General features: G+C 47.9%; 5 protein-coding genes and 1 long non-coding RNA gene across 12 annotated transcripts; 3 read left to right on the top strand and 3 right to left on the bottom strand.

The window, feature by feature from the left end:
* Positions 1-11020: 11020 nt before the first annotated feature.
* On the top strand, positions 11021-12073 carry LOC101162107 (olfactory receptor 4B13-like). The gene has a single exon (XM_004086600.4). It carries the CDS (start codon positions 11026-11028, stop codon positions 11953-11955), a length of 930 nt encoding a protein of 309 aa, XP_004086648.1. The 5' UTR covers positions 11021-11025; the 3' UTR covers positions 11956-12073.
* A 683-nt stretch (positions 12074-12756) lies between these two features.
* On the bottom strand, positions 12757-16853 carry pgm2l1 (phosphoglucomutase 2-like 1). 3 transcript variants are annotated; one of them, XR_002874460.2, is made up of 15 exons: positions 16344-16849; positions 15999-16166; positions 15714-15820; positions 15358-15442; positions 15183-15266; positions 14910-15106; positions 14646-14835; positions 14480-14577; positions 14231-14411; positions 14063-14156; positions 13863-13992; positions 13595-13784; positions 13367-13500; positions 13106-13293; positions 12757-13042 (listed from the first exon to the last, which is right to left on the bottom strand). XR_002874460.2 is itself a non-coding variant. In XM_023961703.2 (14 exons), exons 2-14 carry the CDS (start codon positions 15953-15955, stop codon positions 13191-13193), a joined length of 1617 nt encoding a protein of 538 aa, XP_023817471.1. In that variant the 5' UTR covers positions 15956-16166; positions 16344-16853; the 3' UTR covers positions 12757-13190. The 3 variants fall into 3 exon arrangements, 2 of the variants coding, with proteins under 2 accessions (XP_023817471.1, XP_011471543.1); XM_023961703.2 differs by having other exon boundaries at positions 12757-13293; positions 15932-16166; positions 16344-16853; XM_011473241.4 differs by having other exon boundaries at positions 12757-13293.
* A 510-nt stretch (positions 16854-17363) lies between these two features.
* On the bottom strand, positions 17364-20639 carry LOC111948445 (uncharacterized). The gene is made up of 4 exons (XR_002874456.2): positions 20519-20639; positions 18564-18744; positions 18359-18489; positions 17364-18184 (listed from the first exon to the last, which is right to left on the bottom strand). It is a non-coding gene; the product is annotated as an uncharacterized LOC111948445 (long non-coding RNA).
* Positions 20640-26144: 5505 nt separating this feature from the next.
* lipt2 (lipoyl(octanoyl) transferase 2) lies at positions 26145-28217 on the bottom strand. Of its 2 annotated transcripts, none has more exons than XM_023961660.2 (3): positions 27173-28217; positions 26977-27103; positions 26145-26909 (listed from the first exon to the last, which is right to left on the bottom strand). In XM_023961660.2, exons 1-3 carry the CDS (start codon positions 27479-27481, stop codon positions 26689-26691), a joined length of 657 nt encoding a protein of 218 aa, XP_023817428.1. In that variant the 5' UTR covers positions 27482-28217; the 3' UTR covers positions 26145-26688. The 2 variants fall into 2 exon arrangements, with proteins under 2 accessions (XP_023817428.1, XP_078785996.1); XM_078929870.1 differs by having other exon boundaries at positions 26977-27531; positions 28102-28211.
* Positions 28218-28233: 16 nt separating this feature from the next.
* rnf169 (ring finger protein 169) lies at positions 28234-36539 on the top strand. 4 transcript variants are annotated; one of them, XM_078929841.1, is made up of 9 exons: positions 28249-28495; positions 29139-29361; positions 29664-29740; positions 29833-30521; positions 34026-34093; positions 34217-34309; positions 34399-34499; positions 35012-35105; positions 35172-36539. In XM_078929841.1, exons 4-9 carry the CDS (start codon positions 30113-30115, stop codon positions 36231-36233), a joined length of 1827 nt encoding a protein of 608 aa, XP_078785967.1. In that variant the 5' UTR covers positions 28249-28495; positions 29139-29361; positions 29664-29740; positions 29833-30112; the 3' UTR covers positions 36234-36539. The 4 variants fall into 4 exon arrangements, with proteins under 4 accessions (XP_078785969.1, XP_078785967.1, XP_078785968.1 ...); XM_078929843.1 differs by having other exon boundaries at positions 28234-28495; positions 29664-30521; XM_023961658.2 differs by lacking the exon at positions 28249-28495 and having other exon boundaries at positions 29085-29361.
* Positions 36540-39989: 3450 nt separating this feature from the next.
* On the top strand, positions 39990-62923 carry ano7 (anoctamin 7). The gene is made up of 24 exons (XM_023961888.2): positions 39990-40123; positions 40310-40413; positions 45759-45810; positions 46293-46420; positions 46604-46711; positions 49415-49551; positions 49635-49692; positions 51419-51529; positions 51603-51768; positions 51847-51937; positions 52040-52136; positions 52698-52841; positions 52913-53050; positions 54360-54458; positions 54535-54637; positions 54829-54940; positions 55021-55075; positions 56084-56181; positions 56726-56859; positions 57111-57316; positions 57383-57528; positions 61182-61272; positions 61364-61483; positions 61557-62923. The coding sequence occupies exons 2-24, from the start codon at positions 40330-40332 to the stop codon at positions 61725-61727; spliced, it is 2649 nt and encodes an 882-aa protein (XP_023817656.1). The 5' UTR covers positions 39990-40123; positions 40310-40329; the 3' UTR covers positions 61728-62923.
* Positions 62924-69371: the final 6448 nt, after the last annotated feature.

The raw sequence follows: 69371 nt of genomic DNA, 5'->3' as shown, positions 1-69371 counted from the left end.
GGCCAGCAGGACCGCCACGAGGCCCCCAGAGCCAGAGAGCAGGGAGGCATGGGGGGAAAGAGAGTGCCGCCCCAGCCTAACCAGGAGAGCAGCCCCCCCGCAGCGCCAGGAGGGCCCAACCCAAAAGGGGTGCCCACAGCCCCAGACGAGCACCTCATCACCACCCACGGGTTCTGGGCATCCCCCTGCCCCAACCCCAGGTACGAGCCAGGACCCCCCAAGGGAGACCCGCTCCGCGCTCCAGGCAGCCATCCACCAGGCCCACGGTTGGTCCAGACAGGTGCAAGACAGGGGCCAGCCGCCCCCTCCCAGGAGGGGGGCACCCCAGGGAGAAGGGGCCCACAAGGGTTGTTATAGACATGGCCCGACCAGGCTCGGCCACAGTTGGAATTTTGGCGAGGCCCAGCACCCGGGGGCAAGGACAAGAACCCACCCCACAGGGACACAGACACCCCCGGCTCAGGTGTGATATGATCCCCGGCCTCTGGGCTTGCCAGAAAGCTCAGGGATCCCTCTCCCTGCAGGGGGAGAGCATCGACGGGCCCAGGAAACCGGTACCCGGGGGACACGGCCGCCCTTGCCAAGGCCCCAGTACCCCTACCAGGGATGGGGTAGGGGATGGTTCAAGGTCCCACCTTCCTTGCGAAATGAGTGTGTGTGTGTGTGTGTGTGTTAGTGAGGGTGTGTGTGTGCATGTGTGCGTGTTTATGTTGGAATGTATATTTTGAGGGGGAGGGTGTGTGTACAAAGGGGGTGCAGTTAAAATTGGCGGGTAGGGCACTGAGGGTACATCTCCTGATTACTCACAGTGATGTCCCATCACCCTCCCCACCAAGGGGCCCTAAATGTCTAAGGTGCAGTTAAAATTGGCGGATAGGGTGCTAGGAGGACATCTGCTGCTTGCTGGCAGTGATGTCCAAGCACCCCCCCCCCGCCCCGTACCAAGGGCCCTACATGTCTAAGGTGCAAATAAAACCGAGAGCGGGGGGCCCATTCCATACGGCAACCATGGGAGGGGGGCCACTGCCAAGTAGCTCCTCCCCCCAAGGTGCATCGCAGGCTAAACTCCCCACCCCTTAACCCTAATATGAGATTATATGAGGAAGGGGGTAAATTGGGGACAGCTGGTAGACTGTCCCCTGGTGGTCAAACAGCCGTCCCCCAGGGAAAAAGGGGGGATTTATCTTGATTACTGTTTTTTTTGTATGGGGAACAAATTATGATAGGAAGTGTTTATGCTCCAAATAGCTATGAAAGCTCATTTTACTCCAAATTATTAGCGGAAATTTCAAGACTGACACTCAGCATTTCAAAACCAAAAACATTTGTAATATAATGAAAGAATTCTTTCAAAATCTGTACACTTCATAGTGTCAAAACACATCAACAAAAAGCAAGCATTTCCTGGATGGCGTTGTCCTTCCCTCTCTGTCAGAGGAAAAGTACCGTAATCTGGGTAGACCAATTACAGAGCATGAGGTCATGGAGACCATCAATTCCCTGCCCAATGGAAAAGCTCCACGCCCCGATGGATTCGGTCCCGAATATTATAAAAAATGGCTAAGCTGGTTGTAGGAACTCTAACCAAGATGTTTGGCGAATCGGGTATGAGGGGATGTCTTCCACCTACCTTGAATCTGTCCCACATCTGTCTAATTCTGAAAAAAGACAAACCTGCAGATAATTGTGCCTCTTACAGACCAATCAGTTTACTTGGTACTGACATTAAAATACTTGCAAAACTACTCGCCAGAAGGCTGGAGTTGGTACTGCCTACGCTGATAAATCCGGATCAGACTAGCTTTATTAAGAATAGATACTCTCACTCTAATGTTCGCAGGTTACTTAATATTATCCACTTTTCTCAATATTCCAGAACTAGAGCCCTGATACTATTGTTAGACGCTGAAAAAGCATTCGACCGCGTTGAGTGGGAGTGTCTATTTGATACATTAGACAAGTTTGGACTGGGTACAAATTTTATAAATTAGATCAATCTTTTATATAGATCTATAACTGCCAGGATTCGCGTAAACGGGTCTACATCTGATATCATTCCCCTATCTAGAGGTACTCGCCAGGGATGTCCCCTATCTCCGATACTATTCGCCTTTGCATTGGAGCCACTGGCAGAAACCATCAGACATCACAAAAATATATCTGGTGTCACCTTATGAAACACTGAGCATAGAATCTCACTCTATGCGGATGATGTCCTCTTGTTTATTACGAACCTGGAGAATTCCAAATCTAACCTAATCTCAATTATTAATCAATTTGGTGAGATCTCAGGCTATAAAATCAATTTTGAAATATCGGAAGCGCTGCCTCTAGGCAACTTTGGAGACCATACTACCCTAGTTGACTTCCCATTCAAATGGTCACTATCCGGTTTTATTTACCTGGGGATTAGAGTATCGGCTTCAGTTAAGGATCTATATAAACTAAATTTTAAAACTCAGTCAAATCAGTCAAAAATGATTTAAATAGATGGTTGGATCCTCCTTTGTCATGCATGCTTAATTAAAATGAACACTCTCCCTAGACTCCACTGGAGTCTCTACGTCCAATGCAAATGTTACCACTCAGGATTAACAGATTGGCTATATTAGATATCCAAAGATGGTATGGCATGGCAAAAGACCACGACAAAAAATGAGGACTCTACAGCTGCCGGTGAACAAAAAAGGCCAAACACTCCCCAACTTTTTATACTACAACTGGGCCTGTCATGCCAGAATAGTATATGGCTGGCTTAAACACTTCCTCAACCTGGAAGAACCTCATGTGGATGCCTGGAGCTGTGCCCCCCACTCCCTTTTAAATTTGCTTTCAATAAATCTAAATGAGCTCCCAGGAGAGGTTGCAAACAATCTAGTCCTTAGAAACACACTCAAAGGCTACATTCACACTGCAGGGCTTAATGCTCAATTCAGATTTTTTGAAAAAATCCGATTTTTTTTTTGCAAGGCCGTTCGCATTTCTAATTAAATCCGAACTTTTGTGATCTCCTGTGTGACCGTGAAATGACCCTGAATTGACCCGCATGCGCAGAAGAGTCCTCAACGGTGAATGACGTCACTCGTTGTTTGCGGAAGTAGCTAACGTTAACAATGGATGTCAACAACAGTGTTGTCAACAGCGGAGCTCTTTTTTCATTAATAAATTTATTTTCACAAAGGAGCCAAAACAATTACAATCTTCTCATTTTAAGAAGGCAATGGAGCCAGGATCGTCTGGACCCACTGTTGTGGAATGGGGATGTGTGTGTGCTGAGGCCACGCGCGCACGCGTTTGTGTAAGAGACAGGAAAAGAGCGCGTGCAGCGAGAGAGAATGGGGGGGGCAGTGTGGGCGCGCATTCATGTTCAAATCTTGCATTCACCAAACTTGCCGGCCAACGAGGCTCCTCACTGGCATTACAGCCATTAATACATAATAAAGCTTTCCCCCCCCTGGCTGGGGGGTGAGCATCTTCAATGATTGGCATTCAAAAGGGTTCAAATTTGTGGGTGATTTATTTGACGGAGGAAATATCGCCTCATTCTCACAAATTCAAATGAAGTAGGGGATTCAACGCTACCAATTCTTTGGTTTTCTTCAAGCCAGACATTTCGTGGAATCGTTATGCTCACTCCCACTAAATAACCAATTTAAAAATCCGATAGAAAGCTTCATGTTGGACCTTATTTCTTCAGCTGCTGACAAGAAGTTCATCTCCCTCTTTTATAGAAAAGTGCTTTTATGTGATAACTTCCAAGACTCTCGATCAGGAGTGCTGTGGAAAACGATCTTGGGATTGATTTAGATGATGGAAGGTGGTACAAGGCCTTTGAATCTGTAAATAAATTATTGTTGAGCAACAGGCTGAGAGAAAACCAGTACAGAATATTGCACAGACTAAAATGCAGCCCTTACCTTTTACATAAAATCTACCCCCAGATCCCCAAAATATGCATCAAATGTAAAAAATGACAGGAACCTACTATCACTGTTTCTGGCTGTGTGCATTAATATCTAAAGTCTGGAAAAACGTTGCAGAAGAACTCACCTCAATACTACTCAAAACATTAAAACTAGATCCGGCCCTTTTCCTTTTGAAGATACCTCAGAAGAAACTTCCTGCTCCTGGTGAGACGATGTGTTCTGCTGCAGTGGATCAGAGAGAAGCCTCCCACTGTTACCCAATGGTACAAAGAAACGGTTCAGATTCTTCCAATGGAACATCTTAGTGCCTCCTTAAGGGGGAATGATGAGCATTTTTATCGCATTTGGAAACCACTTCTGAACTATCTTCCTGATGACCTTATTGGTCTGCTACAAAAGGGATGCTCCTCCTTTGTCTTCTCAAGAAACTGGTGAGGAGGTGAAGCAGTTTAGATCAGATAAAACAGATGGTGTTAAGTGATGTCCATGTGCACTCCCTATCTTTCTCATTACTACAACTTGTGTAGCTGACTGAGTTTACCCTGTGCCGACTGGTTCATTGTTGTGTTATGTAAAATTTTAATAAAACACTGTTAAAAAAACAAAACAGCAATAGTGGTGGTAAATATATCTGGAAATGTTCTTAAGTGGTTTTACTCTTACCTGACAGATCGACACTTTTATGTAAGTATGGATACGTGCTCTTCAAGAATCCACGAAATAAGTTGTGGGGTTCCCCAAGGGTCGATTTTAGGGCCAATACTTTTTAATTTGTATATGTTGCCTCTTGGGGAGGTCATCAGGAGACATGGCGTTGACTTTCACAGCTATGCTGATGATACACAGCTTTACATCGCCGTGTCTCCTGATGACCTTGAACCTGTCAACACTCTTTTAAACTGCATTTTAGATATTAAGTCATGGATGGCAGAAAATTTCTTACAGCTCAACCAGGACAAAACTGAAGTTTTAATCATCGGTTCTGAAGACAAGAGAGAGATGATTTTACCACATCTTCATAATTTTAAATCTTCTCAATGTGTGAGAAACCTGGGCGTACTTTTTGACTCTGAGCTAAATTTTATCACACACATTAAAAATGTCGTTAAGACAGGATTTTATCATCTCAAAAACATTGCCAGAGTCCGCCCGTTCCTCTCTCTTGCCAGCACAGAGGTGCTAATGCATGCTTTTATTTTCAGTCGTTTAGATTACTGTAATGCCCTGCTCTCTGGTTTACCCATAAAGTCTATTTCAAACTTACAACTTCTACAGAACTCAGCGGCAAGAGTTCTGACGAGGACCAGAGGGCGGGAACACATTACACCGATTTTAAAATCGCTGCATTGGCTCCCTGTGCGTTTCAGGATTTAAAATTCTTTTAATGGTTTATAAATGTTTTTATGGTCTTGGGCCTTCTTATTTAAATGATATTATTTTAAAATATGAGCCCTCGCGGACCCTGAGGTCCTCCGGTGCTGGCCTCTTAGTTGTTCCCAAGGTGAGGACCAAAACTTATGGTGAGGCTCCGTTCTGCCATTATGGTCCTCGCCTGTGGAACGGCCTTCCGGAGAGCCTCAGGGCCGCAGAGACTGTAGAGGTTTTTAAGAAGAGGCTCAAGACCCACCTTTTTAATTTAGCTTTTAGTTGATTTTAACTGCTAATTTATTCTATTAGTTTTAGTATAGGCTATTTTATGTATTTATTTTAATTTTACGCATCTTATTCTCAATTTTATGTTTTTTTTTCTTCTTTTTTATGTTTTTAATTTTAGCATCTTATGATTTTAGCCCCAGTGTTTGTTGAGGGGATCTTTTCCTCCAGGGATGCCGGTTTGGTCAGCGGTTGTTGCTGCAGTTGTTGCCCTTGCTGGGGCGGCTGGGGTCTAATTTTACAGCTTTTGGCTGTGAGGGGGACCCCGGTGTTGTCCCGGTCTGGGTGGGCACTGTGGCGATGTTCCGGTGGCCGGGCTGGCTCCTGGTATGAAAGGATTCCCAGATACTGTTTCCTCACAGCAGAGCTAAGCCATACTTGTTTATTTATTTATTTATTTATTCTTTTACAGTTACATAGTCATATTTCATTGTACGTGGGAGCCATGGGTCATGTGGTTTAATGGAGGGGAGTGGGAAGGGTGAAGGGTGGGTTGGGGTTTTTATTGTAATGTTGTGTGTTTACTGTTTTTAGTGTTAAAGCGCTTCGAGCTGCACAAAGTGCATGAGAAGCGCTATTTTATAAATAAAGTTTGATTTGATTTGATTTGATTTGAAATATCCTCATCATCCTCCTCTTCCTCCCTCTCACTCATGGTGCAGAAATAATTAAACATAACTCGACAAAACACAGTAAAACAGCTAAACAACTAAACACATTTGGTCACAAAGCCACACTTAAACCCAAATCTGTCCAGACAGGCAAAGGGAATGGTATCCCACAATCCTTTGCGGTGCTAATCTAACAGCAGCACCAAAGTTACACCTACTTAATTGAATTAATTTGAGTTAAAGTAAAATAACTGTCTGATAACTACGTGTTATTTTTAAACTGACTTAACTAAAAAATGATTTATCTTAACTGAAGCAAATAATTAAGTTAGATCAAAGTAAAAAAGTTTCTTTCCAACATCCATATGTGGTCTTATCACCCTCTCACGGTGGAAAAAGTATTATCTGAGCTTCTTCATCCACTAAATCATCTTCAAATGGACACGCCATGCTGCTTCACCTCTCTGAAAACAAACTAACCTTCAACTAAACCTGCTCCAGACCAGGTTATGTTCAGAGCATGAGTTGCTATGGCAACTTGACCTACCCTGAAACATACCTCCATTTCTGGAACCAAAAGCTGAGGTTATCCACTTCCTTAGCCTCAAACTTACCGTGGGAGCTAGCATAACCTGCTTTCTGGAATCCCCCCCTGAGTAGATCCTCATTCAGTTGAGTTCATTCTATTCAGGTTGTTGGTAAAACCGTTTAGTTTGACCTTTTCTCCTGGAGATCCTGGGATCCAGACGTCACCCGGGTCTGCAGGCTAGAGAAGAACAGGACTACATAAATGTCTTGAAAGGGGGGCCCTTTGTCTTCACCTGGGTGGGGGGGGTAGTCTAGTCTTCACTGCTCTCCTGGGTGAAAACAGGATTTCGAAAAAGGGTACTTGAACCCGTTTCTGCTCCAGAACCCACAGCTTGTCCTGAACCTGCTACTGGTCCAGAACCTGCTGCTGGTCCAGAACCTGCTGCTGGTCCAGAACCTGCTGCTGGTCCAGAACCTGCTGCTGGTCCAGAACCTGCTGCTGGTCCAGAACCTGCTGCTGGTCCAGAACCTGCAGGTTTAAGGCTGGCTTCAACGTACTGTTAAAGGTCCTGCTCAGCTGCACTTCATGCTCTTCCCCCGCACCAACAGGTTATCTGATCACTGGGGCTTAAACTTCTTCCATCGTTGCACCAAAGCGGTGGAACGCTGCTGCACGGCAAATCACAGCTGCTCCTTCTGTCAGTATGGAGGCCTCTCATCCTGAAACTACTGTACAACCATATATAGACTCTCTAACGCCCTGAGTTTAAAAAGACATTCAAAGAAATTATTTTCACAAAAATAGTCAAAACACAATGCATTGTGGTCTTTTTTCTTCAGTCTAGTGAGCGTCAATGCACTCTTTGCAGAGGCTTCTGGGAAATTTCTAGTGACTGGATTTTGGAATTGTAGATTGAGACGGTTCTACAAAAGGAACGCCAGATAGTGAGTAGTAAAGAAATGTGGACTCACCTTTGAGTCTGTTTGGGTTGATTTTCTTGGTTTTTCAATAAGTTTGAATGATTTTTTGTGTCCCACAATCCTATAATTTTAGATGATCAGAAGTTAGGCCACACCCCTTCTCGTGTGAGGGGGTGTGGCCCTGTGGTAAATAAGAAGCTCAGCTCTCAGAGGGTAGTTGGGTTTCTGCTGCAGGAGGTTGAAGTCAGAGATCATGTCTGTAGAGCGATGCATCACTCTGACAAAGATCCACTGTGACTGAACATGAAAGACCACCTTGACCTGCAGGTGTGCGTTTGTCTGCAGGTGTGCGTTTGTGTCCAGATGTTTGTCTCCAGGTGTTTGTCTGTTTAGCTGTAGAAAACTGAATCTTTGTTTCTGGCCAGACTGAACGGATAAACTGTCTGCAGTTTAAACATCTTTTTTTCACTAAAATGTCTTCTAAGCTCGATGGTTTGTCGTTTTGTGAGTCCAGGTTCTGTTTGTGGGTCTTCAGAACGGTCTTTGTCATGCAGAAGCCACTTGTTCATGTCACAGGGGTTCTGCTAAGTGGAACTGGGGACACGGCGTCAGCGTTCCGTCAGGTCGAGTTCTTGTGTCCTTCATGTTCTCCAGTCAGCTTCAGGCCTTCAGTCTCCTTCCAAGGAGCCAAAAACCTGCAGGTTTCTGACATTTTTCTGCACAGGATGCTGCTGTTCTCCCAGAGCTTGTCTGAAGGTTGGTCTGCAGGTTCTGGTGGTCTTAAAGTCTGACCCTGTCTTTGGTTCTTCCTGGTGTCTCTCCTCTGAAAAACGCCAGCCAGGTGGAAAATGTTGCTTTTATTTTGAAAAGCAGCGCCCAGCTCCACCGCCGTGCGTTATGAAGGGCTTGGAGACGATGGTCCTCAGAGATTAGGAGCCGCTGACAGAACGACAGAGGGAAATGCTGGCATTGTGGCGCTGGTGTGGTCTTTGTTGCCATGGCGATGACGAAAGAGGCCCTTTTGGATGTTGGTAAAACATTTTAGAAAAGGAGGTTATGTGATGACCAGTGGGATGTAGAAAGGACTGAGGAAGGTAGACAGGAGTACAAGGAAGCGCAGCGTAGAGTGAAGAGAGAGGTGGCAAAGGCCAAACAGAAAGCTTACGATGAGCTATATGACAGGTTAGACACAAAGGAAGGAGAGAAGGACTTGTACAGGCTAGCCAGACAGAGAGACAGAGATGGGAAGGACGTGCAACAGATAAGGGTGATTAAGGACAGAGATGGAAAGGTGCTAACAACCCAAGAGAGTGTACAGAAAAGATGGAAGGAGTATTTTGAGGAGCTGATGAACGAGGAAAATGACAGGGAAAGAAGGGAGGAAGATGTGGTTGTTGTGGAGCAGGAAGTAGCAGAGATTGGAAAGGATGAGGTTAGAAAGGCTCTGAAAAGGATGAAGAGCGGAAAGGCCGTTGGTCCTGATGACGTACCTGTGGAGGTATGGAAGTGCCTAGGAGAGACAGCAGTGGAATTTCTAACAAGGTTGTTCAATAGGATTCTAGAGAGTGAGAAGATGCCTGAGGAATGGAGGAGAAGCGTTCTGGTCCCGATCTTTAAGAACAAGGGTGACACGCAGAACTGCAGCAACTATAGAGGAATAAAGTTGATGAGCCACACAATGAAGCTGTGGGAAAGAGTAGTGGAAGCCAGGCTTAGGAAGAAGGTGGAGATTTGTGAGCAGCAGTATGGTTTCATGCCCCGTAAGAGCACCACTGATGCCATTTTTGCTTTGAGAATGTTGATGGAAAAGTACAGAGAAGGTCAGAAGGAGCTGCATTGTGTGTTCGTAGATTTAGAGAAGGCGTATGACAGGGTGCCAAGGGAGGAGCTGTGGTACTGTATGAGGTCGTCTGGAGTGGCAGAGAAGTATGTCGGAGTAGTTCAGGACATGTATGAGAGAAGTATGACGGTGGTGAGATGTGCTGTAGGTCAGACAGAGGAGTTCAAGGTGGAGGTGGGACTACACCAAGGATCAGCTTTGAGTCCTTTTTTGTTTGCTATGCTGATGGACAGGCTGACAGACGAGGTAAGACAGGAATCTCCCTGGACAATGATGTTTGCGGATGACATTGTAACTTGCAGTGAGAGTAGAGAGCAGGTGGAGGAACAGCTAGAGAGGTGGAGGTTTGCTCTGGAAAGAAGAGGTATGAAGGTCAGTCGTAGTAAGACAGAATACATGTGTCTGAACGAGAGGGATCAAGGTAGAAGCGTTAGGTTACAGGGGGCTGAGGTGAAGAAGGTGCAGGAGTTTAAGTACTTGGGGTCAACAGTTCAGTGTGATGGGGAGTGTGGAAAAGAGGTGAAGAGGCGAGTGCAGGCAGGTTGGAGCGGTTGGAGGAAAGTGTCAGGAGTGTTGTGTGACAGAAGAGTGCCAGCAAGACTCAAAGGAAAGGTGTACAAGACAGTGGTGAGACCAGCTCTGCTCTATGGGTTAGAGACGGTAGCAGTGAGACAGAGACAAGAGGCTGAGATGGAGGTAGCGGAGATGAAGATGTTGAGGTTCTCCTTAGGAGTGACCAGGTTAGACAGGATAAGGAACGAGTACATCAGAGGGACGGCTCACGTTGCCTGTGTTAGCGACAAAGTCAGAGAAGCCAGACTGAGATGGTTTGGACATGTTCAGAGGAGGGATAGTGGATATATTGGTAGAAGGATGTTGGAGATGGAGCTGCCTGGCCGGAGGGCAAGAGGACGGCCAAAGAGGAGATATATGGATGTCTTAACAGAGGACATGAAGTTGGCTAATGTTAGGGTAGAAGATGTCCATGATAGAGTGAGGTGGAAAAGGATGATTCGCTGTGGCGACCCCTGATGGGAAAAGCCGAAAGAGAAAGAAGAGGTTATGTGATGACCAACAAAGACGAGATGTTGATCTTCTTAGATGGGATGTTGACCTCCTTCAGAGTCACTAAAGGGGCGGAGTCAGCTCTCTGTGGAGCAGAGACTGAGCTCCATCAGCGTGTCGACGTTCCACTGAAGGCTCAGATGGTTCTCCGTTCTGCTGCTGACTGTCCAGGCGGGGTTCTTCTGAGGGTTCTCCGTGGACACGGCTTCGCGTGCTGCTTCACAGAAAACCTTCATTTCTGTTTGGATCCAAAGGACCAAGCTGAAAACCTGGGAAGGCTCGGTTGTTCTGGTTCGGTTCTCTTGCAGCTGACATTCTTGGAGTCTCTGTTCTCCACACAGAGAAATATTCCAGAGTTCCTCTGAGGCTCAGACCCTCCTGGTCTTTCTGAGCTCCACAGGAACACTGAGGTTTGTTGGTTGGTCTGACCCGTTTGTCTCCTTCCAGAACCCGGTTTCTTTTTTGCGACCTGGATGGACTGATGGAGAACAACTCCCAGATTGTGTTTGTTCTGCACGGCCTCAACCAGTCCCTGCTGAACCGGCAGGTCTCCTTCGGTCTGGCCCTGACGGCGTACCTCTTCACCCTCTTCGTGAACCTGACGCTCATTGGCACCGTGCTCCTGGAGAAGACCCACCTCCACCAACCCATGTACTTCTTCCTGTGCAACCTGTGCATAAACGGCATCTGTGGAGCGTCCAGCTTCTACCCAAAGCTGCTGCATGACCTGCTGGCCGACGCCCACGTGGTCTCGTACGCCGGCTGCGTGGCTCAGATGTTCGTGGGCTATAGCTACATTTTCTGCGAGTTCACCAGCCTGACCGTCATGGCGTACGACCGCTACGTGGCCATCTGCTCGCCGCTGCGGTACCAGGAGCTGATGACGCTGCAGAAGGTGGCCCTGCTGCTGCTGCTCACCTGGACCTTCTCTCTGCTGGAGACCGCCGTGGGTCTGGTCCTGGTCCTTCAGCTGCCACTGTGCGGCAACCGCATCTCCAAGATGTTCTGCACTAACTGGGAGCTGGTGAAGCTGGCGTGTCAGCCCGCGTCCTACGACGACGTGTACAGCTTCTTGATCACAGTGCTGCACCTATCGCAGGCCGCACTCATCGTGGTTTCCTACGCCCAGCTCATCCGGACCGCATCCCGCTCCCGCTCTGACCGCAGGAAGTTCCTTCAGACGTGCGTCCCGCACCTCGCCGCGCTGCTGGTCTTCACGGGGTCGCTGCTGTTTGACGGCGCCTTCTCGCGGTATGGCGGCACTAGCATCGAGATGCTGCAGAATGCGCTGGCGGCAGAGTTCCTGGTGGTGCCGCCTGCCCTGAACCCCATTATTTACGGCATGAACCTGAAAGAGGTCCGGTCCAGGATCTACTTCAGGTTCACCACCAGACCAAAGCTCTCCATGTGATGTCTTGACCAGAGGGTACCATAAAGATGGCCTCTGTCCATCAACACAACCTCGCTGCCACCCACAGCGCCCCCTGCAGTCCACAGAAAAAAACGATCCTCAGGCTGACCAGCGGGGAACTCCAGCACCTAACCGGAGAGTCCAAGCTAGAACTGAATGAATGAGTGGATTTCTGTTCCTGAGTCCGGACAATCAGACTGACATTCTGCGGTTCTGCTCTGTGATTGGCTGCTTCTGTGGCACATTTTGAACCAGAATTTTAGTCCATCAATGGATTTCATTAAAGCTTTATTCTTATCTCTCAATAACTTCCAAATAATTCTCCAGAAATAAAATAAATCACAAAGTCTTTAATAAAAGCAGAGCTCATGCTCGTGGTTGCTAATAAAGCTCAACAGTCTGTCCTGTTCTGACTGTAGAGACGGTGGACGTGACGTCTCTGTGGAGACAACTGTCTGTTCTTCGATCAGACTGACGGATATTTGATGTTGAGGCTCCAACTGTTGTCCTCTGAGGTCCCCGTCGGATCTCCAGCCTCTTCTGAACTCGTCCACACTGGTCTTTTTCAGACGTCTTCCAGATTTGAAGCTTCCAGGGATGAAGGCGGGACGGAAAGGCATTCTTTCAGAAAGATGGTTAATCAGCTGGGATTTGTGAGTAAAACAGGGCACGCCTCTACTTTAACCCCGCCCCCAGGTGTCGTGGTTCTCCCTGACCCCTGGTCTGTCTGATGCTTTGACTCCGATCGATACGGTTTATTTCTGTCTCCATAATGGAGTCTCACAGCCAAAAACAGACCCGTTAGATCAGCAGGTTTTATTAAAGAGCAGCAGCTCTTCTGAGACAACGGCGCCGCCAGCCTGAAGCTCCGCCTACGCCAACAAGAACGACAAACAAAACCTGAAGCTAATTCAAGAACCATTACAGAAACATTTACAAACATTCCATCCAAACAGTTTATGGAACACGTCTTTGGTTTACAGTCTCTCCAGGTTACAGACAGCATCCCGGGGTAGGGGGCGGTGCTCGGATCTGGACTTTTACCCCTTTGGAATAAATAGAACCAAGTCTCTTCCCTGAATTGGGCCTAAACATAAAAAAACGTTCAGTGGTTCTGTCCACCAAACATGCCGGCCCTGCTGCGACTTACCCATAATGCACCACACTGAAAGCAAAGCAGTTTCGACTCTCATTCGTTTGCGAGTGATGTCAATAACAGAGGTAAGGAGGCGGGGCTAAACACAGCGGCCAATCAGCTTATTCTTCTGGGGCTCCAGGAACTCGTCCAGCAGGGCGGCCGTGACTTTCTGAAGCTCCTCCTCCAGCGCGACCACGTCACTGCGGCACAGAGAACTCGCGCTGTGATGTCATTTTTTCAGAAGTCGAAGGAAATTGACGAAGAACGGCTGACCTTTGCCCTGGGGCAGCGCAGAACTCGGTGTAGAACTTGATCTTCGGCTCGGTGCCGCTGGTCCTCAGCGTGGCCACGACACCGTTCTGCAGGTGGAAGGTGACCATCTGGCTGCTCCTGGTCACGGGGAGCGTCTGTCACGGGATACGGACAGGTTTCACTCTGGAAAGTTCTGGTCCGGGATCTGAACCAGAATTCTAGAGGAGGCGGAGTCAGCCTGTGACTCACAGATCGAAGGTCGGGTTGGCTGCTGTCGTAACCTGTGGTTACGTCTCTGACGTGGACCACCGGCACGCCGCCGCAGGTCTTAGGGTACAATTCGGCGCCGTCAAAGTTTCGAATGCGGCTGAAGATCCTCTGGATGGTGGGGGGGTCGCGGCAGATGACGTAGGAGGTGGTGGACAGGTGATACCCGTACCTGAAGACAGGAGCACCAACAACTGTCCTGAGGATCCGAGCGGACCGAACCGGAACAGGAGAAACCTCAGCGGCTCACGTCTGGTAGATGATGTGCAGCTGCTGCGCCAGACTCAGCCCCCCCCTGTGCAGGTACGCCGCCATCTCTGCAACAACTGCGGCGGTGCTCACGCCGTCCTTCTCTGGAACCATGTCTCCACACAGGAACCCTGCAGAAAGCCCGCTTTCAGCGGCAGGTTCTCCTCAAAGCCCGATCCAAAACCGGGGGAGGGGTGTTACCAATAGACTCCTCGAAGGAGAACAGGACCCGGTTCCCAGTCCTGGAGAGCTCATGGATCCGGTTCCCGATCCACTTGAAGCCGGGCAGCGTTTCCTGTGGAGCAGAGTACCGGATCAGGAACCGGGTCGGCGAGCCCGGACGCTCTCCCCAGAGTGGGCGGCTCTGACCTCGAAGCGGAACCCCTCGGCGCGGGCGAGCGCCTGCAGGATCTTGGAGGACACGGCGGTGGCCAGCATGTAGATGCTCCGCCCCTCGGCTGGGTCGGCGCCGTTCTGCTTCCAGTTGAAGAACATCCACCAACCCAGCAGCGCCGCCAGCTCGTTCCCCGAGAACACCTTCCAGGAACACCTGAGGTCAGCACAGAGGTCACACATCTGACCCCGCCTCCAGGAGTGACCCCCACCAGCCTCGGGTACCTGTCACATCGCTCCGCCACGGCCAGCCGATCGGCGTCAGGATCCGTGGCCAGGACGATCCCGGCGTCCTCCTTCTCCGCCAGACGGAAGGACAGCTCCTGCATGGGAGGGCGGAGCTTTAGGGCTGTAGCCCCGCCTTACAGACACCAGCCTAACCCCCACCTACCAGCACGGGCTCGCCCTCCTCCGGGTTTGGGCAGCGCACCGTGGAGAAGTTCGGGTCAGGGTCCTTCTGCTCCGGGACCGGGATGGGCGGGGCCAGGCCGAACACCTGGAAGGCCTGCTGGACGAAGGCGTGTCCCACGCCGTGGAAGGAGGAGTGCACGACTCTGAGAGGAGAGTCACCATTGGCTGCCCTGTTGGAAGCGTGCACAGGGTCAGACCCGTGCACACTCAGGACACACGTGCACTGACCTGTGGGAGGGGTCACCTGTGGAAGCAGAGGGAGGACAGACGGTCCATGTAACAGCTGTTGACCCGGGTCAGGGGGTCGGTGCACAGCGGGCTGCGCTGCCCCGCCTCCTCGTCCCAGCAGGAGGCGCTCCAGGGCTCCTGCTCCTCCTCTATGCAGCGCAGGATCTCCTTATCCTGAGGGGAGGCCACCTGCGCACCGCTACACCAGTACACCTGAGGGGTGGGGGCATCAGCTATACACAAGGCTGTTCCAGGATCTGACCCTCTGGAGGCGGGGCCTGTTTCTCACCTTGTAGCCGTTGTCCTCTTTGGGGTTGTGTGACGCGGTGATCATCACGCCGGCGGCCGCCCCCAGCTTCTTCACAGCGAACGGCTGCGAGACAGCAGAAGTTCCCATCATGCACCAGTGCAGCCTAACGACCACCAAAGCCTCCGCAGGAAGTGATGCGTCAGCACCGGCTTACCACGTACGGCGTGGGGACGACCCCGGAGAACAGGTGGACCGGAACGTCTCTGCTGACCATCACAGCGGCCGTCAGCTTCGCCAACCTGCACAGGAAGCACATGGTCAGAGGCGCGCGGCGCCCGCCGGCGGCTCCATCGTAAACCGCTGGGCCTCACAGGGCACACGGGCTCTACGTAGGGGGCGGGGCCAGAGAAAAGATGGGACTGAGTGACATGGAAAGCCAGGGGGCGGGGTCACCCCGTCCTGTTCTCTGTCCACGGTCTGGACCCGGTACCGGTGCTGCAGGGACGCCGCTGCTTGGGTCCGGACTGGAACCAGCAGGCAGAACTGCATCAGTCCGGACCGCAGACTCACCTGAGACTGCTGCAACCGCTCTCCTGCTGCCCCCTGGTGTCAAAGCCCACGACCACGCCCCTGCTGCACAGGTCCGGGAAACACCTGCGCAGGTAGGAGTGCAGACCCTGAGGAGGGGGGGTCAGAGTGAGACACAGCTGATGGAAGAACAGAACCTTTGAGCTTCCCGCCTTCTGCTCTGTCAGAACCACCAGAACACGTCCAGTGAACAGACTGACCTCCCTCAAGACGGACCGCTGCATTCTGGGAGTTGCAGTTCCACCTGTGCGGGTCAGCTCCGCTCACCTGGGTGGACTGGATCACGGTGAGGTCGTTGATCCGGTTGAACCCGGCTCCCATTGGCGCCCGGAGTCCGGCTGTGCCGAAGCTTAACCGACCGCAGAGTCTGGACCGGGCATCATCCAGCCGGCCCGCATCCAAGAGGGAGTCCATCTGAGCCCGGGTCCGGGGGTTCTGGAACGCGACACCCAGAGTCAGAACACCCCGCTCCTCCTGGATCAGAACCAGCTCCAAAAGCCAGAACCTCCAACAGGACGGGTCAGCACCATGACCTTTAACTGCATGAGGCCCGGCAACAGAACCAGGCCAGCCGGAACCACGTGTCGGGTCAACCAGGCTCGGTTCACCTACCCGGTCCCAGCAGAACCAGCGCTGCACGGCTGCGTCCAGTTGCGGGTCCCCGGTGTTCCGACTCGGTTCGCCGTTCCGGTCTGCGCGCTTCCCGCCGTCCTCCATGACCGACCGGAGCGGCACGCGGGCGTCCGCCACGACCACTTCCCGCCGCCTCACCGGCTCTGCCACATGATTTCCCGCGTTGGTTCGGGGTCCACGCAGCGGCTGCGGGGTGGCTACGGGACCGGTTCGGCGAACAACAGCAGGGCTTTCACGGAACCAAAACGTAACCGGAGAGCCGGCGGTGAAGTGAGCGTCAGAACGACAGCTTCCGGTTCCGAGGTTGAGGGAAAAGATGAGCCACTTAGAAACCGGCCCTGTGTCCGAATTACCGCCCTAACCCCTAACTACTAAAACCCTATATAGTGCGGCACTATATAGTTCTCTATATAGTTCTCTGAATTTTCAAAGTAATTCGGACACCCGTGCTCACTAGTTTTCTCTTTCGGGTGTTTTCAAATGGCGCTTGGCACGGAAACAAAGAGGCGCATTACCGCCACCACCTGGTCTGGAGGGGAACTACTTCTATTTAACGCGGAGAATGACACCCATTTGTCAAATTAAAAATATAATAAATATGAACATTTTATGAAGACTATTTATGAATCTGCTGTGTTCTGATCATGAAAAATGTGGCTGATTTATAAATAATAAAATTACAAACACGTTGGTGGTGATTTTATGTATTTGTTAATAAATAACCCCCCATGTTATTACTCCATGGCAATATTTATTTTTATGCCACTGAACGATTTACGGGCTCTTGCGAGGAGGCATTTTTTTTCTGTAGTTTTCTCTTCTACCTTACTGAAAATAGCTTTATATATGAATCTGTCTGTGTTCCTGGCAATAATTCAACCGTTTTTCATGGGATCAAACCAAAAATGAGCAGATATGCAGCATCACAGGACGGCAAGGAGAAGCAGACGTCTCAGAAGATTTCCTCTGGATGCCCTGGCCAGACATGAACAACCTGTGAGTTAAACTTAAAGTTTTTTTATTAGTTCAATTTAAGCATTTGTCACTAATTGTGCTCAAGGTTACACAGTCTGCTAGGTAAGACTTTTTAACATTATTTTTCAACACTGGACTATGAACTGTATAGTCTAACTACATGAAACACTTGTGAGATCAAAGTTTAGTATTTTTTATTCAGAGTCAATCCATATCACTTGTTTTAAACCAAAATACTTTAATTTTTAAATATTTATATAAAAATCCAAAAACCCAGCCAAAAAAAAAAACACGAGATTTTCCAGCATTTATAAATACGTCATAAACTAAAATGTAAGACATCAGAATAAAATGAAACATTCAAAAAAATCAGATTTAATTTTCTCAATGAAATAATTATTTCTCTATTTTACAGGGTCTTCCACGTCTCTACTGCTTCGCCAACATAAAGGTGTCTGTCGTGGCCCTTCACGCTGACGCTCAGTCCCACACAAGACCAGATCGGTTGACCCGCAGGACCATCGAGCATCTGGTGGAGCAGCTTCGGGATCCTCACACTCTGGGGGGGGCACAGGAGACTGACGTCCTGGTGTTTCTTTTCTGGCTGGCATGTGGCACATCATACAGTGTGATAGCCAGGGCCTTTGACATGCCACGGTCCACTGTAAGTGACGTTGTCCACAGGACGGCAGACCGCATCCTCCAGCTGATGAGCAGGGTCACCCAGCTTCCCAGAAGGAATGAACTGCCATTAGTCACCTCTGGTTTTATAGCAGCTCGCTTGGTCTTCCACCTTCCAAAAGGTCGTGGGGAGCATTGAGGGCTGCCACTGAAGAATAAAGGCCCTAAAAGAAAATGCAGCTTGTTATTTTAACAGGAAGCTTTTTTATTCCATTCAACTGCAGGCTGTATGTGACTCTAAGCCAAATTTAGAGATATTTTTGTTGGGAATCAAGGATCAGTCCACAGTTCACAGGTTCTACGTAAAAGCCCAATTTATGTAAATCAAACATACCCACCTGAAGGATCATTTTGGGTGATGGTGGGTATCCCTGCATTGCTCATCCCATCACGCTGCTGACACCCTACAGGGAACCCATGAGGAATGCGGTTCAGGCCCGTTACAACCAGCACCACGCCAAGGCAGGCTCTGTGGTGGAGAGAGAGCATTTGGCAAATGAGGAGGAGAGCAATATTTCTGGGGGCACTGGAAGTAAAACCAACCTTTGCGATGAAAATCATTGCCTGCAGTTCAATTCTGCACAATCTGTGCATCAGAGAAGGGGACTGCTGGGAGCCACAGATGTTGAGCCACACCAGGAACCAGTAGGACGGGTAAAGAGGCGTCCGTCTGCGAGGACAAATCTCTGCTTTCCTTTCAGCTCCAACTGTGACACACATGACTCTAGAAGACCAGGATTATTGTTAACACATTACACCGGTTTTAAAATCGCTGCATTGGCTCCCTGTGCGTTTCAGGATTGATTTTAAGATTCTTTTAATGGTTTATAAATGTTTTTATGGTCTTGGGCCTTCTTATTTAAATGATATTATTTTAAAATATGAGCCCTCGCGGACCCTGAGGTCCTCCGGTGCTGGCCTCTTAGTTGTTCCCAAGGTGAGGACCAAAACTTATGGTGAGGCTTCGTTCTGCCATTATGGTCCTCGCCTGTGGAACGGCCTTCCGGAGAGCCTCAGGGCCGCAGAGACTGTAGAGGTTTTTAAGAAGAGGCTCAAGACCCACCTTTTTAATTTAGCTTTTAGTTGATTTTAACTGCTAATTTATTCTATTAGTTTTAGTATAGGCTATTTTATGTATTTATTTTAATTTTACGCATCTTATTTTCAATTTTATGTTTTTAATTTTAGCATCTTATGATTTTAGCCCCAGTGTTTCTTGAGGGGGTCTTTTCCTCCAGGGATGCCGGTTTGGTCAGCGGTTGTTGCTGCAGTTGTTGCCCTTGCTGGGGCGGCTGGGGTCTAATTTTACAGCTTTTGGCTGTGAGGGGGACCCCGGTGTTGTCCCGGTCTGGGTGGGCACTGTGGCGATGTTCCGGTGGCCGGGCTGGCTCCTGGTATGAAAGGATTCCCAGATACTGTTTCCTCACAGCAGAGCCAAGCCATACTTGTTTGTTTGTTTGTTTGTTTGTTTGTTTGTTTGTTTATTTATTTATTTATTTATTTATTTATTTATTTATTTATTTATTTATTTATTTATTTATTTATTTATTTATTTATTTATTTATTTATTTATTTATTTATTCTTTTACAGTTACATAGTCATATTTCATTGTACGTGGGAGCCATGGGTCATGTGGTTTAATGGAGGGGAGTGGGAAGGGTGAAGGGTGGGTTGGGGTTTTTATTGTAATGTTGTGTGTTTACTGTTTTTAGTGTTAAAGCGCTTCGAGCTGCACAAAGTGCATGAGAAGCGCTATTTTATAAATAAAGTTTGATTTGATTTGATTTGAAGTTTGAGTTAAGATGTATAAAAATAAATGTTAACATATAAAACGAAAATGTAAATATGTACATTTGATATTTATATGAAAATCCTTTTGAGATTGTTAAAAATGGCTCAGATTTAAATAATGCATTTAAATAATTCATTTTTGTTCATGCATTTATTAAACAAATTGCAAAAACAACGACGACGTTACATTTTGTGAACAATATTTTAAACTCAGGTAAGCTTAACAGACTCTCCTGTCACTCTTTGTCCCTTCTTGCTCTCTCCTCCTCTCCTCTTTCAACAACCTTTTCCCCAACATGACAACGATTACAGTTTAATGATAAATAAATACAAATCTGATCAAGTGTCTCTCACTCCCATCTGGCACGAGCTTGCCTGATAACAAACAGGCTATCTTTCTCCATCCACATATGGATCAGATTTTCCTCATCCTCGTCTGTCCCTACATATATAAACACATTTTAAAAATGTGTTAATAACTTATGACTACGGTTAGAACTCACTGCTTTTTGATGTACTATCAACAGCGTTTGTTTTTAGCCTTCAATGCTAATTCGCGCTAGCGTTAGCTTTAGCATTACCGAAATTGATGAGCTTCAAAACAATGTAGATAGTCGATTGAGGAATATAACATATTAAACAAGTCATCTTACGTATTTACAAATATATTTTACAACATATACAAGATACTTTTAAATATACTTACATTTTTAAGTCCTCTTTCTAGCGCAACCGTCCGCCATCTTTGAATAATTCAAACGCAGTGTATTGTGGGTCACACGCAATGCATTCTGGTATGAACGCAGTGCATTCTGGGCAATATTCGCCGATCGAGTGAGCATCGATCCACACTGGTTTTTCGTAGGGGAGGAGGCAAGATGGCGGAATGAACGAACGTACTTTGCGGGCTCCGGTGTAAGAGTTTTTTTTTCTGTCCTTGTTTGTGAGTTTTTTTTGCATTCTATAACCAAGAACACTGAATTTTTTTCTAAGTTTCTATTTAAAGTTTGTGAGAGGAATCGCGGACTACCGTAAACTTGTTTTTTTCTTCCTTTTGAAAATCGAAAGTAAGCTAACCGAAATGCAAATGGACGAGCACGACTATTATTCCCAGTCCGATATTCACGAGATGACTGAGGAAGCTGTTGAAGTCACTACAGGGGATGGAGAAAGGTCCAAAGAAAAGTTAGTGAACCTTGCACACACTCCAGTCAAAGCACCTCATCCTAAAAAGCAAAAGAAAGGGAGCGGGCAGAACTTGCAGGATGAAAGTATGTTCGAAAGAATTATGGAAGCCGTGGCCGCCCTGACGGAGAAGGTCGACATGCAAACGACCAAAATGGACGAACAGACAGCCCTACTGAAAAAGTTTGATGAAAGAATTGATGCCAACTCAGAAGCTATAAAAAGGAATAAAGGAGTTCTAGAACATCTGGAGAAAAGAGTGGCTGAACTTCAAGGAGACAACAAGCGGCTAAAGGAAGCGGTGGCTGAGCATGCTCGCTACAAACGGAGGTGGAATCTGCGGCTGAATGGTTTGGCTGAGAAGGATGGAGAAGACATCAGAGAAACCGTCATCGGCATCTTGACCAGGGTGGTTCCCATCGGCGCGGACCGCCTGCGAGAGGCAGTTGACACGGTCCATCGGTTGGGAAGAAAGGGGAGCGCGGCGACTTCCAACAATACGCCGCGGTCAATAATCCTGCAGTTTGTGTCCAGAGTGGTCCGGGATGACATTTGGAAACGGTCAAGAGAGGCGAGAGTCTGCAAGGAAATGCACGTCCCCTTCAAAGAAGATTTCTCCAAGGAGGACAGGGAGGCGAGAGCCAAGCTGTGGCCGCTGGTCCAAGAGGCGAGGAAGAGGGGTCAGAGGGCGTTCCTGAAGGAGGGGGACGCGCTGATCGACAATCGAAGAGTGGACCCTCAATAGATTACAGTCAGTGAGAGTTAGTGTTCTGTTAGTTCATGTTCTTGGTGAAGAATGCTCATTGAATTGTCTGGTAAGGACAATATTGTTCATTCCTGCACATCTTCTGCGGTTGCTGTGCTATTGGTAATTCTTAAATGTTTTCTTTCATTTCTTTAAACACTAGGGGGCTTAAAAACAATGTTAAGTGAAAAGCTATTTTTTTATTTTGTAAGGAGCAGAAAGCAAAATGTGTTTTTTTGCAGGAAACCCATTCAGTTGAAGAAGATGTAAACTTCTGGAAATGACAGTGGGGTGATTCTATTTATGTCAGTCATGGGACCTCTCATTCAGCTGGTGTTATGATACTTTTAAACAAATTCCCGGGAAAAGTTATTAACCATTTTGGGGATACCTATGGCCATTGGTTGATATTAATATTTGAGTTTAACGGTGAAATGTTTATTTTGGTTTGTGTATATGGTTATAATGAAAGAGCTAAAAACAAAACACTCTTCTCAGACTTATGTAAACAAATTCTAGACCTTAAACACGCTCATTTAACTGATAATGTCATAGTTGGAGGTGACTTTAACCTGGTGCCAGACCTTTGGTTAGACAGACATCCACCTAGAGCACAATGTCACAAGTTTGATGATCTGGTGGTTGAATTTATGAATGTTGTCAATTTAGTTGATTATTGGAGAATTCTGAACCCAGTGACCAGGCAATATACATGGTTTAATGCTGCAGGAAATGGACAATCTTCAAGGTTAGATTATTGGTTAATATCTTCATCATTAGTAAAATATATTGATAAATGTTCCATTTCTGCTTCACCCTTAACAGACCACTGTGTTGTTTCTTTATCCCTTCAATGTAATAGGTCAGTAACTGATTTAATTCAAATTTGGAAATTCAACAATATGCTTTTGGAAGACTCCTGTTTTTGCAACAAGGTTAGAGAATTAATAACAGAAGTTGATGCTTTGGACATGTCACCTGTGAGTAAATGGGAATGGTTTAAGTTTAAAATTAGAAGTCTTGCAATTGATTTTAGTAAAAGTGCTTTAAGATTGAAACGTCTAAAACAACAAAATATTTTAAGAAATATTAATGACCTATGTAAAAAGATGGATTTGTCGACTGAGGAATTATTAGAATTAAATAAATTACAAAGCGAGTTAGACATTTTGTATATTGAAAAAGCTAAAGGTGGATTTGTAAGATCCCGAGCTCGCTGGATTGAAGAGGGAGAAAAAAATACCACATATTTTTTTAATCTTGAAAAGCAAAGGCAATTAAAAAAGCAAATTAACAAACTATCAGTAAATAATTTTGTTTATGAAGACTAAAGGGAAATTAACAAAGAAATACACACTTTTTACTCCAATTTATATAAGTCCTATCATTCTGAAGCTGACTGTGAAATTTTATTCGAAAGCATTGAAGGATTGAACCAAAACATTGACTTAGAATTTAAACATTTTATGGAAAACGATTTAGACATTGAGGAAATGGATGCTGCTGTACTAAAGATGTCCTCTGGGAAATCTCCTGGCTTGGACGGTTTAACAGCAGAATTTTATAAATTCTTTTGGACTGATATAAGACGTTTGTTACATGAAGCTTTTCTAGAATGTATCTCAGCAGGGAGCCTTTCTAACACAATGAGACAGGGGTTCATCACTTTAATCCCCAAACCTAACAAAAACACTTTATATTTGGATAATTGGAGACCAATGACTTTGTTATGCAATGACTATAAACCTTTAGCTCATGTTTTTGCAGAGCGTCTAAACAGAGGACTGAAGGATGTAGTGGATGAGTGTCAGTCAGCATTCATTAAAGGAAGAAATATCCATAATCACATTAGGTTGGTAGTAGATTTATTGGATTATTGTGACTTTGTTGACCCAGATAGTTTAATATTATTTCTAGATTTTTATAAAGCATTTGACACATTGGAGCATTCCTTTTTAATTAAAGCCCTGAAATTTTTAGGATTTGGTGATAAATTTTGTAATATTATTAAAATGTTTTATAATGATATTTATAGTTCAGTTTCCTTAAATCCAGGAATTACTCCCCGATTTGTAATTAAAAGGGGAATCCGACAAGGTTGCCCCATCTCGCCCAAACTGTTTATATTAGCTACTCAGTTATTAACCATCCTCATAAAACACAGTCATGATATTCAAGGTATTTCTATTTTTGAAAAGCAATACAAAATGAGTCAGTTTGCAGACGATACTGCTTTACTTCTAAAAAACGATGCAGAGGTTGTTAAAGCTCTAAGTAGGCTTCAGTTATTTTCCAAAGCATCAGGATTGAAGCTAAATATTTCCAAATGTGAAATTCTCCCCGTTCACTCGTGTCAGCACCAAGCTATTGAAGCCATTAGGGTTGTTCATGAAGTGAAATATCTGGGTGTGTTATTGTCTAAAAACACAATAAGGAGGGAAGAAGTCAACATTACAAACCGATTGTTTGATATAAAGAAAAGTTTGAGTCGTTGGTTGACAAGAGATTTAACTGTTTTTGGGAGAAATCTGTGAACCAAAGCAGAAGGCGTCTCTAAGATTATTTATCCCTGCTATTCTTTATACATATCCCCTCCAAACATTAAGAAAGTTAACTCTATTATTTTTCAATTCATATGGAAAAACAAAACACATTATATCAAACGTTCCCAACTGGTCAAAGGTCATGATAATGGTGGCATCAAGGCTCTGGATTTTGAAGCTATGGTCGGTACTTTCAGAATTCATTTTTAAAGCTCTTCTGGTTGATAGTAACTCCATGTGGTTTCATATTCCAAGATCCATCTTTAAACATTTAGGAGGCATAGACTTCCTTTTGAAATGTGATTTTGAAGTCAACAAGATTCCGTTCATTTTGTCCAACTTCCATAAACAGGTTCTTCAGTTTTGGAAAATGATATTTAATCCCAATTTTACCTCATGGATCAACATTATGGAATAACAGAACAGTATTAGTTGGTAGGAAATCTATATTCAAACAGGATTGGTTTGACAGAGTGACGGTAATTTATTGACCTTTTCTTCGTTTATAGATAAATACAGTCTCACCTGCAGCTTTAAAGAATTTAAAAAAGTATGTCGAGCTATTCCTGCTGCTTTGATTCATTTAATAAAGAACACTGTTTTCACTCCTCATAGAACAATTATCTCATTACCAAAATTACAGATAAATGGATGTAATTTCTTAGATTTTAAACTAAATAACAATCTGTTGAACAACTGTTTAAAAGATAGGATTTATCATGTCCATAATCGAGCCTCTTTTAGATCATTCTCTTATTCCAACAGCCAATCTCTGTTAGTTAAAGCACACTCAAAGTATATTAAATGGCCTGTTCTGCCCAAAATAAAAGAAACTCATTTCAAAATAATAAATAAATATTATCCTGTCTCCGATTTTCTTCAAAGCAGATTTAAATTTGACGTGGAATCTTGCATTTTTTGTAACTCCAATGAGGAAACGCTGGAACATTTGTTTTTTTCATGCGATTACTCCAAAGAGTTCTGGACTCAAATAAGGAATTGGATTAATTTAAAACTGAATATTCCCCCTTTTGGTATTTCTGATGTCCTGCTGTTTATGGAAAATATTGATGATTCTTTCTCAAATTTCATTAATATCATCTTACTTTTAGGAAAATACCATATCCACTGTTGCAAGTGGAGAGGTTCCAAGCCCCCCTTCCCAGGTTTTATTAACGATTTTAAATTATATTATTCCTCACTGAAAAGATTACAATCCTCGGTAGGTGTTAAAATAATATCTAAACAAATTTCTTTGTGGCTTTTATTCTAGTGTCTGTCCTGTGCTATCATTTGGCTCCTGTTATTTTTTATTTGTATTTTTTGTAAGTGTTTCAACACTTAATGTTTATGACTGAGAGTATTTTTTACCCCCATTAGTGTTTTTGTATTTTATGATGTATTCATCCTCTGCTGGAGTTTGTATGTTTTGTATTTGAAAAGTTCAATAAAAAAAAAAAAAAGACTGGTTTTTCGTAGAGAATTCTGGGAAATTTCTAGTGCACATGATTTTTGAACTGTAGATTCGGACAGCACTACAAAATGGCGACCGCACTATATAGTGCACTATATAGGGGTTAGGGCGGTAATTCGGACGCAGCCCGGATCTCTACTGGAAACCAGGACCAGGAGAACCGGAACCGGTCTTACTCCTGAACACAGAGCTCCAACAACAAAAATACTTCTTAACACTTATACTTCTTGAAAGTTTCTGTGTCGGTTTCGCTGAAAGGCGGGAAAGAACAGAAAGAATCAAACGCAACGCAGACCCCCCCCCCCCCCCCCCCAGCTGACAAATGTTCAACCAAAAAAAGTCAAACGTAATATTTGAATGTGCTTATAGATATTTAACACACAACTTAGAGGAAGGAAAAGGTTTTTATTTCACTCAAACCACAAACAATTTCCTGTTCAAGGAAGAAACTGACCGGAAGTAGAATATTTCACATACATGGGGCCTAAAACCTGCAGTTTCCTTTTCTGCCAGCAGAGGTCGGGCAGGACTGTATTCTGAAATACAAACGGAAGTTTCCTAAAAACCAGGGAGAGTCACACACTGGATCCAAAGTTTATTAGAAAACCGGTTTCTGGTTCGGTTCTGAGGCACTTGGCGGACAAGCACTGAACAGAACCCAAAGGCCTTGGAGAACACGGCGCTACTTCTTCTCATTCTGGAGGATTGCTGAACCTCTGGTTACCATGGCGATACGGAACCACCTCCTGGTCGTGTCAGTGGGACCCCCCCCCCCTCCTGCATTAAAAAGTGACATTTTTCTTGGCTCTGGTTCTGAAATCGGACCTGACCCGGTCCTGTGCGCCTGCCCAGCCTTTAACCTGTTAAGCCCGCCCTCAGTTTCAGATGGGTTCTGCAGAAGTGGGTCCATAAACCCACCGGGCTTTGCCTCAGGCGTCCTCGCTCAGCTCACAGTGGAAATGCTCGCCGAAGGCGGCCAGCAGGTGGGGCGTGGCCTCGTGCACGCTCACGTCTCGCCGCAGCTCCCTGCTGAGCGACGTCACGCCTTTGCCCTCGATGCCGCACGGAACGATGTGGGAGAACCAGGACAGGTCCGTGTTGCAGTTCAGAGCCAGACCGTGGGACGTGACGTAGCGGCCGCAGTGGATCCCTGCCGGCAGAGCCGCGGCCCGTCAGGTGGGGTTCTGCAGAGGGCGGCGGCGCCGGCGCGTACGTACCCATGGCGCAGATCTTGTTGTCTCCGACCCAGACTCCGGTGTGTGGGGACGTGGTTGCCGTGACGCCGAGGCTGCCGCACGCAGAGACGACGGTCTTCTCCAGCTGAGCCACGTACCACCGCACGCTCTGGGGGGGGGGGGACAGGACACGGGTCACGCTGCCGGCGCACGCCGCCGTGCACACTGCTCTACACACCTTTCTGAAGCCGCTCAGGTCCAGGACCGGGTAGCACACCAGTTGACCCGGCCCGTGGAAGGTGATGAGCCCTCCTCGGTTGGCACGGTGAACCTCGGCCCCGAGCAGGCGAAGCGGATCCAGCCGGGAGGCCGGGTACGGTTGGTGCCGAATGCCTGTGGTGTAGACCGGAGGGTGCTCGCACAGCAGCAAGGAGTGGGCCGGGCCGGACCGATGGCGGTCCACGTAGACCTGCTGCAGCCGCAGACCCTCCTGATATGATACCAGGCCCAGACGGACCACCCTCACCAAAGGCCTGCTGCCCTGCATCCCCCCTCTGGACCCGGTTCAGGTTCCCTGTTGGTTCTGTTCAAAGTTTCCTGTTCAGTCACAAAAACACATGGTGTCATGTGACTGACCGGAGACCCGGGATAGGCTCCAGCAACCCCGTGACCCCAAAGGAGAAAACTGTGAAGAAAATGGATGAAGGTGTTTTGTTGGTTTCTGGTGATCAATGATCCGATTGACCTTAAAGTCTATCAAGATCTGAGAAACGTTTGTTCAGAAGAATCACATCAAACCATCACTTCAGAAGTTTAGACTTTCAATCACGTCCAGAGAACAACAGCAAAGGATTGTGGGATTTCTTCAGGTCCAGAACGGTGGTTCTGCTGCTGAAGAACGTCAAAGTTCAGCAGAACCTCAGAGAACCCAGCTCCACAGACAGATCCTCCATGAACCAGAACACTGCAGACCCGGTTCTGAAGCAGACTTCTCTGTTCAAAGTCCACATGTTCTCAGAGCTGTTCGAGACGGTTCGGGTCCAGAAGCAGGTGAGGTTCGGACCTCTGCGGGGAAACGGGCTGTCAGCTCGGTCCCCGCGTGCGCATAGCGACAGCGCCGCGTGAGCCTGATGGGACAAACACGAGGGGTCCGAGCTCCCCGGTTACCTGTGTGACGTCACAATCGTGTCAGTCCTTCACGGACGCCATGCGCAGCGCCCTTGTTTGTTCTGTTTTGGAATTCATGTCAGCTTCCGGTTACCTCTGACCGGAAACGTGACACCTTTCAAAATAAAATGTGCAGTTTGGAAGGTTGAGACTGGAGGCACGTGCGGCTCTTTGGCTTTACAGAAAATACTAATGTTAAGTTCGGGGTTTGTGGTTTTGGTGAACTCGTTTCAGTTAAGGAACTTTAATAATTTATATTTTCTTTTTAACATGTCAGATAAGGGATCAAAGTGCAGATAAACGGCTAAATGTACCGCCAGAGCGGTTTATTATTTCAATAAACTTCACATATTCTGATCTGCTGCTGCTTATGGGATCTAGTTGCTGCTCAGAGGTAAAGTTTTCAAAGAATTAAATTTACTTATATTTATTTCGATATTTTCTAAATAAAGTGTTGACATGTTTACATTCACTCATAAAAGGAGAGAAAGGATAAATGTGCATTAATGTCATAAAGATAGAAGACGCCATGTTTGACCTTTTTACGGTTTTAATTCCAGTAAATCTGCTGCAGCAGGAGGAGGATGTGATTAAACGCAGGCTGTCTTTTATTTTGAAAGGGACTTCTGTGTGCTGCTGTCAAAAGTAAAAGTTGAAATTGTTTTCATGGAAAAATATAACAACGTTGCAATTTAATTATTGTTATAATTTAAGAGTCATGCGTTATAAATAAACGTTTTAACACACAGGAAGACATAAATAAAGTTTATTTTTAAACGATGAAGCTGAACTTTGTGGCTCTTGCTGGTTCTGGTTCTGGTCTGGACCAAATGGGTCTTTTAGCAGTAAAGGCTGCAGCGTCCCGTCTGGTTTGTTTGTGTTAAGTTTCAGCTGCACTGAAACTCATGAAAACAACGTCTGTAAATGAAAATCCTTCAATGACAAACATGTCATTCTAAAGATGAATAATGTCAATAATGTAGAAATGAAAATGAACTAAAGGAAACTCCCCCCCCCGTTGGCACTCTCCTCATCAGCTCTCCAGCTGTTCCAGGTGGACCTTCTCCAGCGTTTGTTGCCCTCCATGGTGCAGGACCTGGTCTCACCGTACGGCGCCATCGTTGTCTACAGGACTACAATCCGCCACGAGTGCCAACCTGGGTTCAAGCTCACTCCATCTGGTTCTGCCTGTCACCCTGACCTCCAGCCACGCCACGCCTCCACGTCTCCACGCCACACAGTCGGATCGCCATTCTCAAGGTTCAACATCCTCTGCCTGGTCAAACCCGTTCTCTTCTCCGTTCAAGCCAGATCCCACTCACCACTTTCTTTCTTTTGAGGCAGTTTTCATGAGTTCTGTTCTCCTGCATGCAGTGGAAGAAACACACATGTCACGTTTACAAAGAGTAAAATCCAAGCTGAGCGCAGTTTTGAAGGTTTTTACAACTCAGGAAGAGGAGTTTGTGTTCCTCAAAGAATGAAGAGATAAATGACCTTTGATATTGGAACAGGATTGGTTGATTTTCATGCCTTATGCATCTGCTGATGCTCCGTGTTTTCAGAGTTCAGGAATGAAGATGTTCTGGAACATCTGGAGTCATGGACGGATCTCCGGTCTGACGTGTTCTTCCAGAGGAATGTGAGCTTCACACCAAGAAGGAGGAACTCCTGACATCACATGTCATCTACTCATCATTTACCGCAGCTAAATCAGGTTTCTGCCTCTGTGAGGCGTGTGACGCAGGTCGGAACGGGTGGAGGAAGGTTCCAGGTGAGACCAAAGGAAAGCTGAAGAAGACTGCGGAGAGAGCAGCCAGAGACTCTGAGGCAGAGAAGAAGATGCTGAGGTTCTGTTGGGACCAGGATGGATCATTGAGGATCAAATCGTGGATGTTCTGGAGATCCAAGCAGATGGAGACGTTTGAGAGGAGCAGTGATGATGAGGATGAGGATGAAAGGATGCTGAGGTTGGAGACACCACGAAAGAGGGGGAAGACCAAAGAGGAGCTTCATGGATGAAGAAGAAAAAAAACCCGCGTTTAGGAGACGCTTTTATTTTGAAAGTCTGAGCCGAGCGTGGATCCGGCCGGCTCGTGCCTGCTGCATTGCCGCTCTACGGTTGGCTGCGAGCACGCGCGTACGCGCTGCGCTTGCGCTGCTCTCTCTGGGCGGGGTTTGTTTTGAAGAAGGAAAAATGGCGGCCGCGGACCCAGCCGAACCTCCCGGTGGTTCGGTCCGTTCCTTCTCCGACGTGACCCCCCTGCTGTCCGGGAGCCGGCCCGGAACCCCCCCGCCGATCGGGGACTCAGCGATCCGCGCTGAGCTTCCCGCCTGCCCCCCGCGGCTGACCCGGAGACCCCCGGGCCGCAGGAGGACCGACCCCGACAGAGCGGGCAGGAGGGACGGCGACAGCTGCAGGGGTGAGTCGGAACGGGTGTCCGGTCCAAACCAGACCGCCGCTCTGCGGTCCGGGACCGAACAGACGGAGCGGCGGCTCCGGGACAAACTCTCAGGAAGTTTCAGACAAACGAGGCCGAAATTCAGTCTGAAGAATCCGAGAGCAGCTGCTCAGGTCCAGTCCCGTCCGATTCCTGTCATGGACCCGCGAAGGTGGTTGGTTCTGGTCCGGCTGGAGGTGTACCCGGCGCCGCCTGCTGCTCCGGGACTCACGAGAGAACATGCCCAGACTTGTCTGAAGGAGATCCGGATTCAGGTTCTGAGTCTGTGGACCGAGTTCAGCTGCCTTCACTTGCTCTGTTAGTCCTTAGGGTCTGCAGGTCCTTGAAAGACCCGGATCAGAAACCGGCTCTTTAATCTGGGACCCGGATCAGGAACCATCAGACAGGAGAGATCGGAAGCCGCAGACATTCCAGCACATTTCTTCCATAAATACTCGGGAAGAACTCGGTTCCAACCTTTTTCTCCTGATGTGAAGCTCATGAAGCTCCAAGCTCCAGGAGCTTCAGGAGCTTCGTGAGCTTCAGGAGCTTCGTGAGCTTCAGGAGCTTCGTGAGCTTCAGGAGTTTCAGGAGCTTCATGAGCTTCAGGAGCTTCAGGAGCTTCGTGAGCTTCAGGAGCTTCGTGAGCTTCAGGAGCTTCGTGAGCTTCAGGAGTTTCAGGAGCTTCATGAGCTTCAGGAGTTTCAGGAGCTTCAGGGGTTTCAGGAGCTTCATGAGCTTCAGGAGTTTCAGGAGCTTCAGGAGTTTCAGGAGCTTCAGGAGTTTCATGAGCTTCAGGAGCTTCAGGAGTTTCATGAGTTTCAGGAGCTTCACGAGCTTCAGGAGCTTCAGGAGTTTTAGGAGTTTCAGGAACTTCAGGAGTTTCAGGAGTTTCAGGAGCTTCAGGAGCTTCGTGAGCTTCAGGAGCTTCGTGAGCTTCAGGAGCTTCGTGAGCTTCAGGAGTTTCAGGAGCTTCATGAGCTTCAGGAGCTTCAGGGGTTTCAGGAGCTTCATGAGCTTCAGGAGTTTCAGGAGCTTCAGGAGTTTCAGGAGCTTCAGGAGTTTCATGAGCTTCAGGAGCTTCAGGAGTTTCATGAGTTTCAGGAGCTTCACGAGCTTCAGGAGCTTCAGGAGTTTTAGGAGTTTCAGGAACTTCAGGAGTTTCAGGAGCTTCAGGAGTTTCAGGAGCTTCAAGAGCTTCAGGAGCTTCAGGAGTTTCAGGAGCTTCAGGAGTTTCAGGAGCTTCAGGAGCTTCAGGAGTTTCAGGAGCTTCATGAGCTTCAGGAGCTTCAGGAGTTTCAGGAGTTTCAGGAGCTTCAGGAGTTTCAGGAGCTTCATGAGCTTCAGGAGTTTCAGGAGCTTCAGGAGCTTCATGAGCTTCGGGAGTTTCAGGAGCTTCAGGAGTTTCAGGAGCTTCAGGAGTTTCAGGAGCTTCAGGAGCTTCAGGAGTTTCAGGAGCTTCAGGAGTTTCAGGAGCTTCAGGAGCTTCATGAGCTTCAGGAGTTTCAGGAGTTTCAGGAGCTTCAGGAGTTTCAGGAGCTTCATGAGCTTCATGAGTTTCAGGAGTTTCAGGAGCTTCAGGAGCTTCAGGAGCTTCAGGAGTTTCAGGAGCTTCAAGAGCTTCAGGAGTTTCAGGAGTTTCAGGAGCTTCAGGAGTTTCAGGAGCTTCAGGAGCTTCAGGAGCTTCATGAGCTTCAGGAGCTTCAGGAGTTTCAGGAGCTTCAGGAGTTTCAGGAGCTTCATGAGCTTCAGGAGTTTCAGGAGCTTCAGGAGCTTCAGGAGCTTCAGGAGCTTCAAGAGCTTCAAGAGCTTCAAGAGCTTCAGGAGCTTCAGGAGTTTCAGGAGCTTCATGAGCTTCAGGAGCTTCATGAGCTTCAGGAGTTTCAGGAGCTTCAGGAGTTTCAGGAGCTTCATGAGCTTCAGGAGTTTCAGGAGCTTCAGGAGTTTCAGGAGCTTCAGGAGTTTCATGAGCTTCAGGAGTTTCAGGAGCTTCAGGAGTTTCAGGAGCTTCAGGAGCTTCACGAGCTTCAGGAGCTTCAGGAGCTTCAGGAGTTTCAGGAGCTTCAGGAGTTTCAGGAGCTTCAGGAGTTTCATGAGCTTCAGGAGTTTCATGAGTTTCAGGAGCTTCAGGAGCTTCACGAGCTTCAGGAGCTTCAGGAGCTTCAGGAGTTTTAGGAGCTTCAGGAGTTTCAGGAGCTTCAGGAGTTTCAGGAGCTTCAGGAGTTTCAGGAGCTTCAGGAGTTTCAGGAGCTTCAGGAGCTTCAGGAGCTTCAGGAGTTTCAGGAGCTTCAGGAGTTTCATGAGCTTCAGGAGCTTCAGGAGCTTCAGGAGCTTCAGGAGTTTCAGGAGCTTCAAGAGCTTCAGGAGTTTCAGGAGCTTCAGGAGCTTCAGGAGTTTCAGGAGCTTCAGGAGCTTCATGAGCTTCAGGAGTTTCAGGAGCTTCAGGAGTTTCAGGAGCTTCAGGAGTTTCAGGAGCTTCATGAGCTTCAGGAGTTTCAGGAGCTTCAGGAGTTTCAGGAGTTTCAGGAGCTTCAGGAGCTTCAGGAGCTTCAGGAGCTTCAGGAGCTTCAGGAGTTTCAGGAGCTTCAGGAGCTTCAGGAGTTTCAGGAGCTTCAGGAGCTTCAGGATTTTCAGGAGCTTCAGGAGCTTCAGGATTTTCAGGAGCTTCAGGAGCTTCAGGAGCTTCATGAGTTTCAGGAGCTTCAGGAGTTTCAGGAGCTTCAGGAGTTTCAGGAGCTTCAGGAGCTTCAGGAGTTTGAGGAGCTTCAGGAGCTTCAGGAGCTTCAGGAGTTTCAGGAGCTTCATGAGCTTCAGGAGCTTCAGGAGTTTCAGGAGCTTCATGAGCTTCAGGAGCTTCAGGAGCTTCAGGAGCATCAGGAGCTTCAGGAGCTTCAGGAGTTTCAGGAGCTTCAGGAGTTTCAGGAGCTTCAGGAGCTTCAGGAGTTTCAGGAGCTTCAGGAGCTTCAGGAGCTTCAGGAGTTTCAGGAGCTTCAGGAGCTTCAGGAGTTTCAGGAGCTTCAGGAGTTTCAGGAGCTTCAGGAGTTTCAGGAGTTTCAGGAGCTTCAGGAGCTTCAGGAGCTTCAGGAGCTTCAGGAGTTTCAGGAGCTTCATGAGCTTCAGGAGTTTCAGGAGCTTCAGGAGTTTCAGGAGCTTCAGGAGTTTCAGGAGCTTCAGGAGTTTCAGGAGTTTCAGGAGCTTCAGGAGCTTCAGGAGCTTCATGAGCTTCAGGAGTTTCAGGAGCTTCAGGAGTTTCAGGAGCTTCAGGAGTTTCAGGAGCTTCAGGACCTTCAGGAGTTTCAGGAGCTTCATGAGCTTCAGGAGCTTCATGAGTTTCAGGAGCTTCAGGAGCTTCAGGAGCTTCATGAGTTTCAGGAGCTTCATGAGTTTCAGGAGTTTCAGGAGTTTCAGGAGCTTCAGGAGCTTCAGGAGTTTCAGGAGCTTCAGGAGTTTCAGGAGCTCACTCAGTCTGATCTTCTGTCTCCCCAGAGTTCTTCATCTTACCAGCCCTGCCAAAGTCCTCAGACCTTCTCACAGGCCTGACAGGGAAAGTCAAGGTAAGTGAGCATCAGAGGAACAGCAGCCCCCCGCCCAACCCCCCCCCCCCCCCCCCCCCCCCGATCCATTTGTCATCTTCATCACCTTCATCCTCTTCCTCTCTGGGTGCCGCCGTGTTTCAGCTGCAGCCGGCAGATGACTGGGACGAGGCCAGAAGGAGGAACCTCGTGACCTGTAAGGACGAATGTGTCTCCGGCGGTGGGAGGGACGAACCGGTGAGGAGCAGGAGGGAAACACTCAGAACCTCCCAGAACACCAGAACGGGTCTGGATCCATTCATCTTTTGTTCTGCTGCCTTTCTCAGGGAGTTCTGTCTGACTCGGAGAACGAGGAACCCATCAGCCGCAGGATCAGGAACATCTCAGTCTTCATAAGGAAAACCAAGACTTCTTCAGCCCTGAGCAGGTGGGTGAAGCTGAGATTTCCAGCTGTAAAACGGACCATGAACGCAGCCCAGAGACAGCATCTCCTGAGGGGTCCAAATGCCCCATGAGTCCCAAACACCCCGCAGGTCCTAAATTCCCTGTGGGTCACAAACGCCCCATGGGTCACGAACCCCTCTGTGGGTCCTGAACGCCCGGTGGGTCATGAACGCCCACCGGGTCAAGACATCCCCGGAGGTCCCAAACGCCCCATGGGTCACGAACCCCTCTGTGGGTCACAAACCCCACCGGGTCACAAACTCCCCGCAGGTCCTAATTTCCCCGATGGGTCACAAACGCCCCGGTGGGTCCTGAATGCCCGGTGGGTCCCAAACGCCCCATGGGTCACGAACCCCTCTGTGGGTCACGACCGCCCACTGGGTCACAAAGTCCCCGCAGATCCTAATTTCCCCGGTGGGTCACAAACGCCCCACCGGGTCACAAAGTCCCCGCGGTGCCGCTGGATGCTGACCTGTTCATGTGTTTCCTCCTCAGCGGCGCTCAGAGAAGCCGCAGCTGCACCGACCCGATGGAGGAGCGCAGTAGAAAACAGAGGGGTCCGGTTCTGCCGGCAGCTGTGGTGGAGAGGGTGAGTTTATCAGAGCCGATCTGACCCGATCCGGCCGGGTTCTGACGATCTGGTTCTTTGTTTCAGGTGGGAATCGACCACAGTTCTGCCGCGGGGATCCTGCTGTCTTCTGAGAACAGCCGGTCGGTGTCGGCTCCCGTCTCGGCTCCGGACCAGAGACCCGCCTGGCGGGCCGTACTGACGTTTTCCGCCCCGGTGGGCCCGACCGCGGCGCCTGCGGAGCGCTCCGTCAGCCCCGAGAGCAACGACAGCATCTCGGAGGAGCTCAACCACTTCAAACCCATCGTGTGTTCGCCGTGCACGCCGCCCAAGCGCCTGCCGGACGGCCGCCTCGTGGAGCCCACCATCGTCAAGTCCACGCCTCGGAACCTGACCCGGGGGCTGCACAAGGCCACGAGTTACGAGGCCAGCGCCTCCATCCTGCAGAAGTGGAGGCAGATCGAGCTGGACCGGCAGAACCTGAAGGTGAACTCGAAGGCCACGCTGACCAGTCCCGTCTCTGACCCCCACAGCAGCAGAGGGGAGGACTCAGGGGGCGGAGCCACAAGGAAGCTCCAGTGGAGGGGCGGGGACGGCGTGCGGGTTTCCAGCAAGCGGAGGTTTGTGTTGGAGCCGCAGGTGGGAGACACGGAGCCCCTCCAGAAGCAGTCAGTGAAGATCCGGGTCCCAGCCATCCGCTTCAGCCGCGGCTGTTCGGACCTGCAACCCCCTGGCGACGCTCCGGAGGCCTGCAGCGGGGGCACGCTGTTCGGTCGGACACGCTCGTTCTCGCCGCGCTCCCAGAACTCGGGCTTCCAGCTGTGCACGTTTGTGCCAAAGGACTCACAGAGTCCCATGAAGGACTGCATTCAGACGGCCCCCAGGAGGGGCAAGAAGAGGAAGCAGAAAACAAAACACCTGGACCTGGACCTGGAGCAGGACGTGGACCTGAGGCGGAGCCGCGAGGCGTCGGAAGAGCGCCGCCAGGTCCAGCAGGAGCGGCAGGACTGCACGCTGGCCCTGAAGCTGCAGGGACAGCTGGACTGCCGGCTGAGCCCCAACGCCTACTTCCTGCGGTCCTGGGCGTCCACGCAGAACCGCAGGAGGCGGAGCCTCAGGAGGTCCCGACACATCAGCAAAAAACGCTGAAGGAGCAGACTCATGACCAGAACCACAGAAACTGAGGCTCCGGCGCCGTCAGAGGGGGTCTTCGGTCCGCCCAGCGACCATGACCTCATCCTGACGACAAACGTGGAGCTCACTGCTCCCCCTGCAGGTTCTGGGAGGAACTGCGTTTGTCACAGAGACTGACGTGTTTCTGTGACAAACGCAGCTTTCAGGGATCAATAACGACACATTTGAACCATTATTGATCTGTTTCTGTTTAAGCAATCAATGAAGACGTTAATACTGATCAAATGTCCAGAATAAACAGGACTTTTCTGACGGAAATAATTCTTCTGAGTTGTAACCTTTCGGTTTCAGAGATTTAGAAGCTCTTTTGTTTTTCCTGCTTCCTGTCGGCGGGAAACAGGACCGGTGATGTAAGATGTACCAGGCTCTCTCATTGGTCAGGCGTCCTCTGTCCAGATCTGGCGTCCTTCACTTTTCTGGACCTCTGCACACAGGCGGAGCGTTTGACCACCAGGGGTCAGCTGGAGCAGCAGCTGTTCCACTGCCGGCGGTTACCCAGCATGCACCACACTCCCGTTCAGCAGCCAGAGGAAGGCCCAGCTGGCTGTACCTGATAAATGCAGGTGGTCCAAATGAGAACTCCTCCATGTCTTCAGTTTGAGCTGCAGAACCAGAACTCGGAACCGTGAACCCCCAACGTTCCAGAGCACATCATCAGAACGGTTCTGTTCAGTTCACCTGACTTCACCTCAGTGTACCCATACACTGGGATGTGGATGCATACTTCCCAGAATTCCACGGGAATGTCCTGTTCTCCAATGTCTGCCCAAGAACACCCCCATCTTCCATTAAGCTGCCCCCCCTCCACACATTGGAGTCTTTGTCCCGTGGGTTAGCGGTTGGGGGGGTGGGGTTAGTTCACATTCGGTGATAAAAGACGCCGTCACCTGCTGAAAGCCCACAATGCATTTGGTCGTTTTTGTTGAGGTTCTGTTCGGAAATCAGAACCGCCTGCTTCAAAGCCACCAGTTCTGGGACTCAGACCTCCGAGTCAGATCCTGGAGGACCGCGTCCTACATGTTTCCAACTAACCGCTGCTGAAGCTCCTCATTGGCTGGACAGACCTGATCCAGGTGTTCAGAGCAGGTGAGGGAGGACTCCTTTAGGCTGTGTTCAGACAGAAGCCAACCAGAGTCGGTTTCCTCCGATAATCCAGAACACCTTTTCAGTCTGAATACACCCAACCGGACCCCGGTCCAGGACCGGGAACCGCTGTGGGACCCATCTCTGAAGGTGGTTTCCAATGACACTGAGCGTCGGTTCACTATGAGATTAGACAAAACGTCTTCGGAGCGGAACAACTGGACCAAACGGCGGCCGTAGCCGGTGGTCACGTGATCTAAACAGACGGAATGCAGCAACCGATGATCTGCAGACAAAAGCAACGATTGTCGTGTTATCAGACAGAAAAAAGGATCCAACTGTTTGTTTTAACACGGCTGAAAACGCTTCTGACACGTGTTTCTGTGACTCGTTACGCGTCACGCCTGTCCGGCGCTGCTGTGACATCATCCTAAAATTCTCTTAAACACAACGCCACAACACCAAAAAGATGAGACGGCAGCTCATTCACATGTGCCTGGATGAATTCAGACTCGCTTCTCACGGTTCTCCCATCAATCTGTGTGTCAGGACGTTGTCGGCGTTCCTTCTGAGCCGTCATTTCCTCAGGAACCGCCCCGCAGCACGCCTCCACCGGACCAAAGCAAAACCTGTTGATACAGACCTTCACAACTGATCAGCCGAATCTAAAGATTGACTCAGGGAAATGACTGCAAAGGACTTCCATTATTTCTGTCTCTAGTGGCTTTGCTCCGCCCTCACAATTTCTGACCAATGAGTGAAGAGATCTTTAGTCATGCGGTGTTGTTTACAAGCTTGGGTTTGAATCTGGGGGGTATTCCAGAAGGCCCGTTTAAACTAGCCTGACTTTAAGCCTGAACTCTGGCTGAAATCCGCCTGAACTTGCTTACTCTGGGTATGTCGGTTCCTAAAGACCGGATATGAGTTAGTGTGATTACGCTCCACTTGGTAACCCTGGGTTAACGCACGTGCACAGCAGGTACAGTAAGACATTCTCAATGGATCGACGATTTCTGGTGTCACCATGGAAACGCATGGAAAAAAAAAAGAAAGCGGAACACTTGAGTTGAGACGGAAGTGAGACGGAGTCTGAGATTTTAATGACGGCGGATAAAGTTTATAAATCCATCAAAAAAGTAACACGGCTGCATCGTCAAAAAAAAGAGTTTCTGCTTGGAGAAAAAGAACAGACAAAGTTTCTGATCTTGTTTCCATTTTCCCTGTGACGCATATATATATAAATAAACTTAAATAAATTTCTTCTATTAGTAACAAATAATTTAGTTAAATTTATTCAACCTAATTTCTTACATCGATAAAACTCAGTAATTGTTTATACAACTCAAATTTACGGATTTATCTAACTAAATGTCATATTACTCCAATTCAATTCATCTTTTTTCCATCTTAATTATAATTCTTGAACTCTCATATGTTTAAGTTTGAGTCTGCAGATATACTCATTTATATAATAATAAAAAAGATGGAAAAATATGCACGTTGCGCAGAAATTCATTAAAGAATTTTCTGTCATTGTCATTACAGCAATAATTGGTAGGGGTGCTATATAAACTCATCTTCTCCTCCCTCTCACTCATGGTGCAGAGACGTAAGCATAGGACAAAATAACTCGGCAAAACACAGTAAAACAGCTAAACAACTAAACACATTTGGTCAAAAAGCCACACTTAAACCCAAATCCATCCAGACAGGCAAAGGGAATGGTATCCCACAATCCCTGGCAGTGCAGATCTAACAGCAGCACCAAAGTCACACCTACTTAATTGTATTAATTTGAATGAAAGTAAAATAACTGTCTGATAACTACGTGTTATTTTTAAACTGACTTAACTAAAAAAAGATTTATCTTAACTGAAGCAAATAATTAAGTTAGATCAAAGTATAAAGTTTATCTTTCCAACATCCATATGTGGTCTTATCACCCTCTCACGGTGGAAAAAGTATTATCTGAGCTTCTTCATCCACTAAATCATCTTCAAATGGACACGCCATGCTGCTTCACCTCTCTGAAAACAAACTAACCTTCAACTAAACCTGCTCCAGACCAGGTTATGTTCAGAGCATGAGTTGCTATGGCAACCTGACATATCCTGAAACATACCTCCATTTGTGGAACCTAAAGCTGAGGTTATCAACTTCCTTAGCCTCAAACTTACCGTGGGAGCTAGCATAACCTGCTTTCTGGAATACCCCCCAGGAAAGGCCGCTTGATGGCAGTCTGAATACAGACCAGACTCAAGGTTCAGGACTCGGTCCGGATCAAACTTTTACAGTCTGAAGGCGCCCTGTCAGCTTCATACTCTTATTTTGAAACTCTAACATGGCATCTCAAGCTTCCGTTTGGTTTGGAGAGAATCTGTCAAATGGATCAGGGTTCCAACAGTCCTGCTGTCCATCTCTGCTCAGTCTGCAGACCTGGACAATAACAGAGTTTCTTTGTCTAAAGTGGGGTTCAACGGTCAGGTCGCTGGTTCGATTTCCTGCCATCCTGTTCAGAGGAGAATTGGATGTTTTTTTTCTGCAGGTCTGAGGAAGTCGGACCTCCAATCCATGAACTGAGCGATTGTCTCATGTCAGGATGTTTGTGTCTCTGACCAGCAGGTGGCAGCCTCACCTGCATCACATTTCAGTGGGCGGGGGGAGAACCAGTGGGCGGGAACGAAGCCTAAAATTCTGAGCTGCTGCTTCATTCTGTTCACCTGCAGCTCCTGGAGGTCCAGCTTCTCTGCAGCGGCTCACAGGTGAGGAAGAGGAACTTTGTCTGGACTCAGAAACTTTTCAACATTTCTGATCTTTGAGTTTAAAAAATGATTTCAAGTCTGATGAAGAACAGCGGCACTTTCTTACCAACTATTTCACACAGAGAACACATGACCAGAGAGTGTGTGTGTTTGTGTGTGTGTTTGTGTGCGTGTCTTGTTCCACAGAACAAAGTAGATGTGCAAGGATGAGGGAGAAGGAGGACAGAAACACACTTATCGCCATGGAAACGAGTCCTGCTAGCAGCTATGGCAGCATTAGCGGTTTACCTGTAAGTGTGACGTTTGACCAGTTTGTCAAAGTTATTTCTGAAAACACAAGACAGGATCGAAAACAGCCAAGAGCTCAGGAGGATTTCCCATGAGGACTCTCTGCTCCAGCAGCTCTGTGGATGTCTGTCCGACCCCCATCTTTATTCAGAATTGGGTTGTCCTGGTTACATGGAGAGTGAAATACCTGCAGGTCACTCGTTTAATAGTTCTTAGTATATCAGTTGATCTCTGCTGTAGCCACAGGAAGGTCTGTCTTTCAGGATGAAATAAGCTCCCATTCCAAACCCTCTCTTCTGTCTGGTGAGGTGATCTGTTCTCCTAATGGAAGACGGAAAAATCCCAACACCACTAATTAAACTGTGTAAAAGAATGATAGGAAAGTAGGTTCATTCAACAATTCCTCCATGTTTATTATTCTAACAGCTGCATTCTCATATCATAAATAGACAATTTCCTTTCCGAGTTTCTGTCTGTAAATCACTTTCACAGTCCTGTTATAGTGGACACTCAGAAGGAAGGACCTGTGGATTCTTCAGTCTGCTTAGGTGTTTTGGTCACAGTGGTCAGGGGAAGTGATCGGTAGGTGGCGATGTCTTCCTCCACAGCAGCCAGCAGCGAGCCGTTTAGGCTGTCGGAAGGCCACATCTATAGCCGTGGTTCTATGTGCAAAATCTCTTTGATCGGATCAAAGATCGGATTAGAACTGAACTGTGTACATGGGCCATTAAAAACTTGATCCGGTTATAACAGACGTTTACATTCGCCACACTATCCGTCAGGATAGATCATTTGGAAACTCTCTAAAATGCCGGAATAATAAACAGACAGACGTGCAGCATAGAGCGAGATGATCTTCTAAACAGGTTTTTATTACCGTTATGATTATTAGGAAGCGCCTGTTCGCTCATCATTTTATTTTTAATCCGTGTGGTCACTGCTTTTTTGTGGCGGAATGGAGCCGGTAGAAGGGTTAGGGTTAGGCTAACACACGCCAACAACAACATTTAGCCATGGATGAACATTAAATCCATGTGGGAAACGCTGCAGTCTGCATCTTTGCTGCACGTAAACATGTGGGGATAACTTCAGCCTTTTTTCTGTCTGGACACGACTGGGAACCCAAATCCACCTGATTGTTGACACGGTTTCTCAGGACCGAGCGGCATTTCTACTTTGAAAAGCTCACACAGCGCCCCAAAGCCGCTCCTCTGCTCTCAGACACAGTTCTACCGGGAGACCCGGTTCTCCGGTTCTCCTGACTTTGGCTGCTTGCTCGCTCAGAGCGGCGGGACGGACTGCACATCAGAGCGCACTCATAACAAGAACAGAACATAGCCCCCTCCCTGCCTGCAAACACAAAGCTGCTGTGATCAGAGACACGTTAGCTGGCGTGGAGCAGCCGGTCGGTCCTGTTGGCGCTCCAAAGCCTTGGAGCCTACTGATGAGCCACCGTCATCAGTAGGTGATCCCCTACTTCTGCTCAGACGTGTCTTTCACCGTCTTCTGGAAGTGGTTTGAAGGTAGATGGATTTAAAGTTGTACATCTTTTAAGAGTCACATGTGGCTGTGATAACAGGTTTGTTATACAGGCAAACTAGTACTGACCATCAGGGTGCACAGGTATTGAAAAGAACGCATTACTGATATCGACAACGGAAAGATGAGTGGTGTCATGTCCGAAGTTATTTAACAAGGTGTGGGGATCAAGGACACGAGACGCTCTTTGAACAACGTTGGTTGACAGCTTGCAAATCTTGAACCGTTCTCCATCCTACTGATGGACGTTGCTTTTTAACGGGAAAATGCGAGTGTTGCACGGCGAATCTTCACACTGCACTATGACCCCTGCTTCTATTAAGTCTGAAAAGACTATTCTAATACCTTCTTTAGCATCAGGTTTTGATGGGTATTGGCGAACACATGGTCTGAAATGGCCTTTTGGTTTATTGTGAACTCACTGTGCTCCTTTAATGAGACCCACATCGGAGCCCCCTTTAGACCACAAGCTATCAGGTAAATCGTTCAGTTCTTTTTCTTCACTTTCTGTCCAAACCACTTCTGGATCTTGAATGTGTAGGTGCCCCTTTCTGGACACAGTCCAGAAAAGAGCCACATTCCTGGCTTGATGTGAACCCAGTCTTTAGCACAATGACACTGCATTACCACACCGCCCAGTTCTTCCCATGTGGCCATGTGAGGTTTTAACATTGAAACGTCTGGGGAAATTGTCATTCTGAAAAGTTTAGACACTTCAGGACTCAAAAGAGTGACATTGGTATCTGCCTGTCCATCTCCATCTTTATTGTGACTTTTTGTCATAGTAAAGATGATTTTTCAGTATTTTGGCTGGTGGCACTTTTTTTAATTTATCCGTGTACTCTTGATCTGGTCCTGGTTTTGTTTTAACCCACATAGTCACATGTAGGTCTTTTGGTTTCCTGTTTGTTGACCCCCACTGACGCTTTTTCTAACAGATTTTCTGGAACATTATGTGGAGATCAGTAATGGTCCACCTCATCATAACTGTGACACACCATTAGATCTTGAAATTCCCGTGTTCTTTTAACCGCTGACTGGGCATGGCGATTGGGGATTGAGCCTAGTCCCAAGGCTACCATGGCATCTCTGCCCAGCAGATTTGCTGGACATTCAGAGGAATACAACATTCTACAGGAATCTCCCTCTGGATCAATCAGCCCGACGGGTTCAGTCAGGGTACAGGAATTAGGTACAAGAACTCTTTTATTTGATGTTCTAACACATGTACATTGCACACTGTTCTACATGCTCCAGAATCACACAAACATGTCATTGTCTCTGACATGTACCGTCAGTCTGATTTCTGGCCTCTCTGTTGTTACAGAAAAGGTTTCCTGCAGGTTTGATTCAGTTTCTTCTAGATCATCTTTTTGTTTGTCACCCTTTTTTCTCTCATCCTCCTGTTCCACGGCCTTTCCCTGGTCTAGTCATGCTGACACGCTGTTGCTTTTGTTGACAATCTTGGGTAAATCGTCCACGCTTGCCACACCTCCAACATGCGTCGTCACTTCTGTCTGCACTTCTTTCTGCACTCGTGTAACCACCAGAACCACGTCCTCTGCTTCTTCCTCTGAAATCACTACGAACGCTTCCGCTCGTCCGCCTTGAACAATACATCACATGCACTCACCATCATTGCTTTCACATTTTCTTCTGACTGCAAACCTTTGAGTAGAATTCACATACTCCTGTAATCCTGCAGCGGGAAACCGGATCAGGTTTTCCTCAACCCATTGCCTGATAGGTGTTCTGGAATTCTGATGTACTGCGTTCTTTACTGTTGCTTGTACACGCCACTCTCTTCCTGATCTTCAGCCAAACCACTATGACTTTAAACACTCCTTCCATACTCTGTTCATGTCATCCTCAATGGTTCATTATCTTTCTGCTTTGTTCTGGTACTTTCAATGTAATTGGGTCTTCTCCTGTCCCTCTGTACTACTCTTTCACCTAATTCTCGCACACGGTTAGTTAGTGTCATGGTTTGAGTTTGTTGTCTTGTTTTTAGGTCTTGTTTTGTCTTGTTTGGTTCTGTTTCCTGTTTTATTTTGAAAGTTCTCCTGTCTTGTCTTGTTTCTTGAGTTTTACTTCCTTTGGTCCCCATCTGCCCTGATCGTGTTCACCTGTGTCTTGTCTGCCCTGTCTGTATATAAGTCTTGTCTCTGCCTTCCTCCTGTGCTGGTCCATTAACTTCTGGTCGTGTGTTTTACGTCATTCCTGTCTAGCGTCCTCGTTTCATGTCCCTCGCCATGCCACAGTGAGTTTTTGTTTTGTGTTTGTCATCCTTCTCTGCAGCGCCTTTTGTTTGTTGGACATTAAACCCTCTAGTCCTGAACCCGTTGGCCTCCCGTCTCTGCGTCTGGGTCCTACCGGCTCTCGAGCCAGCCCCCACACATGACAGTTAGTTCATTAGCCTCATGTGGTAGTGGGCGGTTGTTACCACCCATGGGGTTCCAATTTCCCTCAAAATGACCCCAAACTTTTCCCATTGTGGGCATGCAGGCCCGCTGCAGCTCCTGTCCATTCGGGTGATGTGTGTCCCTAACGGCTTCCTGTACAAACTGCTCTGCATCCTGTGCATAAGAAGTAACTGCTTCCACAGGCTTTTTAAAATCCTCCTGGTTTCATGTTCTATAACCAACATGGTGGGATTATGACCATCACCATGTGGGTTGGGAAGATATTCCCTCTAACACACACATACACTCACTATTTTTTAAACAAATGTGTCCCGCTCACGCCCTGAACTGGCATTAAGTCTTTTTCACTTAGCTCACGCCCCACAGTTCTTTAGAGTCCTCTACCTTGTGACCTCTCATTCTCTCCACGCATTTCACTGTGGTGCAAATCGGCCAAATGGTACTCACCACTCCTGCTCTGCTCCTCGGAGTCCCCTCAACTGTCGGGGTCCCAGTCGGTGAGAGGAAACTCGCCCCGTAAAGGGTGTCAAGCGGTTGCTTACTGAAGCGCACCGGGCGTGGCCATAGTCTTCACGAGGTCCTGACCCCGATTGGACCTCCGCTCAGTTTGGAATCCGGCTCAGAAGGACGTATTTGTCAAGGTTGTTTCTGAAAACACAAGACTGGATCACAAAACAGACACAAGAGCCCAGTATGATGTCCCGCGAGGACTGACACTTTTTGATAATCCTCATTTTTATGATTTTTTTTCTTTAGTTCAAATTATTCAAGTTATAAACCGACCATTAAGGTGTCTCATTATGAGTAGGTGGAGCCTGCCATAGAAACGGTGACTCAGACCGCCTCTGACCAATCACTGCTTAGTGATGCCGTCTGGCTCCAGCATGGCGACTGAATCCACTTCATTTGGTTGGAGCTGGAATAAACCATTTTCTATGGGCGGAGGGTTTCCACACACACTCAGTCCAGTTCTCTAATACCGTTGATGGTTCCAAGTCTGAGATGTTTCTTTGGTGTTTATGGAAACAGGAAGAGAAGGTCTGCTGCATCCTGTCCAGGGAATTTTCAGAGTAACATCTAGATGAGAGGGCAGTCTTTGGACTTTCTGAACGGGTTCATGAAGAGCCATGTTTGGACCATGCAGCAGATCCAGACGTTCTCTTTTATTTTGAAGAGACTGTGTTTGTGGCGGGAAGTCACAGCCTCCACCTTCAGGGTTCTTTGGTTCCCACAACAGGAAAAGGACTCTGAGGCGGTCCTCATCTGCCATCCTTACCAACAATGAGGGCGGGAAGTCTGTGAGCAGAGCGGAGAGCAGGGCAGCGATGAGTGATGAGTCGGCATTCGTGTTTAATCAAGAGCTGAATCTTTCTTTCCTTTCCCAGAATGCACCAGTGTGTGACAGGAACGTCTTCAGCGACAAAGTGACCCGAGTTGGTGAGACCTGGTTTTTGGTGCATGGGTTTAGTTCTGGTGTTAGTTCTGTTCTTCTTTCTGTTCCTCATCAATCTGGTTCTCTTACTCTGATTTTCATCACCGTGTTCTTCATCATCGTGTTCTTCATCACAATGTTCTTCATCCAAATGTTCTTCATCACCATGTTCTTCATCACCATGTTCTTCATCATAATGTTCTTCATCATGAAGAATTTGTTGTTGTTGTAATTGTTGATAGAGGGACCTGTGACGGATAGTTCACTTGTCCAGGTGTTGCAGGGTCACCTGCAGCCCAGCGGGGGAGGACACTTCCTGTTTGCTCCATGAAAGACCTCTCAGTTTTTCTAAACTTACAAACATTTGAAGAAAACTTTATTAATACTTGCACAACAAACACTTCTCACACTGACGGATTTCACTTCCTACATCACCGTTGGGGGGGTTCAGGTGTGAACAGGTGTGCCCTCTCCTGTTTCTGGTCAGACTTTGTGTTGGTGTGGGAGGAGCCTCACTGCTCTAATGAGGACAGCTCAGCGGCTGACCCCACCCACGTGCAGTGGAGGGAGGAGTTTTTGAGAAGGCTGGAGGGTGTTGGACTTCTGCAGGAGAAGGTGAGCAAAACAAACCGACTTCCCCTCTTTCTGAGACGGACAGCTGAACACCTGAAAGTCTGAGTTTGCAGAAGGTTTCTTGTCTAGAAATGTTTCCTTCCAGTCCTGAGCTGTTCCTGTTCTGCATTATCTTAAACTGGACCACTCCAGTAGAACACAGCATGACGGTTCTACTGTCCACAGACGGAGGTCCCCCAGATGAAGAAGAGGGTCTGCTTTGTCCTCCTCAGCGCTCCATGGGACGTCCTCTGCTTCTACGCCGAGGAGATCAGTCTCAGAGTTCCTCTGCAGGTAATCCCGGGTCCTCTGCTGCCGTCCCATTGATGACGGCGTCCTCACACGGATGTCTCTTCACATGGATGCGTCTTCACACGGACCCGTCTGTGTGAGGACATGTCCTCACACGGACGTGTCCTCACACGGACGTGTCCTCACACGGACGTGTCCTCACAGGGACGTGTCCTCACAGGGACGTGTCCTCACAGGGACGTGTCCTCACAGGGACGTGTCCTCACACGGACGTGTCCTCACACGGACGTGTCCTTACAGGGACGTGTTCTCACAGGGACGTGTCCTCTTATGGACGTGTCCTCAAACGAACGTGTCTTCACACAGGGACGTGTCCTCACAAAGACATGTCCTCACACGGACGTGTCCTCACAGGGACATGTCCTCACAAAGACGTGTCCTTCAACGAACATGTCTTCACACAAACGTGTCCTCACACGGACGTGTCCTCACATGGACGTGTCCTCACATGGACGTGTCCTCACACGGACGTGTCCTCACATGGACGTGTCCTCACATGGACGTGTCCTAAAATGGGCATGTCCTCACACGGATGTGTCCTCACACGGATGTGTCCTCACAGAGACGTGTCCTCACAGAGACGTGTCCTCACAGAGACGTGTCCTCACAGGGACGTGTCCTCACATGGACGTGTCCTCACAGAGACGTGTCCTCACAGAGACGTGTCCTCACATGGACGTGTCCTCACATGGACGTGTCCTCACATGGACGTGTCCTCACATGGACGTGTCCTAAAATGGGCATGTCCTCACACGGATGTGTCCTCACACGGATGTGTCCTCACAGAGACGTGTCCTCACAGAGACGTGTCCTCACAGGGACGTGTCCTCACAGGGACGTGTCCTCTTATGGACGTGTCCTCTTATGGACGTGTCCTCTTATGGACGTGTCCTCTTATGGACGTGTCCTTACAGGGACGTGTCCTTACAGGGACGTGTCCTGACAAAGACGTGTCCTCACACGGACGTGTCCTCACACGGACGTGTCCTCACACGGACGTGTCCTCACAAAGACGTGTCCTCACAAAGACGTGTCCTCCAATGAACATGTCCTCACACAGACATGTCCTCACACGGACATGTCCTCACACGGACGTGTCCTCACAGGGACATGTCCTCACAAAGACGTGTCCTTCAACGAACATGTCTTCACACAAACGTGTCCTTACACGGACGTGTCCTCACACGGACGTGTCCTCACACGGACGTGTCCTCACACGGACGTGTCCTCACATGGACGTGTCCTCACATGGACGTGTCCTAAAATGGGCATGTCCTCACACGGATGTGTCCTCACACGGATGTGTCCTCACACGGATGTGTCCTCACAGAGACGTGTCCTCACAGAGACGTGTCCTCACAGGGACGTGTCCTCTTATGGACGTGTCCTCTTATGGACGTGTCCTCTTATGGACGTGTCCTCTTATGGACGTGTCCTTACAGGGACGTGTCCTTACAGGGACGTGTTCTCACAGGGACGTGTCCTGACAAAGACGTGTCCTCACACGGACGTGTCCTCACACGGACGTGTCCTCACAAAGACGTGTCCTCCAATGAACATGTCCTCACACAGACGTGTCCTCACACAGACATGTCCTCACACGGACATGTCATTCACATGGACGTGTCCTCACACGGACGTGTCCTTACAGGGACGTGTTCTCACAGGGACGTGTCCTCTTATGGACGTGTCCTCAAACGACCGTGTCCTCACACAGGGACGTGTCCTCACAAAGACATGTCCTCACACGGACGTGTCCTCACACGGACGTGTCCTCACATGGACGTGTCCTCACACAGACGTGTCCTCACACAGACGTGTCCTTACAGGGACGTGTTCTCACAGGGACGTGTCCTCTTATGGACGTGTCCTCACACATACGTGTCCTCACAGGGACGTGTCCTCACAAAGACATGTCCTCACACGGACGTATCCTCACATGGACGTGTCCTCACACAGGCATGTCCTCACACGGATGTGTCCTCACAGAGACGTGTTCTCACAGGGACGTGTTTTCACAGGGACGTGTCCTCTTATGGACGTGTCCTCACACGAACGTGTCCTCACACAGACGTGTCCTCACACGAACGTGTCCTCACACAGACGTGTCCTCACACGGACGTGTCCTCACAAAGACGTGTCCTCACACGGACGTGTCCTCACAGGGACATGTCCTCACAAAGACGTGTCCTTCAACGAACATGTCTTCACACAAACGTGTCCTTACACGGACGTGTCCTCACACGGACGTGTCCTCACATGGACGTGTCCTCACATGGACGTGTCCTCACATGGACGTGTCCTCACATGGACGTGTCCTCACACAGACGTGTCCTTACAGGGACGTGTCCTCTTATGGACGTGTCCTCTTATGGATGTGTCCTCACAGGGACGTGTCCTCACAAGGACGTGTCCTCACAAAGACATGTCCTCACACGGACGTGTCCTCACATGGATGTGTCCTCACAAAGAAATGTCCTCACACGGATGTGTCCTCACAGGTACGTGTCCTCATAAAGACATGTCCTCACACGGACGTGTCCTCACACGGACGTGTCCTCGCAGGGACGTGTCCCCACAGGGACGTGTCCTCACACAGACATGTCCTCACACGGACATGTCCTCAGACAGACTATCCTCACAGGGACGTGTCCTCACACGCATGTGGCCACATTGTCCACACAGGTGGTCAGCACTTCAGACGTGAACTGGTCTCAGAAGATCCTGTCCAGGCTGTCCCTGCCAAACCCCCTGGTCCAGGATGTGCCCAACCCCCCGCCGGACTTCTACACCTGCCAATTCAGGACCAATAAACTGCAGAGGTGCTCCCCCCCTTCCCTGTCCTCCTCCCTCTTCTATGAGAGGATTGACTCTGTCATATTCAACCACTGTTGTCTGTCTGCAGGTTTTTGGGGAGCGAAAACCAAGAAACCTTTTTCAAGACCACCCAGAGACACCAGGTGGTGAGTTCAGGTGCTTTTCTTTTTGTCCACCAGCATCATGGACAGAGTCCAGCTACCCGAGAAGCCGACAGGGATTCAGCGAGTTCTGAAGATGGGTGGGCGGAGCTTCATGCTGATCCATGTAGCGGAGACCTTCAGTAAGCGAATAACAAAACCAAGGAATCAGCTGGAATCTCCAAGCTTCTCTGGTTAACGGCGTCGGTTTGGTCAGGAGAACCGATACTTTCCTGCAGGAGAACCTGCGGCTTCACTAAGGTTCTTTCATATCTTTTGGATCCGGGCATCACTGAAATTCTGAGCACAAGTCTTTCGGCTGCTCCCTTTAGGGGGCGCCACAGCAGACCGTCTTCCTGTCCTCTGCATCCTCCTCACTGTTCCTCCTCTCAGCGAGTCCAAACATCTCCAGACTGGGTGTTCAGGTTCAAGTCTCTGGAAGCTCCAGGACGGTCCGGGCCCTGTTTCTGGATCAGGGGTGTTGGTTGGGGGTTCATTTCTTTAAAGGTGTGGAGCGGTAAACCAAGATGGCAGGTTTGATTCTGGCTCTGCCCACCTCAGTGTGTTATTGAGCAAGGCAGCGCAGCCTCCATTGGTCCTGGTCAGGTCCTAGCATAATACCCCCGTCACTGTCAGTGGGACTGTCCCTGTGAACTTCAGGAAAGGTGGAGAGGTTCTGTAGAAGTCCAGAACAATTTCTGTGTACAGACGGGGGTGGAGCAGGTTCCACCCAACCAGGATTCAGTTTCCCTGGTTCCTTCAGGAGAAAATATCTGAAATGTGAAATCTTCTCTGAAAAAGGACTGCAGATCGTTCACTTGATCTAGAAGACATGAATGAAGTTTGGTCTCCTGGAATAATTCAGCTGAAAGCTCCTACCGGTCTGACACCGTTTACCGGTTTTACCGGATGAGCCGGCGTCTTTGGATCCGCCAGTGACCCGAGCTTAAAGGTTCAGCAGAACTCTGCAGATGGCCGGTTCCTTCATGTCTTCAATCAGCGGTCCAAACAAACTTGACTATGGTTGTCCAAAAACCACTGCCAACACGTTAGGACCTCAAGGACCCACTGGAGATCAGGGATTTTCTGCATACTTCAGTGATCCACTGATGGGACATTTTTGGTAACTTTTCAAACAAAGAGAAGTTTAAAAACCAAAAGAAAGAACAGATCAGTCTGTGGTCTGCTTTATTTTCTTGTTACGTTAGGGCGAGAGGAAAGAACCTGAGCAAAACTTTGCAGGCGTTTCATCAACGTTCTGGTAGGCACAGCTTTCCACCTCTGCAGCCCTGGGAGATCCGGGATGTGTCCGTCAGCAGGCGGATGCTGCAGAAGCCGACGCCCCTTCCTCAAACAATCTGTGCAAACATGCAAAGATGTCAGTGCAGATAAACGCTGCTCAGCTAAACAAACAGCAGCTCCTCTGATGGAAACTCAGTCCGGTTCCATGCTGTCCTCAGGAGAACTCTGAAGTCTGTTCTCCTTCATTTTCAGAACCAAACTGCAGTACCTCTCTCCACCTGTAGGTGTCACAATGACATGTGTCACGTGACTCTGATCATGTGATAGACTGACAGCAGACAGTAACCTCACACAGAACCAGAGGAACCTAGAGAGATTGTGGGCTGGCCATAGAACTCATTCTGAGGCAGGAGTCCGCCTCCTGAGGAACCCGTTTCAGATCAATCGGGTCCAGACAAAGCGGGATGAAGTGTCTCTTGTGTTCCAACAGCTGTATGAGATCCTGGCCAGGACCCCGTACGGTTCTGTGCGGAAGGGGGAGGTGGGGATCGACCGGCTGGTGAACGAAGGGGTCTTCACCGCTGCGTACCCACTGCATGAGGTGAGACCTGAACCCTGATCAGAAACCAGAGGCTTTCCTCTCAGGTCCAGGATCTGTTAACCTCCGTGTGCAGGGTGATTTCCAACTACCCACCCCCCCAGTGGACCCCCAGTCGTTGGGGCTGAGGCAGATCCTTTATGCCTACTGGGCTCGGTGGTCCTGCTGGAGACGATACCAACCTCTAGACCACATCAGAGAGTACTTTGGGGAGAAAGTTGCTCTGTACTTTGCGTGGATCGGTAAGTACGGGTGACCGCCTGCTTCCCAACACCCCCTGCAGCCTCTCAGGTTGCTATGGTAACTGTGTTTGCCCACAGGCGTCTACACTGGCTGGCTGTTACTTTCTGCTCTGGTTGGGACTGTGATATTCTTGATGGGATTTTGGATCATGGCTGTCGATGTTCCAGCGTGAGTACAGAACTTCAGAAGATCTCAGTCCTCATGGAGATCCTTTCAGTGAAGCGGACAGTCCTCAATCAGGACTCGGTAATGATGCTGATGTTTCCACAGGAAGGAGGTGTGCGACAGCGGAAACACCTTCATCATGTGTCCCATCTGCAACATCTGCTCCTACTGGAACTATTCCAACATCTGTCACACCTACAAGGTACCAACCAGTGCTCCAGCCAGGACACCAGGCCGATGGTTTCCTCACGCCATTAGCATCAGGCATTAGCTTTGTGATGCTAGCTGAAGCACTTTGTTTTAGGGGAATCCCAACAGCAGCTCTGTAGGTGGAACTGGACTGGTTCTGGTCGGGTTGGAAGCCTTGAAAGCAGTTTTCAAAAGTCTGATGAGTATTCAGAGCCCAGATTCACAGGTCCGGGTCGCTGTGGTCCTGGTTCAGATGACACCCCCCCCACCCACTGATAAGTCGAGGGGGGGTATGTCATCTGATCTGGCAGGGGGGGGTGTAAAGGAGTGTGAGGGTAAAGGAGGAGTTAGCAGATTGTCAGAATCTTTTGTGTTTGTGAACGCTGAGTCCAGGTTCTCTTTTGGGTCCCTGTAGATCCTTTCAAGCAAAGGTCAAGGGGGGCGGTCGTCTCACACACAGCTTCCAGCTCCTCCAGGGGGGAAGGTTGTGGAGGATGTGTAGGGGAATGTGTTTGATGTGAAGAGAGCGGCTCTGACCGTCGGCTCTGTGAGGTTACCGTTGCTGTTCCTGCAGGCGGGTCTGCTGTTCGACAACGCAGGGACAGTCTTTCTCAGCGTCTTCATGTCTCTGTGGGCTGTCACCTTCCTGGAGTACTGGAAGAGGACTTCCTCTGCTCTGTCCCACCGCTGGGACTGTTCGGACTTCCAGGACATCGCGGTGAGACCCCGTCTGACCCGCCCACCACCTGAAAACCATCAGAGCTTAAACTGGCCCTCCATCTTCGTCAGGAGCGTCCTCGTCCAGAGTTTACCGCCATGGCGCCAATGACCACAAGGAACCCGATAACTGGAGCAGAAGAGCCGTACTTTCCTGAGAAGAAGAGGCTCAACAGAACCCTGACAGGCTGCATGGTCATCGTCCTCATGGTGAGTCTTCTGATCCAACAGAACATGGTCTACCTGCAAAGCTCTGATCAGCTCTTCAGGGATTCCTGATGCACTGGAACCAATATTTCTGACCCAAACAGGGTTCTTTTTAGGGAGATTCTTTTTCTCTAAAACTGTGGGGGGGTTTCAAGACCAATGGGGGGTTGTTCTACGAAGGAGGGACTCAGGGTAAAGCTTGATCATTTTATGTATTTATTTGGAGTAATTTGGCTTCTGGTCGCGGCGTTTCAGCTCATAGACGTTGTTTGAAAAGGGCTCCTCCATCAGCTCCTCCACTCTCCACTCCTCCTGGTGGAGCTCCGTAGTGTGGACCAGATGAGACGTTCCTTCAAACTTCACCTCCACAGCTACAGAATGACAGTAGATAAGGAGAAGAGGGCGGAAGGCTCCCTCACCAACAGGTGATCGCTTCAGAGCTAGATGGAAGAGCTTTCCAGTCTGATCCGGATGACCGGCGAACAGACTAACCTTGCCGAAGACGCCAACTTTCATATGGATGGTTACATCATTACAGGCAGAGACAGTCAAAATGCAGAGGTTGGTTGGGGGCGGAGTTTGCATGGGCATAAAGCAGGCCTTCTTATTCCCGGTCCTGGAGATCTACCACCCTGACTGTCTGCACCTGGTCCAGGTAATCAGCAGCAGGCGGTTCAGGGAGATCTGGAAAACAGGAACCAGGAATGAGCAGGCCTGCTGTAGGCAGGAATTCCACCTTAAGGGAAACGGAAAGCTGCAAATGTTATGAACTAATGACTTTCAGACCCAGTTTCCTCCCACAGAATTTACACAAAGAACCCTCATCTTGATGTGTCCCCCTCCCCCCAGACTTGAACCTAGATCTAGAGAGCACAAGAGAGAGTCACAGCAGGGCCAGTCAGCGTTCCCAGTGGGCGTTTTCGACTGATGTGATATTTCCACACACCGTTCTAGTCTGAAACCAGTTTACTGCAACAAGGGGTCAGAACAAACTGGATCTTGGTTCCAGATACATTACTAGAACAGACATCTAAACACCACGTCCATCACTTGGACTATCAGGCAGATATTGACCAGAACAGTGACTGGTAAAGATCTGGACATGCTCTCAGACCGCCACACCTCCCACATCATGATTAATGAAACATAAACACGGAACCATCTACTCTAATGACTAAGAGTGGGTCACTAAGAACCCGAAAGAGCATGAAGATGAGGTTTCTCCAGAGAGGAGGTTCATGACTCCATGAGGCAGCGGCAGGAAGTGGGTCTTCATCACGGTCAGAGCAGCTGATCTCCTCCATGTGTGCAGGTGTCTGTGGTGCTGATGTTCCTCATCGCCATCATTCTCTACCGCACCATCCTCAGCATCATCATCCACAGGTCCAACAACAGCTTCTTCAGCGTCTCTGTGAGTACATGCCTGACAGGAAGAGCGGCCCGGTTCATTCTGCAGCGTCACGTCTCCTTCGTCTTCTGCCTTTCAGGCTGGGAGGATTGCCAGTCTATCCGGATCAGTGTTGAACCTCCTTCTGATTCTCCTGTTGTCCAGAGTTTACACCTCCCTGGCCCACCTCCTTACCCGCTGGGGTGAGTTACCCTCTATTCACCCGCAGACGATGGAGGCAGAAAGTCCTTTATTTGTTCTGATGGTTTCCTCTGGTGCTCACTGAAAAGGTCCAGCAGTCACACCGGATCTTTGATGTTCTGGAAGGTTCTGTGTGTGAGTCTGGACTATACTTGGTCCTCCTGAACCTCATGTCTTGTCCTCCTCCTATCAGAGATGCATCGCACTCAGAGCAAATATGAAGACATGTTCATCCTCAAGGTCTTTGTCTTCCAGTTTGTTAACTTCTACTCCTCTCCAGTTTACATTGCTTTCTTCAAAGGCAGGTAAGAGCCAATCAATGTACACAACGTCTTGTCACATGACCCGTGAACCCACAGACTGAGGCCATGTCTTTGTGTTGCAGGTTTGTTGGTTACCCCGGAAACTATAAGTCTCTGTTTGGAGTTCGCAACGAAGACGTAAGTGTCTCTGTGTTTGACATGAAGACATGAGTGTCTCTGTGTTTGACATGAAGACATGAGTGTCTCTGTGTTTGACATAAAGACATGAGTGTCTCTGTGTTTGACATGTGTGTCTGCTGGTGTCGTATTTTGAAGGTTCTCGTTCATGAAGGTCGAAGGTTTCTGATGATTTTGTCAATGGATCAGGATCCAGTTTTGGTCCAACAGGGTCTTACGTATGACTTTGTCTCTGAAACAGAGATGAATCCAATGTCTATGAGTTTGTTTATGGTACAGTCCACCGCAGCGCCATCATGTTCGCGTACTTCCTGTCTTGATTCCTCCGCAGTCAGGAATGTTTGAAAGCAGCAGGATAATGAATCTCTTTGATGCTGAACACTGACACGCGTGTTTGGGGGGAATAATGTGACGGCAGGTCGACCAGAGTTTCTGAGCCCATGCTGCACACAGAGGTGAACCCAACCCTGTCTGGCTGGTACCGCTCGGCCTCCCACACAGGTGCAGGCTCCTTCCTACCCACTGAGGTGGCGCTCCACGTCCCAGTGGATGGATGACCGCTCAAATGACACGGCATTGGCTCTTTAGGGTCCTTTGAGAAGGGCATTCCACCTCGTCTCTTTGGGACGTGCTCGTCTAGGTTCTGTGGGATTTGGGGCTGGCTCCAGAAAGGACCCAGGTGACGTCAGGCCAAGTGATTTAGCGGACCTGACCTTCAATTGTTCTATGAGTGTCATTCCAACTGATTGGTCTGATTGTCACCTGGCTTTAAATGTCTGCCATGGGGACCCAGACAGCTGAGCTCCTTTGGCTCCAGTCATCCAACATGGAAGCCACTGAGGAGTCGCTCCCTCCTGATCCCAGCCCCCGGTGGTCTTTGGAGAAACGGCAACATTTGGTTCTTCTTTGTTTTTCAAATGCAGGAACGGAAGGTTGAAGGTTTGAGACCGACAGAAAGTACAGATAAAAGTGTAGCTAAAGGTTCTCTGCGTTCTGCGGCTGTTTCAGTGCGGAGCAGGAGGATGTCTGATGGAGCTGGCTCAGGAGATGCTGGTCATCATGGTGGGAAAACAGCTGATCAACAACGTCCAGGAGTTCATCTCCCCGTGAGGCCCATCGCCACACACAGACACACGGAGTTTGACACCCGGCTGAATCTGCTGACTCAGCGTTACATTCAAAGAGCTTCGTCTGCGGTCCTGATGATCCGGATCGAGTGTTTTCAGCCAATCAGAAACTGATCCAAAGAGTGTTTGACGACCTGCACACTTCCAGAGGATCAACTGATACAAACTCAGAGGAGTCAATGATCCTTTTCATGAGGTTTTATTATAATGTCAGAGATACCATAAACATGATGATATCTGTTGTGGAGAAATCTTCAACGGTAGTTTTTTATGAAACTGGTTCAAATCGTTGCGTCTGTCAGTCACAGCGTTCCCTAACCCTGCTGACGAGGAGCCGATCAGAGGAACATGGAGAACATTCAGGACCAGGGTTGGGGAACGCAGCTCCGTCAGCACCTTCAGCCTCTCAGGATAAAACCTTAAACCGAGCTACAGAATCAGTCAAAGGAGTAATCAGATTACTGATGAACACACTGATCAGAGGATGAAGAAAACTGAACCTGCAGGACTCTTTATTTGGCAGGAAGGTGATGTCGTGGTGGCAGAGGATGAAGATGAGTCCTCAGGTGAAGAAGAAGGGGGAGGAGCTTTCCCCGTGGGAGGCAGACTACCAGCTGCTGGTCTGTGAGGGCCTCTTCGGGGAATACCTGGAGATGGGTGAGTCGTGCAGCTTCTTCTCCTGAAGGGGCAGACACCTGTCTCACTGGACGCTGGTCTGACCTCTGAGCTCTACGGATGTTTAGGGTTCATAGTTCTGCAGGAACCTGAAGAAATCCCCTTTTGTGGTTGAGTCAGATCTTGGAAAAGGTTCTCACTCCTTTGCAGAACAGACGTTAGGACGTGAACATCTGACTGACAGCGCCCCCTGCTGGTGTCAGCTCCCCTCTGACCGTCTTTGCCCTCCTCAGTGCTGCAGTTTGGCTTCGTCACCATCTTCGTGGCGGCGTGTCCTCTGGCTCCTCTCTGCGCTCTCATCAATAACTGGCTGGAGATTCGCTTGGACGCTCAGAAGTTTGTGACTGAATATCGCCGCCCGGTGGTGGAACGAGCTCAGGACATCGGCATCTGGTTTCCCATCCTGCAGTTCATCACACACACGGCGGTCCTCAGCAACGTGAGTTGTGTGGTCCTGATCCGGAGCAGGTCTGTCTGTTTGTGCGCTTTAACCTCCTGTCTGCAGGCCTTCCTCATCGCCTTCACCTCCTCTTTTGTGCCGCGGTTGTACTTCCGCTACACCAAAGACAGCTCACTCAGTGGCTACACCAACTTCACTCTGGCCACATCGCCACACAGCTTCAACCAGCAGCACCTGAACACATCATGCAGGTACACACTCTACAGGGGCGGTGGTGGGAATGAATGATGGACGGATGATGGATGGATGAATGGATAAATGATGGATGATGGATGGATGGATGATTGGATGTTGGATGGATGGATGGATGGATGGATGGATAAATGAGGGATGGATGATGGATGGATGGATGATGGATGGATGATGGATGGATGATGGATGGATGGATGGATGATGGATGATGGATGATGGATGGATGATTGGATGTTGGATGGATGGATGGATGGATGGATGGATAAATGAGGGATGGATGATGGATGGATGGATGATGGATGGATGATGGATGGATGATGGATGGATGGATGGATGATGGATGATGGATGATGGATGGATGATTGGATGTTAGATGGATGGATGGATGGTGGATGGATGATGGATGGATGATGGATGGATGAATGGATAAATGATGGATGGATGATGGATGATGGATGGATGGATGGATGATGGATGGATGATGGATGGATGAATGGATAAATGATGGATGGATGATGGATGATGGATGATTGGATGGATGGATGATGGATGGATGATGGATGATGGATGGATGGATGATGGATGGATGAATGGATGGATGATGGATGGATGAATGGATAAATGATGGATGGATGATGGATGATTGGATGGATGGATGGATGGATAAATGATGGATGATGGATGGATGGATGATTGGATGTTGGATGGATGGATGGATGGATGGATGGATGGATAAATGAGGGATGGATGATGGATGGATGGATGATGGATGGATGGATGATGGATGATGGATGGATGATTGGATGTTAGATGGATGGATGGATGGTGGATGGATGATGGATGGATGATGGATGGATGAATGGATAAATGATGGATGGATGATGGATGATGGATGGATGGATGGATGATGGATGGATGATGGATGGATGAATGGATAAATGATGGATGGATGATGGATGATGGATGATTGGATGGATGGATGATGGATGGATGATGGATGATGGATGATTGGATGGATGGATGATGGATGGATGAATGGATAAATGATGGATGGATGATGGATGATGGATGGATGGATAAATGAGGGATGGATGGATGGATGATGGATGGATGATGGATGGATGGATGGATGGATGAATGGATAAATGATGGATGATGGATGGATGGATGATGGATGATGGATGGATGGATGGATGGATGATTGGATGTTGGATGGATGGATGGATGGATGGATGGATGGATAAATGAGGGATGGATGGATGGATGATGGATGGATGATGGATGGATGATGGATGATGGATGATGGATGGATGATTGGATGTTAGATGGATGGATGGATGGATGGATAAATGAGGGATGGATGATGGATGGATGGATGGATGATGGATGGATGATGGATGGATGATGGATGGATGAATGGATAAATGATGGATGGATGATGGATGATGGATGGATGGATGGATGATGGATGGATGATGGATGGATGAATGGATAAATGATGGATGGATGATGGATGATGGATGATTGGATGGATGGATGGATGGATAAATGAGGGATGGATGGATGGATGATGGATGGATGATGGATGGATGGATGGATGGATGATTGGATGTTGGATGGATGGATGGATGGATGGATAAATGAGGGATGGATGATGGATGGATGGATGATGGATGGATGATGGATGGATATATGGATGGATGAATGGATAAATGAGGGATGGATGGATGGATGATGGATGGATATATGGATGGATGGATGATGGATGGATGGAGGGATGGATAAATGATGGATGGATGATGGATTGATGATGGATGGATGGATGGATAAATGAGCGATGGATGATGGATGGATGGATGGATGGATGATTGATGGATGATGGACGGATGATGGATTGATGATGGACGGATGATGGACGGATGATGGATTGATGATGGACGGATGATGGATTGATGATGGATGGATGAATGGATAAATGAGGGATGGATGATGGATTGATGATGGGTGGATGGATGGATAAATGAGCGATGGATGATGGATGGATGGATGGATGATTGATGGATGATGGACGGATGATGGATTGATGATGGACGGATGAATGGATAAATGAGCGATGGATGATGGATGGATGGATGGATGATGGATGGATGATGGATATTTGGATGGATGATGGATGGATGATGGATGGATGGATGGATGGATGGATGGATGATGGATGGATGGAGGGATGGATAAATGATGGATGGATGATGGATGGATGGATAAATGAGGGATGGATGATGGGTGGATAAATGAGGGATGGATGATGGATGGATGGATGGATAAATGAGGGATGGATGATGGATGGATGGATGGATGATGGATGGATGGATCTATGGATAAATGAGGGATGGATGATGGATGGATGGATGGATAAATGAGGGATGGATGGATGATGGATGGATAAATGAAGTGGATGATGGATGGATGGATGGATAAATGAGGGATGGATGATGGATGGATGGATGGATAAATGAGGGATGGATGATGGATGGATGGATGGATGGATGGATGGATAAATGAGGGATGGATGATGGATGGATGGATGAATGGATGATTGATGATTGATGGATGATGGATGGATGGATGGATGATGGATGGATGATGGGTGGATAAATGAGGGATGGATGGATGATGGATGATTGATGATTGATGGATGGATGATGGATGGATGGATGGATGATGGATGGATGATGGGTGGATAAATGAGGGATGGATGGATGATGGATGGATAAATGAGGTGGATGATGGATGGATGGATGGATGAATGGATGAATGGATAAATGAGGGATGGATGATGGATGGATGATGGATGGATGATGGATGGATGGATGGATGGATGGATGGATGATGGATGGATGGATGGATGGATGGATGGATGGATGGATGGATGATGGATGGATGGATGGATGGATGGATGGATAAATGAGGGATGGATGATGGATGGATGGATGATGGATGGATGGATAAATGAGGGATGGATGGATGATGGATGGATAAATGAGGTGGATGATGGATGGATGGATGGATGGATGAATGGATGAATGGATAAATGAGGGATGGATGATGGATGGATGGATGGATAAATGAGGGATGGATGAATGGATAAATGAGGGATGGATGGATGATGGATGGATGGATGATGGATGGATGGATGGATGATGGATGGATGGATGATGGATGGATGGATAAATGAGGGATGGATGATGGATGGATGGATGGATGATGGATGGATGGATGGATGAATGGATGAATGGATAAATGAGAGATGGATGATGGATGGATGGATGGATGGATGGATGGATGATGGATGGATGGATGGATGGATGATGGATGGATGGATGGATGAATGGATGAATGGATAAATGAGAGATGGATGATGGATGGATGATGGATGGATGGATGATGGATGGATGAATGGATGATTGATGATTGATGGATGGATGATTGATGATTGATGATTGATGGATGGATGATGGATGGATGGATGATGGATGGATGATGGGTGGATAAATGAGGGATGGATGGATGATGGATGGATGGATGGATGGATGGATGGATGGATGGATGGATGGATGAAAATGACCCGTACTGCTGCTGTCCTCCTCTGCAGGTATCGGGGCTTCAGGGACGTGAAAGGGGACTTCTTGCCGGAGTACTTCCACCTGCTGGCCATTCGCCTGGGCTTCATCATCATTTTCGAGGTCAGTCTGTTCTTGGTCATGTGAATGTGTTTCAGATCTGGTAAAACTTCTCCGTTAAGGTTCTGGTGGCCTGATCATCTCCTTCTCCCAGCATGTGGTCTTCTTCGTCGGTTCCCTGATTGACATGATGGTTCCAGACATTCCTGAGGAGGTGGAGATGAAGATGAAGAGGGAGCACTACATGGCTAAGGAGGCTCTGGCTGAGAACCAGGTGCGTCTGCTCTTTGAGGACTTCTTCTTTGGTTCTGGTTGGGGTCACTTCAGTGTTTGCTCTGTGTTTGCAGTCTTTGGGGAAGATCAAGATTCCAGGTCAGCAGATTGATGTTTTGACAGATGTGCTGCAAAGCTGTGGATCCAGGTTCTCCTCTCCCCAGAGTGACTGTCCTCCTCTGGATCAAAGGGAGGTTCCAAAGAACCAGAACCAAAGCGCAGCTACTGAGAAGAAAGACATCTAACATGGTTTCTCCTCCTGAGTGAGACTCGGACTAAACCGAGAGTGGATCCACTATAGAAGAACTCGAGGAACGTTGGACCTTTATAGCTCAGAAACTACTGGACCTCAGGAGAAACCTTTAGATAAAGTCTGCAAAATACCAAACTTCCTAAGCCTTCTTCATGAGACCTGCTGCAGCATCACAGATTCTTCCTCTCTTCAGTGGATCTACAGGACGTCAGCCATCAAGTTGAACAAAAATATTCCTCAAAACGTCCCAAGGTTCACCTGAAGGTCTCTGAACTGTTCTCCTCCAAGACCTGCAGACCTGCTGAATGCCTGATCCAGAGATGGAGGAGTCTGCTTTATGAACATGGAGGTCTTCAGTTTTCTGAACGGGACAGAATTCCAATGATCGGTCCATGACATCCGCCTCCAAAGGACCGTGAAACCTCGACCTTCAGCCGGGTCAACCCAGTAATCAGAACCAGAAGTACAAGCCCCAAACCAGCTGCAAGGTTTAATGACCAAAGAGAAGGTGGACAGGTATCCCATCTGGCCCGATCCAAATCAATTCATTTCCGTTTTATTTCTATAGCCCAATGTTACAACAACAGTCGTCTCAATGGGCTTCATACCGGTATGAGAACATAAAGTCATGGAGTTCAAAAGGTAATGGCCAAACTAAGCTAAACTGGCATCTCTGCCCTTAGACCCTCCTCTGTGAGGAATAACTCCTAAAAAAACAGATTCCAGGAAAAAAACGAGGAAACCTCAGGGGTGCCCACATGAAGGAGGGATCCTCCCCCAGGACGGACAGGCGATTTACCAGAACTTTTAGAGAAGAATTAACTTATCTAACCCTACAACTACAGATATAAAGTCCAGCAGACGAGCTTCATCCAGATGGAACTGGGGGACGGCTGGGGGTGCCAGACGAGCCTGAGGGGGGGTCCACAGCCAACTGTAGGAGCAGAGAGGAGGTCCACGGTCAGGGAGTTGAGGCTATTTAATCTGAGAGGCTGGTTGTTCCGTTGAGGGGCGTCTTTCTTCGATGATGTTACGTTCATTGGCTCAAACCCTCCAAAGTGCCCATTGAGAAAGTCCTCTTCCTCCTCAGGAAGGGTCTGTGGAGCTGCTTAGTGTCTTTGAACAGTGTAAACAAAGTAACTCTACAATGTGCTTTGAACAAATAAAGTCTGCAACAGTCATGTGTGAGTGTATGTGTGAAATTGTCATTTTTCCATCGCACCTTCATGTCAATCAAATATATGATCTCTTTCTACTTCTACACTGAAATATTTTAAACATATGAAAGTATTAAATAATGTCTGAATTAATAAAGAACCACGGATGATTCTTCAGTCTCTGAGCGGAGTTATTTGAACCCTTGTACTATTCTATGACCCCCCCCCCCCCCCTTCCATTGAGGTGTTCTCCCTACCATGACAAAGGTGGATAAAGGTGGAAAGATTTCATGTAATCCATGGACACCAGTGAAGATCACAAATCATTGAAGAAAAAAGGTTCAGAGCTCTGTCTAGTGGGTCTAGATGACCCAACTCCCAACGGTAAAGTGCCTAGGATAGAACAAGGGTTAACAGGGAAACTAGAACTTAAAATGTCCTCTGGGTGTCAGTTTAGAGTTGTTATCAGGGGGCTATTCCAGGAAGCATGTTTAAACTCCCCTGACTTTAAGCCTGAACTCTGGCTGAAATCCTCCTGAACTTGCTTACTCTGGGTATGTCGGTTCCAACAGACCGGATATGAGTTAGTGTAATTACGTTCCACTTGGTAACCCTGGGTTAATGCACGTGCACAGCAGGTACATAAAGACATTCTCAATGGATCGACGATTTCTGGAGTCACCATGGAAACGCGTGGAGAAAAAAAGAGAGCGCTATACTTCAGTGAGACGGAGTCTGAGATTAATGACGGCGTATGAAGATTATACGTCCATCAATAAAGTAATACGGCTGCATCATCAGCAAAAGAAAGAGTTTCTGCTTGGAGAAAAAGAACAGACAAAGTAAACACACGAGTTTCTGATCTAATTTCTATTTTCCTTGTGATGTATATATATTTATATTTATATATATATATATGCGAGCTACCCAAGCTACCCAACCGGCTGGGTAGCTCGGTTGGTAAGGTGCAGGACTGTCATGCAGGAAACCCGGGTTCGATTCCCAGGGTGGAACGAACAATTAATGGGGGCAATTACCATAACAATGGAAATGGGGCAATTACCATAACCAAGACGGGCAATTACATCACCCAGTGAGGGTCCTTGGGCAAGACCCTTAACGCAAATGCCTACCTCACAACATGAGAGGCAATGAACCACATGCATGTAATGCCGGCTCAGACGTCGCCCGGCCAAACAAGGTCTGCGTCAGGTGCTCTGGTTCCCCAGCACCCTGATGGAAAGTGGGCTACTGGAACAAGACGGAAATGGACTAAATGTGAGAACAAGGTTCAGTTAGCATGCTACTACTCAAGTAATCCCACCCAGAGGGGTTACATGCAGAAAATGAGGAATGAATGGATGCTTCGAAACCCACAATCAAAGCTAACTGCCAAACAACTGGTAGCTCAGTGCTCTAACATCCACAAACGGAAACTCCTATCACAACTTGAGATTGAAGCGATACAATACAATGCCACGGGAGAGCCAGTACAACAGGTCAGAGAGGAGGTTATGCCACACTCCCACCCTGAGATTGGGTACACAGCCCCAACAACCACAATTACGCTGAGCGAGGCAGCAACTGACCTGAAAGACAAGATCATGTCTACAATGAACACTAGGCAACCCCGACACCAACTACAACGGTTAAGTGACGTACCTGAAAGTCTAATGGAAACTGTGAATGAAGCATTGAGGGCAATTCCTACCACAACCATCACAGAAACCAATGAACTGGTTTACACTTCAGCAGCAGTGATCCTTGAGATGCTTGGCTACAAGAGCAACCATGGAAGAAAACAGTACCCACCATGGAAGCAACGGTTAGAGGCCAAAATCAAGGCAACTCAGAAGGATGTGAGTAAGCTGACAGAGGCTCAAAGAGGTACAATGAGAAAGCAAGTACGTAAGAGATACAGCCAGATGCCCATACCTGAAGCACTGGAAACTGCCAAATAAAGGCTCCTAGCCTTGAGCAGCCGCCTAAAGAGGTACACAAGAGACAATGAAGCCAGACGGATAAACAGGCTGTTCGCAACTCAACCTGCGAAAGTGTACGCTCAGTGGCAGGGTCAAAACAGCCGAGCAGACCCACCAAGGCTAGAAACTAAACAGTACTGGAAAAGTATATGGGAGAACGAGACAGCACATAACAGCAATGCCCAGTGGCTGGTCTCTCTGAGAAAAGAACATAGAAACCTCCCTGAACAGAATCCAGTAACCATCACAGTGGCAGACATCCAAGAAAGAGTCTCAGGTATGAAGAACTGGACAGCACCGGGCCCTGACATGATACATGCCTACTGGCTAAAGAAGCTTACCGCACTCCATGAGCGCCTGGCAGCACAAATGAACCAGCTGCTAAGAGATGGGACTCACCCCGAATGGCTAACGGAGGGGCGAACGATCCTGATCCAGAAGGATCCCTCAAAGGGTGCAGTCCCATCCAACTACCGGCCAATAACCTGTCTGTCCACAACATGGAAGCTGATGTCAGGCATCATTGCAACCAAGATAAATAGGCACATGGATCAATTCATGAGTAACACACAGAAGGGCATTGGTAGAGACTCCAGAGGAGCCAAACACCAACTCCTGGTCGACAGAACAGTCGCTCAAGACTGCAAGTCACGACACACCAACCTCTGCACAGCCTGGATTGATTACAAGAAGGCCTATGACTCAATGCCACACACATGGATCACTGAATGCTTGGAGCTGTACAACATCAACAGGACTCTAAGAGCCTTCATAGGAAACTTAATGAAGCTATGGAAAACCACCCTTGAAGCCAATGGGAAGCCACTTGCACAAGTGTCCATCAAATGTGGGATATACCAAGGTGATGCTCTGTCCCCACTGCTGTTCTGCATAGGTCTCAACCCCCTCAGTCAAATAATCACCAAGACTGGCTATGGATACCGACTCAGAAATGGGGCCAACATCAGTGACTTCCTCTACATGGATGACATCAAGCTATATGCTAAGAGCGAGCGTGACATTGACTCCCTGATCCACACCACCAGGATCTACAGTACTGACATTGGGATGTCATTCGGGCTCAAGAAATGCAGCCGGATAGTGACAAAGAGAGGCAAGGTAGTCCACACAGGAGGGGTCTCACTCCCAGAAGGAACAATAGCAGACATCGAGGACAGTTACAAGTACCTTGGAATTCCACAGGCAAATGGCAACCTGGAGCAGGCAACAAGGAAAGCTGCAACAGCTAAATACCTCCAACGAGTAAGGCAAGTCCTGAGAAGCCAGCTCAATGGCAAAAATAAGACCCGGGCAATAAACAGCTACGCACTGCCAGTTATCGGATACCCGGCAGGAATAATAAGATGGCCAAAGGAAGAGATACAGACCACGGATGTTAAGACACGAAAGCTCCTTACCATGCATGGAGGGTTCCATCCTAAATCCAGCACACTGAGACTGTATGCTAGCCGCAAGGAAGGAGGCCGAGGACTAGTGAGCGTAGAAGCCACTATCCAGGATGAAACATCCAAGATCCATGAGTACATCAAGCTCAAGGCCCCAACTGACAGTGTGCTCAGTGAATGTCTCAGGCAATGGAGAGCAGAGGATACAGTGCTGGAGGACAGATCCTCATGGGAGGACAAACCCAAAATGGGAAACACCTCCGAAGGTGGTAGAGAATGAGAGGGCAAAGATCCTGTGGGACTTCCAGATCCAGACTGATAGGATGGTAATGGAGAACCAACCAGACATTGTAGTGGTGGATAAAGAACAGAGGAAAGCCGTTGTGGTGGATGTGGCACAAGCGATGGGAACATCAGGAAGAAGGAACATATGAAACTGGAGAAATACCAGGGACTCAGAGAAGAACTGGAGAAAGCCTGGAAAGTGAAGGTGACAGTGGTGCCTGTGGTCATTGGAGCACTGGGGGCAGTAACCCCCAAGCTGGAGGAGTGGCTACAACAGATACCTGGAAAGACCTCAGACCTCTCAGTCCAGAAAAGCGCAGTGCTAGGAACAGCTAAGATCCTGCAGGACCCTCAAGCTCCCAGGCCTCTGGTAGAGGACCTGAGCTTGGAGGAGAAACCACCCGTGGAGGGTGAGAGGGGCGTTTTTTTTTTTTTTATATATATATCTATATATATATAGATATATATATAGATATATATATAACTTATCCAATTTTGCCACCTTAAATTAATTACTTCTATTGGTAACAAATAATTGAGTTGAATTCATTCAAACTAATTTTTTACGTCTATAAAACTCAATAATTGTTAATACAACTCAAAGTTACGTATTTATCTAACTAAATGTCATATTACTCCAATTAAATTCATCTTTTTTCCATCTTAATTAATTATAATTCTTGAACTCTCATATGTTTAAGTTTGAGCCAGCAGATATTCTCATTTATATAATAATAAAAAGAACAACTGAACATGTGAGTAGTGCATTTATTCATTAAGGAATTTTCCAAGGTAATCATTATTCTGTTGCATTGTAGTGGTGCTATATAAACTCATCATCCTCTCCCTCCCTCTCACTCATGGTGCAGAGACATAAGCATAACAGGGTAAAATGACTCACCAAAACACAGTAAAACAGCTAAACAACTAAACACATTTGGTCACAAAGCCACACTTAAACCCAAATCCATCCAGACAGGTAAAGGGAATGATATCCCACAATCCCTTGCGGTGCCGATCTAACAGCAGCACCAAAGTCACACCTACTTAATTGAATTAATTTGAATGAAAGTAAAATAACTGTCTGATAACTACGTGTTATGTTTAAACTGACTTAACTAAAAAAAGATTTATCTTAACTGAAGCAAATAATTAAGTTAGACCAAAGTATAAAGTTTCTCTTTCCAACATCCATATGTGGTCTTATCACCCTCTCATGGTGGAAAAAGTATTATCTGAGCTTCTTCATCCACTAAATCATCTTCAAATGGACACGCCATGCTGCTTCACCTCTCTGAAAACAAACTAACCTTCAACTAAACCTGCTCCAGACCAGGTTATGTTCAGAGCATGAGTTGCTATGGCAACTTGACATATCCTGAAACATACCTCCATTTCTGGAACCGAAAGCTGAGGTTATCAACTTCCTTAGCCTCAAACTTATCGTGGGAGCTAGCATAACCTAATTTCTGGAACACCCCCCAGGTATTCATCACTATTATCCTAGCTAATAGCAGAGAAGGACCGCCTCACTTCCTTGGTACGGGGAGGCCAAAATGGATTCTGCCATCCTGCTCTGACCTAAGTTCCACCTCAACGGAGCCCCGGCAAGATGGCGATGGGAGCAAACGTCCGGTAAGCGTCCTGCGCAACAAAACCTCAAAAACGTTACTTTAAGACAGAATACTTATAAAACCGACTCTCCACTGGATGTCAAGATAAAATAAAGCAACCTTTGAGCCAACTGAAGATCCTTAAAACGCCCAACAACTATACAAGCATGGCTAGTAAACCCAATGCTAAAGCTACAGCTAATGCTGCTAGAGCTAAAATGCTTTTTCCACATGATTACTGCACGCCTGAGGACATGGAAACAAATGCAAAGGGGACAAAAAACAGCGTGGAATCACCTTTGAAACCAGCAGCGCCACAAAAGAAGCCAAAACCAGATGAAACCTGCTCTCTCAGACCCGGAGAAGCCTCAAACGCCGCAATCCTGGCTGCAATTGAAAGCCTCAAAAGCATGATGACGGACTTTAAGTCGGAGCTGCAGCAAAACACTCTGACTATATCCGCTATCGCCAAAGCCGTGGAGTTTCACTATGCTGAAATCAAAGAATGTAAAGACAGAAATAAAAAGTTGGAAGAAGGAGTTAAACATCTGAAAGAGAAAAATGTGGAGTTGGAGCAGAGAACATCAGAGATGGAAAAGAAAACGTTGGAGTCAGAAAGATACAAGAGAAGATGGAACTTGAGACTGAATGGTGTTAAAGAAGAGAAAGGGGAAGACACTCGAGGAATTGTGGCAGATATCATCACAAAGATCGCACCACCCTGGACAGAGAAAGTGGACCACATTCTGGACACGGTACACCGGCTAGGCCCAACCGACGTCAACCGCCCTCGTCAAATCATCATTCAGTTTACAGGAAGGAGATACAGAGACGAGCTGTGGCGAATGACTAAACACCATCCAGTCTGTCGAGACCTCAACATCCGCTTTGCAGAAGACCTCATCAAAGAAGACAGAGAGGCAAGGAAAGCGGTCTGGCCCAAAGTTGAGCAGGCGAGAAAGAATGGTTGTAAGACAATGTTTCGAGGTCCTTATGCTTTCATTAATGGTCAGAGAGTCATTCCATGACTTCAGTTAGTCTTGTGATTTATTTAGTTAAGATGGTTATTGTAAATTCAAGGTTTTGTTGCTTAAAAGTTTTTGTTCAGTAATACTTTCAGCCTTATTTAGGTCTGTTAAGTTTGCCTTTTTGTTACATGCTGCACCTTAAAACAGGTATTTCTTTACTTTCTT

The sequence above is a fragment of the Oryzias latipes genome, chromosome 13, assembly GCF_053564925.1.
Source record: "Oryzias latipes strain Hd-rR chromosome 13, Olatipes_Hd-rR_3.1".
NCBI lineage: Eukaryota > Metazoa > Chordata > Actinopteri > Beloniformes > Adrianichthyidae > Oryzias > Oryzias latipes.
The sequence above is the reverse complement of the archived record's forward strand: the minus strand, read 5'-3'. Positions and strand labels throughout refer to the sequence as shown.

Coding starts and splice junctions, on each gene's coding strand:
- pgm2l1 (XM_011473241.4), bottom strand. CDS start 16,448: ATGGAGGACGGCGGGAAGCGCGCAGACCGGAACGGCGAACCGAGTCGG. Junction 15,267..15,357: donor TCGTCCCCACGCCGTACGTG/GTAAGCCGGTGC, acceptor GCTGTCTCGCAG/CCGTTCGCTGTGAAGAAGCT. Junction 14,157..14,230: donor CCGAGGGGTTCCGCTTCGAG/GTCAGAGCCGCC, acceptor TCTGCTCCACAG/GAAACGCTGCCCGGCTTCAA.
- LOC101162107 (XM_004086600.4), top strand. CDS start 11,026: ATGGAGAACAACTCCCAGATTGTGTTTGTTCTGCACGGCCTCAACCAG.
- lipt2 (XM_078929870.1), bottom strand. CDS start 27,481: ATGCAGGGCAGCAGGCCTTTGGTGAGGGTGGTCCGTCTGGGCCTGGTA. Junction 26,910..26,976: donor CAACAAGATCTGCGCCATGG/GTACGTACGCGC, acceptor CTCTGCCGGCAG/GGATCCACTGCGGCCGCTAC.
- rnf169 (XM_078929843.1), top strand. CDS start 30,113: ATGGATGAAGAAGAAAAAAAACCCGCGTTTAGGAGACGCTTTTATTTT. Junction 30,522..34,025: donor GGACGGCGACAGCTGCAGGG/GTGAGTCGGAAC, acceptor CTGTCTCCCCAG/AGTTCTTCATCTTACCAGCC. Junction 34,094..34,216: donor GCCTGACAGGGAAAGTCAAG/GTAAGTGAGCAT, acceptor GCCGTGTTTCAG/CTGCAGCCGGCAGATGACTG.
- ano7 (XM_023961888.2), top strand. CDS start 40,330: ATGAGGGAGAAGGAGGACAGAAACACACTTATCGCCATGGAAACGAGT. Junction 54,941..55,020: donor ATTGCTTTCTTCAAAGGCAG/GTAAGAGCCAAT, acceptor TTTGTGTTGCAG/GTTTGTTGGTTACCCCGGAA. Junction 55,076..56,083: donor TTGGAGTTCGCAACGAAGAC/GTAAGTGTCTCT, acceptor CGGCTGTTTCAG/TGCGGAGCAGGAGGATGTCT.